The 72089-nt window shown below is 34.2% G+C and overlaps 1 protein-coding gene and 1 pseudogene across 3 annotated transcripts; both read left to right on the top strand.

The window, feature by feature from the left end:
• The first annotated feature begins 2689 nt into the window (after nucleotides 1–2689).
• LOC114396017 (protein POOR HOMOLOGOUS SYNAPSIS 1) lies at nucleotides 2690–7488 on the top strand. 3 transcript variants are annotated; one of them, XR_003663188.1, is made up of 9 exons: nucleotides 2690–3092; nucleotides 3211–3327; nucleotides 4036–4101; nucleotides 4224–4330; nucleotides 4546–4745; nucleotides 4829–4923; nucleotides 5093–5120; nucleotides 5425–5585; nucleotides 7128–7488. XR_003663188.1 is itself a non-coding variant. In XM_028357916.1 (8 exons), the coding sequence occupies exons 1-8, from the start codon at nucleotides 2841–2843 to the stop codon at nucleotides 5481–5483; spliced, it is 924 nt and encodes a 307-aa protein (XP_028213717.1). In that variant the 5' UTR covers nucleotides 2690–2840; the 3' UTR covers nucleotides 5484–5674. The 3 variants fall into 3 exon arrangements, 2 of the variants coding, with proteins under 2 accessions (XP_028213717.1, XP_028213718.1); XM_028357916.1 differs by lacking the exon at nucleotides 7128–7488 and having other exon boundaries at nucleotides 5425–5674; XM_028357917.1 differs by lacking the exon at nucleotides 7128–7488 and having other exon boundaries at nucleotides 2691–3092; nucleotides 4877–4923; nucleotides 5425–5674.
• An 8201-nt stretch (nucleotides 7489–15689) lies between these two features.
• On the top strand, nucleotides 15690–39681 carry LOC114397103 (annotated as a pseudogene).
• Nucleotides 39682–72089: the final 32408 nt, after the last annotated feature.

Below are 72089 nucleotides of genomic sequence, written 5' to 3'. Positions count from 1 at the left end.
TAAAAAAAATGTGAAGAAGAAAGATGAATAGTATTTTGTGAAATATGAAAGATTATAATGTTAAATGACAAGATATACGAGTGACCTTGAGTGCCAACCATCATCCCTTTTATAATGAAGATGAATGAAGATGAAAGTCGTACGTTTTCCATGAATAGTGAATAGTATTTTAGCCTCCACAACTTTCATTTGATGTATAGTATTTTTGCATTTAATTAATTATAATTTATAACATTTTTGTATAAATAATAATAATAAGTAAAACCTTAACAAAATATTTGCTTATAACATATAAATTTTTTAATTAAGTAAAACCCTAACAAAATATTAACTTATAACATATAACATTTTTAAATAACTAAAACCCTAAAATAATATTAATTTATTACACTTAACATTTTTAATTAACTATAACCCTAACAAGATATTTACTTATAACATATAAAAGTTTTAATTAAGTAAAAACCTAACAAAATATTAACTTATAACATATAACATTTTTAAATAACTAAAACCCTAAAATAATATTAATTTATAACATTTAACATTTTTAATTAACTAAAACCCTAACAAAATATTTACTTATAACATATAAATTTTTTAATTAAGTAAAACCCTAAAATAATATTAATTTATAACATTTAACATTTTTAATTAACTAAAACCCTAACAAAATATTTACTTACAACATATATATTTTTTAATTAAGTAAAACCTAACAAAATATTTACTTATAACATAAAAATTTTAATTAACTAAAACCCTAAAATAATAATTACATATGACCTATTTTATTTTTTTTAAAAAAACTAAACACCACTTTAAAGTCATGCCCTACCCACCGACTTTTGAACCACAAAACCACCCCCCTCCATAAAACGTTGAAGTTGTGACCATTGTTAGGACTTTGAAGTCGAGCCATGTGCTACGACTTCTAAGTCATCCTATGCCTCCCTGCATGAAGAAAATATGCAAACAAGCTCGTGAATGAATAATGGAAATAAGGAAATGTAACAGACTAGTGCACATGGAAAATAAGGGAATGTAGGTTAGGATGGTGTAGAACAACAGGAAAAGGGAGATGCAACTCATATCAGAGGCTAGCTCTCAACTAAGGTGGATACATCATTTCAACTATGGCTCATGAAAGGAACATGTTAGGCTGGTGATTATTACAGAAGAAAGTGAATATTGCAAAATCCTAGCTTGCATGAAATGGAGTATAGAAATGACCATACAAAATTTCAATTATGGTGCTCGTGAATGATGAAGAATCTTAGGTCGTCAATGATAGTGTAGACTATTGTTTTAAAGCTGATGAATGATAACTTGAAGAATCTTACATCAGGAGCAATAGTTCATTTTATGTATCTCCTTTTATCATCAAACATGACTGAGGCAAGTCATTATAGTTGGGGTGCAACAGTATTAGCATCCCTTTTTCGAGCTCTAGATCAGACTGTAAAGCCTTTACAAATTGAAATCGGTGAATGTTTATTGCTGCTACAATCATGGGCGTCGGACCTCATTAAATGCATTGCCCCACATATACATGACCTATCTGACGAAAAAGTACAAGAAGGACTTGGATTTCCCCTTGCACGAAGGTGGTCTCAACCGATGACCCAAACAAACATTCCCATCAATTCAGTCAGACTGATACACATCATATTGGATAGATTACATATGAATGAAGTTCATTTCTTAATTTTCATGTTAAGTATTTCTTTGTGTTTCCTAGAACAAGATGAAGAAGAGATTGTAGAATAAGAGGTCAACAACCACCAACAAATCTAGTGTAACAAGATGAGAGACCTCAACACATCTAGAAAAACTCGTTGTGGGACATCATCCCATTATTAATATTTTTGTTAAACAAACATGTAATACATTTTAATATTTTCATTTAAATTTAAGTCTTTTGCATTTTTTTAATTTACAAACAAATAGTAATCCTTAAACATTAGTAAAAAATATAGAAAATATTAAATAAAATCATATAAAATTATATATACAAAATATTAAATAAAACTAAACAAGTAAAAAACATTTATTTATTAAATAATTAAATTAAAAAATTATTTATAATTTTTTTAAAAAAATATATGAAAAACAAAAAAATAGAAATCATACATGAATTTATGACTTCTATAAATTTTTTTAAAAAGCACAAACCATTTTAAAGTCATAAAAACAAAAATAAAATGGCCTACGACTTAAAAGTCGTAATTTAAAAAAAAATTGAAGTAGTAAAATATTTTAAAAATAAAAATATATTATGATTTATCCCATTTTTAATAATAATTTAAAATTAATCCCAAACGATAATTAACAAAAAAAAAAAAAAATACTCCCATTTGATCGGTTTGCCGTGAATGTTCTCCCTTTTCATTGAGAGCATTGGGGTATTCTAGAAGAATCTCCATATATCCTAATAAAATATTGCAGTGCAGTAAAATTTCGTGTTTAATGATATATCAAGTTTTTAACTTAAAAAAAGGAAGACAATGTGTGAATATAAGTTTGATCTTTTCTAAGTGAGATTTTGAATTTAAATTTTATGAATAGAAAAAATATGACTGGGAAGAAATTTCAGTGATGTTGATCAGATTCTGTTAGGAAATTAATCATGGGTAAAATATGAGTGTCAATAACACGATTAAAGAACAGGAGAGTAGAAACTAGAGTCACCACGGCAGAGACTGTGCGTGCGGCATCCCCAAAAGAAAGAAACCGTAGCGCGCCCCGTCCCCGCGCGTAGGCATTTTGGTACCGCATATATAAATAAAAGTAACCTCAAGTTAAAAAAAGAGAGCATTTGAATTGAAAGAAGGGAAAAAATGGCGGGCAATCTGGCAGTAATAGAACACTCCAACAAGAACTCGGCGAGGCTGAGAGAGCAGTGGGAGATCTGCTTCGCTCGCTTCATCCCCTATCCCACTCTCCCTCCCTCTTCTGATCTCCTTCCCCTCCCTCCTCGCCTCCGCAACCTCTCTCCCCGCGGCAACTGGATCTCCTCCTCCTCCGTCGCCTTCCTCCGCCTCTCCCTCTCCCACCTCCTCCTCACCGTCTCCTTCAACGCCGCTCTCCTCGTCAGTTCCTCGATTCCTTTCAATACTAATAACCGTAACCTTGCTTGTTTCGTTCCGACGATTACGCGTCGAATTTGATTTTGAATTGTGAACTCGCTGTGTTTGCAAATTGTGGCAGGAGGAGCACTATGTGACGAAGCTGCATTTCACGTGGCCTCAGGTGTCGTGCGTCTCTGGATACCCTGCCAGGGGCATCAGGACTGTGATCGTTAGCTACAGAGATTCCCTAGGCGAGGCAAGATTCTTGTTCTTCAATCACGGACTTGATATTCAAAGTGATCTTTAGATTGTGCGTGTGTGTTTGGATCTGAAATTTGCGTTGATTTTAAATGACATTTAATGTAAACATTAGAGTCGAGTTGAAATTGGCTTTGAATTGAAGCGGTTTATGTTTTTATTCTAAAATTAAGTTATGAAACGTAGTACAGATTTTTCATTTTTGATTCAATGCAAAAGTTAAAGTTACCTAAAGAATTGGCAATCAATTTTGGACTCAAAATCAACCTTCAATTTGAGACCAAACATGTGAAAACATTTGCCTATAATCACGTTAGTTGGTATTTCAATATGATTTTGGATACCTAAAATTAGAAACCATGCATTTAGTTAAATTATGCTTGTGTGGTAGAAATAGAATTCATTTTCATTGGATTGCGCAGCAGGATTTGTTAGTTTCGCTCTATAAATTGTGTAAACTTTAGAGATAACATAACTCTATGATTACTCCTTTAATTTTGTTCACTTGTGATTTGTATAACATCAGTAACAAACTGGAAATACAGTGTTGATTCTTGCTTTTCTAATTGTAAAATCTTGTGGTGGTGGTGGTGGTGGTAGTGGTTGGGTTGGTAGAGTGTGTGACACTATTCAATGGTGTTTTTCCTGGTTAAATTGATCAATAGATAGTTGATTTAAGTTTTACACAGCTAATTTTCTCTGGCAGATTCAAAAGTTTGCTATGCGATTTCCAACAATCTATGAAGCAGAGTCATTTATCAATGTTTTGAAGGTAATGATTGCTTATCATAATATAGCAATCACCATTGAAAAAAAAAGCGTGAAACCTGGGGTCTGCAATTCTATAACCATATTCTTCACTTGTCAATTCTTGTTGATTGTGTTGCTTTGCAGGAGATTCTGAAAGGTGACAAAGACCCAGAACCTTTGAATACCGACTTTGGTTCTGAAATTTCGTCGCAGTCAGAGTTCATGTCAACAAACAAGCTCTCCCACAGCAGGTACAAAAGAGTTTTGTGTGATTGGAGGAATGAGAGGATGTAACTGAGTTCTTAGGCCTTGATAGATTGTTAAATAGCCTTTTACTGATCTGTTTTCTGTTTTCCCATATTTGTCTAGAGTAGATACATGATTCTCATTACCTATACTGAAGTATTACTTGACTTAATTGTGTTGGAGACTGGATAATATTTACGGAGACTTGCTGTATTTGTAGAGCTTGTGAGGATCTGAGCTTTATGACTCCAGTTGACAATTACATTCCACAATTGCCATTATATGCAAATAATGAGGTGGGGCGACCTTTAGGATCTCAAGAAAAGGGAACAACATCTGGTCACAACTTTGAAGGCATGCTCCCAGCCTTGCCACCCAGTTTTTCCACACTACTTATGGATTGCTCTCAGAACAACCATGGTTCGTGAGCTTTTTTGCTTTAAGCTAATATTTTCTGATTTCTATTACAACCTATTTCATTTGAATAAAATCATATGTTGCAGCTCAACCAACCTTTTCTGATAAAATTGAGCTCAAATCATTTGTTGCAGCTCAATCAATTGTTTCGGAGGAAATTGAGCTCAAATCCCAAATTGTGGTACATATTTTTAAATTTTTGCTTAGATACTGGTTGATGCTTTGGTCAACATATTTGCATTGTCATGATGCTCATCATAATATAAGTTTTCTAAGTTGTAAATATTTGGAGAGTGCAACTTCTCTACTAATCGTTTGTTGTTCCTGATATTTCTTTCCCTTTGATGCAGAGGTACATGGAAGATTCATCCTTCCAAGGTAGCAATCCCTCTTTCTTATTGATTCAGTCTCTTACATTGGTTGATGTGCCATTTTATTTATTTAGTTCCTTTTTCCCCCTTCTCCCGTCCTAGGGTAGAACATGAATGGAAAATTCTGAAAGTTCCTCATTTTTCTTTGGTTTGAATATGAATCATTTTATGTACCCCGTCTGTAGCTCTATGTACCTCATATCACTGGTAGTTTTTACTATAGGTCTTGTGCTACATCCATTCTTTTGTTAATATTATATGGTCTGCCATATTGTGTCCAAGAAACTCATGATCCATTTTCTTGTTATTAGACATGTTGGTTAAGGTGGAGAAAGTTATCAGCGAATTGGGGGGTGATATGTCGCTCTAGATGTCCAGGGCATTGAAAATTGCATAACGAGCAGCTTAGCATCTCTTCCTGCTTACTGAATACTGAACCATGATGACCTTTACCACATATGGCCCAAAAAATGTACAGCGGATTTCTTTCTCTCCTTCCATTCTTTCTTTACTATGCACTATGTAACTGAGTTACTGATTCAAGGCTAAATTTTGTCTTAGCATCTTTTATTGTTCAGTAAATTGCTATGTCCGAAGAAAGGCAATGTATGGTGATCTGTGTTTAGCTAGTGAAAACATATCAAGTGGTTTCTGTTCTAAGAAATCCTAGTTAAAACAGTGATCTCAGATTAATTGTAATCTAATTCTAATATAGTACAAAAATATTAACATTGAACTTTTCTCCACTTTGGTACCTGATGGCATAGTGTCTTGCAAAATCAAGGCATTACACCCCTGGTTTCAATTAGGGCTAGATTCCTTTAGAAACTCATCAGTACAAAACTTTCAAATTATTATCATCTTTGGTGTTTGGTTGCATTTTCCATGTGCACTTTGCATCTGGACTTGTCTTAACAATCTCCACCAGGCCTTTGGCCACAATTTGTTCTGCAATAGATCAACTCTAGCTTTATCACATTCCTTGAGATTGGTAATGATTTTGTTAACCTCTGATTGTTCAACTGCCTATTCATATCCCCACGATTTTTGTATGCTATTGTGGTCCAAAAACGTTTGGGAGTCAAGCAGCTTTTCAAATCATTTTCTTTTCTTGTTAACATGTTCACCTAGATATGATTCTTAGAAGTAACTAGTTGCATATCATCTATGGGCACTTAGGTACTAATTGACACTTAGAAAGAGAAAGAGAGAGAAGTAATATAAATGGTTTAATATATAAGAATGTTTAATAATTATTATATAGAGAAATAATAATTATTAATAAAGTGTTCAATATATAAGAATATTCATATATCATTATTTGCTCAAATATAAAGGGCCATGAAAGGAAAAAGTTCATGAACATGAAGGTGCTAATTGACACTTAGGGGAGAGAGTAGATAGAAGAGCAAAAATGTAAGTATGATATTATGTGATAGGAAGATAAAGATAGTGGTATAATGTGATAGGAAGACAAAAAAAAGTATAGGTGGTCAAGGAGTTTTAGAAAAATAATGACATTCATGTATCACCACCACTCGCCATGAAAAGGAGGGGGAATATTCTTTTCTTGAAATGCTTTTCAAAGTTTAGCTCTCAAATATCCTTCATCATTATAAACATTTTTTAAATAAGTGGTTTTAAATCTCAATGATCACAATTTCACAAATAAATATATTTTGTTTGCTTTAGTAGAAAATTGAAATGATGAAAAATAAACTGGACAACGAAAGAAAACAATGAGGCATGAAAATTTTAAGAACTAAAAAAGATTAAACAATAAACGAGGTACACATCTCGATATTCATAACTTATTCTGTTACAATGCAATGTAGAAATGGATTGTAGGAAAATTAGAGGAAACATAGAAATTAAAGAGCAAATGAAGAAGATAAGTAATTTCATTCATACTCATTCCCATTGTTTACACTTATTTATATTGAAACTAAGCACCTAGTGTCACGGTTCTTGTGCATGATAACAAAATTCTAACAATTTTGTATAACTGATTTAGTTGCAGGAATGATAGTGGAGTAGTGGAAGAGTAGTGGGATGCCTTGGTGCTGATTGTTTGGTACGTGGCTAAATAGTCATTGAGGTATGTGGGTCTTTTGGTGCACCTTTGTGGTTTGCTAGTGTATGGTTGGCTGTAATTGCTAACATATAAGATTTGCACAAGGCATCATAGCTTTCCCATGTAGTATCCTTTGGAGCCAAGCCAGACCATTGGACTAAAACCAATTTGGTTGGAGGGGAAACAGAATTATCCCACTTCCAATCCAACACATAAAGTGGTTGCACAACTGGGTGATGATTGTTAGTCGCTTTATACAACTAACTTTTGTATAGAAATCATTTTTCTAAGCTTGTATAGTTCCCCAATTTATGGTTATTTTGGAATAAATTTTGTAAATAAATCTTGTTTTATGGCTAATGTTGTCTCTAGAACATTTCCATTGGATTTAATGATGAAATCTATGCATTTTTAGGTGAAAAAGAGACTAAGTTTGAATTGCAAAAAGTAGTAGTTGGGCTAAGCTCAACAGTTGGGCTAAGCTCAACAGTTGGGCTAAGCGCATAACCACTGCTAAGCGCAGCTTCAGTGCGCTTAGCGCAAAGGAGAATCTGGTAGAGCATCAGCATCAAAGTCGCGTGTTAAGCGCGAGATAAGTGCGCTAAGTGCAGCAGGTGCCTTCAGCCAGGCTAAGCTCGAGACTGGCGCTAAGCCCGAACCCACTTACTCACGCTAAGCGCGAGGGTGGTACTAAGCGCAACGTCACGATTTCAGAGCCTATTTAAAGCCTATTTTATGCATAATTAGGGCACAACAACTTGAATAAGGTCTAGGGCACAAAATTCGACAATAGCCACAGTGCCTATTTCGGGAAAAGAGCCCATGGAAGCAGCAAAGAGGAGCAACTTATGTATTGAAGCCTAGGTTTTGTCATTTGAGAAAGATTATTGAGTAGAGAGTGGGTGTGAGATGCTGAAAAGAGGAGGAAGAATCCCCCTTCTTGTGTAAGGAACTATCATTCTCTATTTTTAATCTCATTTATTATTAGGGTTTCTTTGTAATGATTGGCTAAACACCTTAGTTGGGGATTTCTAATGAACAACTGATGTAAATACCTAATATTTAATAGGTTATGTTTTTTGTGTTCAATGCTTTCTTCAATGTTTAATGTTTGTATGCTTTTGGTCTGATCACCCACTTGTGTGCATAGTTAGATGACTTTAGCATTGGGAAATATATTGTTGCCTTAGAACTTGATTGAAGTAGGATTGACACTTAACCTTACATGAGGGATCTGCGGATTAAGTTTTGGTTTTAATTATGTTGTTACAATAATGTTGTTTAGTTTAAGCCTAGTCTTACATGAGGGATCTGCAGACGAAGCTTAGGCTAAATTAGGCTAAACTTTAGTAAGCTACTTGAGTTGAGTCTAGTCTTACATGAGAGATCTGCGGACAAAACTCAGTTTAAGTCAGTGGCGGACCTACATTGGTCTTAGGGTGTGTACTTGCACCCCCTTATTTTTTAAAATTGACTAAATTTGTAAATAAAATTTTATATTTTTATATTTTATTTTATTTATATTTATATAATTGAACCCACTGATTTTATTTTTTTATAATTTGCACCCACTGACTTAGGGTCTTGGATCCGCCACTGGTTTAAGTTAGTCTAAACCTAAGAGGGCTGTCTATATCGGGTGTAGTCTTAAATGAGGGATCTGCGAACGAAGCTTGGATATTCAGCCTAACGAAGGATCAAGGGTTTAGTAATTTAGGTTACAACATAGAACACAAGAGCATGATCAATTAGAGAAATATATTTCTATGCATCAGCTTGTTTGTTAGAAAGACCCAACATATCTACCTACTGCTGTCATTTTATTTACCTTGCATTTTATAGTTTTTAGCATACAAGTTTAGTTTAAATTCTGTTTGAAATTATCCCTTATACATGTTCTTTCAACAATACTTCTATTCTGAACTTAACTTAGGCTGGCATTAGTTCCATGTGTTCGATACTTGGATTCATCTATTTTAATTTTAAATACTTGACGATCCGGTGCGCTTTCCGGTAAACCCCCATTGAAATTTCCTCGAGACATAAATGCACAAAAAGTAACTGCAATGGGGGGTGAACAATGATCCTCACTTATAGGTGGTAAATGGGCCGGATTATGAGGAAGTGGGCCCTGATGAAGTTTCAACAAGGAAATGTGGAACACGAGGTAAATTCATGAGGATTCCAATAATGCAAGTCGGTAAGAAATCAGGCCAATTTGTTCGTCTATGCGAAATGAACCATAATAGCGTTTGGAGAGCTTGGATTAAGTTGGGGCCAGTGATGTTCGGCGGTAAGGGCAGAGTTGAAGATATACCCAGTCATTGATGTTGAACTAAATGTCACGACAATGAACATCTGCTGCAACTTTCATGGTCGTTTGTGTCTTAAGGAGGAGACGTTGCAGGGTCGCATGCATATCAGCTTTGGTCGAGAGTAGAGCATTTGTAGCCTCCATAGTAGAAGAACCTACCAAGTAGTGTGGAATTGATGGCGACGGCCTGCCATAGATGACCTCAAAGGAGGAAAAACGAGTACTGGAGTTAACAGATGTGTTGTAGCAACATTTAGCTAGCGAAAGGAATTTGACCCACTGAGAAGGCTTGTCATGGATGTAAGAACGCAGGTATTGCTCAAGGACTCGATTCAAGACCTCTGTTTGCCCGTTCGTTTGAGGGTGGTACGCTGTGCTCACGCGAAGCTTAGTACCACTTAATCGGAACAATTCCTGCTAGAACGTGCTAATGAATATGGGGTCCCTATCAGAAACCAAACTCCTAGGAAACCCATGAAGCTTACACACCATATCCCGGAAAAGAAATGTTGTCCTGTAAGCGGTGTAATGTGGTAGAAGGGTGCCAAAATGAATGCCTTTAGAAAATCTATCAACAACGACTAGAATAGTCAAGACTCCACTGGATAATGGCAAACCCATGATGAAATTGAGGGATAGATTCTCCCATACAACCGATGGTGTTGGTAAGGACTGAAGCAATCTGGTGGGTTTCTGGGTTTCATATTTCATTTGTTGGCATACCAGGCATTAAGAAACATATTGACGAATGTCAGCACGCATGTTTGGCCACACGAAGTTCTGTTGGAGGCGGTTAAGTGTCTTTGCCACTCCCATGTGGCCTCTTAAGGGAGTAGTATGGAACTCTGTCAGCAACAATGAGGTCAATTTAGAGTTCGTGGGAATCTAGATTTTACCCTTAAGAAAAATAAGGCCGCACTAAATTGAAAAATCAGGATGTGAAGTTGGGTTAGATTGAATATGTTGCATCGGTTCCATATATTGGGTGTTACCACGAAGGGGGTTGCGAAGATCCTCGAGAAAAGTGAAATTGGGAAGGGATAACAATAACAACTGGGGTTGGGGAGATGTCGGAATTTTGGAGAGGGTGTCAGCAACAATATTGCTAGAACTGGACTTATTTGATTGTGTAATCATACCCCAATAATTTGTACAAATATGTCTGCTGCTCCGAGGTCTGGATGACTTGTGACATTAAATCTTTCAAACTGTGATGGTCAGTGAGGATCACAAATGGGTGGCCCAGTAGGTAGTGGCGCCATTTGTGTATGGTGGCAGTGATGGTGTGGAGTTTGCGAACATAAGTGGAAGCCCGTTGGAGACTAGGGCAAAAGGCTTTATTGTAATAAGCAATGGGATGCGAATTCTGGAGAAGAACAACACCCATGGCTGTGCCAGAAGTGTCTATCTCGATGGTGAAGGAAAGGGAGAAATCAAGGGTGGCTAACACAAGCGCCTGTGTCATGAGGTGCTTCAACTGATCAAAAGCTTGTTGCGATACGTCCTGCCAATTAAATCAATCCTTCCTAAGGAGGGTAGTTAGTGAAGCTGCAATGATGGTGTACGCGTGGATGAATTTCCAGTAGAACCCAGTCAAACCCAGAAATCCACATAACTTAGAGGGAGAAGAGGGAACAGGCTAGTCAAGCATAGCTTGGATTTCAGACAGGTTCGTAGCAACGCCGTTTGCAGACACGATGTGGCCGAGGTAGTGTAGTTGATTTTTCACAAAAACACATTTGGAACAATGAAGCAAAAATTGCTCCTCTATATAGATCAGAATATCATCGAAAAACATTGCAATAAATTTCTAGAAAAAAGGATGTAGAAGGTCATTCATGGTGGTCTGAAACGTTGATGGTGTGCTGCAGAGCCCGAACAACATGACTTTGAACTTGTAGTGGCCGTGGTGGGTTCATAATGCCGTCTTGTGAATGTCTTCTTTCGCCATTTTGATTTGATGAAATCCTTGTCGCATGTCCAACTTTGAGAACCAGGAGACATGACCCAATTCATCAAGGAGCTCGTCAATTGTTGGCATTGGGAAGCGGTCCTTGAGTGTGATGGCATTTAAAGCTCTGTAATCCACACAACATCTCCAGCTGTCGTCCTTCTTTTTGACAAGGAGAACAAGAGATGAAAACGAGTCGTGAGTTGGTTGAATCATGCTGGAATCGAGCATGGTGGCAACTTGCTTTTCCAATTCTTCCTTCCAAAAATATGGGTACTGATATGGTTTAACATTCCCGGGGTTGGAGTTTGGCAGGAGGTGGATGTGGTGGGTGATGACTCGGGTTGGTGGGATAGTGTGAGGTTAATGTAGCTCCATGTAGAGCTTGTAGGCCTTGAATCTTCTTCATCAATGAAGTCCTTTGCTTCTTGAAGATCAATGGCAGTAGAATGGAGAAGGATGAAAGGTGATTGGAGATGCCACTTCAAGGAGAAGATGAGTCAAGAACAAACTCACCACCATAGGAAGCCATGGATAAGAGCTTGAAGGCAGGAGATGAGTGGAGGGAGATGAATAAAAAGGGGAACAAAATTTATGCCTCAAATGAGGTCTAAAATTTGAAGTCTAATTTCTCAAATGATCAAAGTTGAAAAAAATACACACACAAGACCTCTATTTATAACCTAAGTGTCACAGAAAATTGGAGGAAAATTTGAATTTATATTCAAATTTCACTTGAATTTGAATTTGAATTTGTGGAGCCAAATTTGGAGCCAAAATTTTACTAATTATGATTAGTGAATTTCAACTATGGTTTAGCCCACTAATCCAAAATCAAGTCTAAGATTCTCCATAAAGTGTGCTTAGGTGTCATGAGACATGTAAAGCATGAAGGACATGCACAAAATGTGACTATATGATGTGACAATGAAGTGTAGCAAGCAAATACTTACCTCCCTTTAGGCTAGTTCGAAATTTAATTGGATTGGGCTTCTCCCAATTCAATTAAATTTCTCTCCCAACACACACATCAAATAATACACTTAATGCATGTGAAATCACAAAACTACCTTTAATACAAAAACTAGTCTAGGTGTCCTAAAATACATGGGCTGAAAAATCCTACATTACTAGGGTATCTTAAACTTGTGGGGTATCCTCCCTGCAATATAAAACCCTAAATACAAGGCCAAAAAAATAATGAAATCCTAATCTAATATATACAAAGATGTGGACTCATACTTAGCCCATGGGCCCAAAATCTACCCTAAGGCTCATGAGAACCCTTGGGTCTTTTCCTGCATCTTTGGTCCAATCTTCCTGGAGTCTCCTAGCCATGGCTCTGGTGATGGGGTCCCTCCTTGGGAGGATTGCATCTGAGTGGCTCAGGTAGAGCACCCTGATCAAGGACATCGAAGTCATCGTCCGTGATAAGCGAGTAGAGGCGCAGTCGACAATGATGACCTGGGGTCCATTTGTCATCACATTGGTAGCAGAGGCCTTTGTCTCGGCGAGTTGCCATTTCCTCTGGTGTCAATCGCTTGAAGGGGATGCGAGGGTTTAAGGGCCCCATGGGAGAAATTGACGGTGAATGAGGTTGTGTCGGGGAAGGGATTGGGGAAAATCGAGGGCCGTGACGTCGATCATTAATTTTGTCCTCCTGAAGCTTGGCCAATGCGACCGCCTGAGGAAGGGATGAGGGTTAGAGGGCCTAGACCTCCCGATGTAGCTCTGGGGTGAGTTTGGAAACGAATCAACTCATGAGGGCAAAAGAAGAGAGACCCACAATCTTATTGGCTAGTCGCTCGAACTTTGTTAGATACTTGTTGACGCTACCATGTTGCTGGACATGGTCAGCCAGGTGGTGAGGAAACTGTTTCTGGACATTCACTGGTACTAGCACAATGGGTGTCCTTCCATATAGAACGATGCCATCGTGAGCCTTGCGTGATCTGGGAGATCTTGGTAATCGAAGAATTGGGTAACCTTAAAGATCCAACCCATGGGGTCTGTGTCGTCAAATCGTAGGACCTCCAATTTAACGGGAGGTCGATAAGGAGGCGGGGGCAGAGGTGTTGAAGGCGATTTGGGAGACACGGAAGTGGTAAGGGCTGCCAAGCATTTGAGGATGGAATCAAATTTAAGATTCATGGCTATTTGTGTTTGGGACAAGGTGGTATGAGCTTGGGATAGGGTGGCATGGTTTTGGGTCAGGGTGGCTTGGCTTTGAGTTAGGCGATTGGCGACGTCCTCAATTGATTTGTGGTCATTTGTCTAGTATTATGTTCCAACATGGTGGGTGGGTCAGACCGACTGTTAAAATACAAAAATGGATTGCAAGAAAATTAGAGAAAATGCATAAATTAAAGAGGAAAGGAAGAAGACAAGTAATTTCATTCATACTCATTCCCACTGTTTACACTTATTTATATTAAAACTAAGCACCTAGTGTTGTGGTTCTTATGCAGGATAACAAAATTCTAACAATTTTGTATAACTGATTTAATTGCAAGAATGATAATGGAGTAGTGGAAGAGTAGTGGGATGCCAATTCTATTATAACTAATTTAGTTGTAGGAATGATAGTGGAGTAGTGGAAGAGTAGTGGGATGCCTTGTTGTTGATTGTTTGGCACGTGGCTAAATATAGTCATTGAGGTATGTGGGTCTTTTGGTGCACCTTTGTGGTCTGCTAGTGTATGGTTGGTTGTTGTTGCTAACATTTTCTCATTTTCAATGTTTCAATCAAATTTACTTTAGCTCTTTCATAAGGCGATTTGTTCAATGTAACAACTAACTCTTAGAAGGGTAATCTTAAACTTTCATCAACAATAGGATAAATGACCCAAAACAAACGAGAAGAGCTAAAGGATGGATGATTGTGGTCTTTGTTGGTCTTTTTAGAAATGACGTGTTGCTACATGCTATATAAAAGTCATTATACTCAGTTCCATCCTTAGTCCTCTCATTTTGTATTTTTTTCTTCTGTTTTTACCCCGTTTAGCATTAAAAAAACATGTTTAATATGTTTTTAATACTAGTAATATAGTCTATTTCAATTTTAATATCAAAACTTCATTTTTATATGAAAAATATATTTAAATCTAAAAATTATGTGAACCAGCCAACAACCTAGTAACAAATTGGCATTGCAAACTTTGAGATAACACAAAAATGTGAAGCCTTGTTTGAATTAGCTTGAACTTGCTTAAAGGAAAAGAGTGAACAAAAGTTTCTTATGATTTTACTAAAATTCATTGTTACATAACTAGTTACAATACGCGTTGTGACTTGAACTAGAAGCAGACGAGGAAAACAAAGACTTGGGCACCTGGCAACCTGGTCCCAGCTTATGCAATTGAAATATTCCTGAAGAAATGACAGTTCATGATTTTTTTAGTAGAAAAAGCAAAATTCTTGAGAACAATGTAGTATGAATTTGAAACACCTCAACTTAATATTTTTAATATTTGGTTAAAGTTCAATTTGACCTCCCACAATAGGATCAATGTTATCATTACGCTACGCGTGTTAACAAAATATCAAGGTTTAAGTGGCACTAAACAAGTTGAATGGTACCAATAAGTAGTTGATCTAAGTGGTACGGGACTCTCGATCCCCTTAAGTAAGATTTTGGATTCGAGTCTTGTGGATAGAAAAAATGTGGTTGAGAGGGGAGAACCCTACTAAAGGTGGTCAGCTAGGTTTTTCGATAGAAATTAATCATCTACAAAGCTGGTGAATACTTCGTACCAATAACATAATAGTCAAAAACAAGTTGAATGGTAAGAGAATAGTTGGTATGACAAGTGATGGCATCATATTGACATATATGAAGGAATAATAGAACCTATAGCTGTTAGTTTCAACTGTATTTTATTTGGTTTGTATTGCAATTGGTGGTTCCACAAAAGAATCTCCTCTAATGATCCTCGTAATTCACAGACCAATATTATAGCCAACAAAAACTTGTAAACATAATTTTTAGCTCCAACGGTAACATCTTAATACAGTTCAGGATAGGGAGAACCAATGGTTGACTCTACCATATGATAATGTTTGACACCTATTTCTATACCTACAAAAAAAGGGTCTCAGATTATATAAATCTAGAGGACTAAAAGTTTTTGTTTCTTGAAATAATCAACAACCAAGTGATGATGAGAAAGTCAAGGGATGCACTTTAAAACTAGTTCTATGTATTCCTCCTTCACCAGGGGAGTTTCTACTTCACAACTATGATTTTATTCACTCATCTTCTTTATCTTCTTTTCCCTTTGTTGGCAACTTCTTTTGCAATAGTTTTTGCCTTTGAGGTCCCAATCAAAACAACTAACTTGGCTCCTTTGAATTGCTTTTCCAAGATCAGAACATGTAATGCCTCACTTTACCACATATCCCAAAATCTCACAATTAAACAAATAGCCTCTTTTTACTCGGTCATTCCTTCCTAAATCACACCTATAATGCATGGCCCAAACAAGACTACCCCATCAAGGTACCTTGTTCGTGCAAAAACACCAGAGGCCACATGACACTTTTGCGAATGTTTCAAACCTAATTTTCAGTGGCCAAGCTTGGCCAATTAAGCGTACATTGCATCCAAATGAGACTTTAGCAATACAGATTCCATGTGGGTGCTCAGAAAGTGAGTCTCAAGTAGTTGTCACCTATACGGTCCAACTGAACGATACACCAATGATGATTGCTAATCTCCTAAATTCTACATTGCTGACATGCAGAACATGAACAAGGTTCTGGCTCCAAACATTAAATTCATAGATTTTGATTAGGTGCTATTTGTTCCTAAGGAATCCAATGGGCTACTACTACTACCTAGTGCTACTAACAAAGAAGGTGGTTTCTTTGCCCTAAGCCCTCAACGAAAAATGATTCCCTTATGTATGGTATCTACTTATTTACTTATGTAAATTTTGTGTCAAAAATTATCATTCAGCTATATGCTGCTATCTGTAACAATATTAGGAATTACCACATCATGATTCATAACTTCAAAGCTTAAACTTACATTGACACTTTGATAATGTTGGGGACAAATATGTATGCTCAAGATCCAATCTATCATGTTATAATTTTTAGTAAAGAATTGTTCTTTATTTTATTATCATATTTATTGTTTTATTAAATTGTTAATATGACAAGTCCTTGATTGAAATTAGAGGCTTATTATAATGATAGAGATTATGATAATGAGAAATAAGTCTTTTATAATTTTAATCTAAATTGTTCTTGATCGTAGGATTATTGTGAATAAGACATCAATAATCCAAATAGATCAATATACATGTAATGGTCTTTATTGGATAAAGATAAATAAATCTTCTTTATTAAATTGCATATATAGATGATGTATATGTGGATGTCATCATTGAACTGACTTAATTGAAAATTCCTAATAGTTAATATTACCTTGATAAGTCAATAGGAAGTTCTCAAGAAGAAATATAATAGTTTCGTTCGACTTGAGATTATCATAGTAATTAACAAATTATTTGTTATATTTTAATTTCGGACACCTATTGCCTTGGGACACCAGTTGAATGAATATTGGATATGATTAGATACTTGTAGAATTAATGATTAATCAAGAAGGAATCCATCAATCATAGGTAATGAGTTTGAGCTCTATGATACAATTAAGACCTTGCCCAAGGCAATTGGATGAAAAAAGAAAAAAAAATTCTTAAGTCATTCATTGATTAAATATGTTAACTTATTAGAGTTTGACAATAATATTATACTCTAGAGTTAACCTTGAGCTGTAAATGATGAAAGAAAATATTACATTATTCTCCTACTATTTCTCGAAGGTAAAAAATGTTAGGTCTTGCTATTCAGATGTTAAGGAGTGTTGTTAGACGCCTACCTTAATTAGTAAATTAATTATGATTAATTTACTATCGGTTTAGTATTGAATGTATGGGGTCTCACACAAACTGAGTGTTCTAATCTTTGCAAAAGAAAATAATTTATTTGATAATTAAATTAAAGAATTTAATTTAATCAAACAAATATTTTAGTGAAATATTCTTATATTCTTTTGTAGCACCAAGACTATAATTAATATAGAAAATAAGTATTATTTTATAAATATGGAAGTTGTCCATAAAATAAGAATAATAGTCTATTGTTACATATGAAGATTAGATCATGTGATTAATTATTGTAATTAGTCATGTGATTAATTATGAATTATCTTTGTCTTGTACCATAAAATTTCTTAAATTAAAAGATATGAGATAATTTTTATTTTTATAAAGGTAAAAATATATGAAATTATTTTGAATAAAATCTTTTCTTTTTTTTTTCTTTGAAAAAAGACATAAATCCATGTCTCTCTAGCATTATAGATAAAAGCATCTACTTGAGACAAAGTGTACCAAAAACAAACTAGAAAATTTCGCCTAGTTTTAGACCTAAAAAGTAGAAAGAGAGTTTGTTTTTTAGAGTTCCACTCATCAAAGATATCAGAAATTGGTCTAGATGTGGATACACACAGATTTTTTACATTATAGAAGAAAAATTTTGTTGCTTCAAGAGCTCATCAACATGTACAAATTTAATATGTTGTCTTATTCAATATAATTTAAATGCAACATAGAACTTAATTTTCCATTGTGCGTGTTTTGAACACCCATTTTTCCTTCAATTGGTATCAAAGCAAGGTTCTTTTGTGTTTAAATTATATTTACGAATTTGTGACAAAATTTCAAATTTTATTTGCTTGCACATAATGCTTATTATGATTGCATGTGAGACTTTATGGTTTTATAGTCTGGTCGGATTAAAAATTGTTTTTTCTTACTTGTATAATTTTGTAGTTCGTTGTTACGTGCATATCTATTGAACCAGTGTGCATATTCGTTCTATGACTTTGTTATATTAATCTTATAGTATACACAGTTGATAATTGGCATGAACAGTGCTGCTTATATTTATTTTGGTTGCCGTTAGAAAGTTGAAGTATTCAAGTGTGCATTGAAGTTGTTCACAAAGTATACATTTATATATTGTGATATATTTGTTTAGATGTTTAAAATTTCTAAAATAAATATCTCACGTTTTTGTACATCAATATATATCATGTATTTGGAGAGATATTTAATTTGATATATAATTCATTATTAATATTGATATGTGTCAATTTTGATTGATGATTTCTTTTCATGATTGTTATTATATATATATATATATATATATATATATATATATATATATTCACACACACATAATATATCAGATATATTATATGATTGCAATATATAGAGATATATTGTAGTATATAATTTATAGGATTGTACCAAATTTTTTTATTATTATGATAAAATTCAATACTATATGATATTATGTTGACCATATGATATATCCTTCTGCATAGAGATATTTGACTTATTAATTAGATTGTTATATTATATTGATAATATATGCAAAATTTTATTATATTATTATATACATACAATATATATAAGATATATTATGTGATTGCAATATATAGAGATATATCGTACTATATAATTTATAGTATTGTACCAAGATTTTGATTATTGCGATAAAAGTTAATAATATGTGATATCATATATCCTTTTGATTATATTTTTCTGCATGAGAATATTTGATTTATTGATTAGAGACAAAAAAGATTGTTTTTAATATGCTAATAGTTGGCATATAGAAATAAAAAAGGATTTTCTTTTAGGTTTAAATATGTTAGTAGTTGACAAATAGAAACATAAATGGATTTTGTTTTTAAATTTAAATATGCTAATAGTTGGAAGATAGAAAAAAGGATTTTATTTTAAATTTAAATATGTTAATAGCCAGCAATAGAAACAAACAATTGGATTTTGTTTTTAAATTTAAACATTAGATAGAAACAAGAGAGAAAATGTACGGTGAGTTTTTCCAGATTGTTAGAAAAAGAAATTTCCTTTCGTGTGCTATAAGAGCCTTAGATTGCACATAAAAAAATACAATTACTTCTTCTCTTATTATTATTCTCTTAGAATAAAAGCACCGAATTCATTTTAAGTTTTTTTTTCTTTGTTCTACTTGTCAAAGAAGTTGACAACAAAAGTTAATTCATTCCAAACAACTAACATAGAAATAAGATTTCGAATTGAAATGATTTAATTCAAGTTGTATCTGGTCAATGACTATAAAAATCTTATTTTAGGAGCAAAATTTTGTTTCTCCACATGTTGTTTATAGTCTTTATGACAATACATATGATGATATGTGTTTTATATATGGTGATATATTATCAAGTATGTTTTATATATTAAATTGTTTAATTACAAGGAACGACTAGAATATCATGAAACTTGTGGTTTTGAAAATAAATTGGAACATATGATGCAAAATATTTTGATTTGTTTTATTACAAGGAACGATTTGACTAACAAGAGACTTGTAATTTGTAAATTAATTGGAGCATGTGACGAAAATTATTTTTATTACAAGGAACAATCTGACAACCAGGAGACTTGTAGCTTAAAATAAAAGCATGTGATGCAAGTTATTTATTTAATTAATAATAAGAAACGACCTGACAACCAAGTGACTTATAATTAATCAATATAATCAAAATTTTTTTATACTAAACATATGGACTACCTGGGGAGTATTAAATTTAATTTGTAGATACTCATAGGATTGACCTGACAACCAGATACTTATTTGGTATGATTATTATTCAAAGTGTATGTGATACATCATGTCTTAGAAAAATATATGTGATATATTCTGCCTTAGAATATGTTTGAGAAACGACTTGACAACCAAGTGACTCATTCATAGTTTTAAGGAATTTCCCACATAAAGAAATATTGAAACAAAATTGGTTGGATCCAATTATGACGATTAATATTGTTACCTAAGAATTGTTCTCATGCGTAAGATGCTTAATATGCTAATTGCCTATGAGAATCAAGTTACCTATGATCTTCTAGTAAGTTTATGTACATATATGCTTTAGAAGCAGTAACTTATTTGCCAAATAAAGTTTTTACAAAATTAGTATCTACTGTAACGACCCGCCTCGTCACTATGATATCACCACTCTAAACCATGATAATTTCAATTTTTAAATGAAAACTCCGTTAATTTGCTTATGAAAAATTAAAGTAAATTTTTTCATGATATACATTCCCAAACAACGCACCATTACTTAAATGAATATATATATATATATATATATATATATATATATATATATATATATATATATATATATATATATATATATATATATATATATATATATATATATAGGCATAGTAACTCAGTACACATCATTCACATAATGAAAAGTAAATTTGTTCATACATATACTTAAATATGTGATTTACATCCTTAATTCAAAAAGAATTATGTAACCAGCTACGGAGAAGTTGATTAACAAAACACAACTCTCTCCCAAAATAATCCCAACGTCATCACGTCGGCTTGGCGGCTCCACAAAAGAATCTCACTTCTCGTACTCTACTGCTGTCATTTTGCTCTCACGAACAAAGGTTCGCGATCATCACAGATACCAACCACACGATACAAAAATTACGAGGGGTGAGTCTATTATAAAAAAAATTAATACAAAGATCAAATAACCAAAAATAGTAAGAAAACATTAACAAATATCATAAGCTTACACAAACATTCACTAGTCCAACACACACTCAACAAATAGTCATCATTAGTCCATAGTTCCAATTAATCATGCTCAGTATGATACATGCACTTGACCTTAACTCTCAAATGCAATGTGGTACCATCCCCAAGGAAATATCCTAAGCGTGTCCACACGACACTCTCACTTAGGAAAACTACGCAGTAAGTGTCGAGGTCACCTTATCGAGCACATGCAACTCCCCCCCCTACGGTGATCAACCTGAGTCTCAAGGGAGTTCCAAACCTAGTGACATGCCCCCAAATACAAGTATTCCTTGTTGGATCGAGTGGCCTCAGAATAATTAAGAAGGGGGGGGGGGTTGAATTAATTATTCCTAAACCTTTACTAATTAAAAATTTACTCTTCTAAGGCTTTTACTATGTTGTTAAGTAAATGAAGAACAGAAAAGAAACTTAACCAAAAGTAAAAGCGGAAATTAAAGTGCACAACGGAAATTAAAAGAGTAGGAAAGAAAGAGACAAACACACAAGAGTTTTTATACTGGTTCGGCAACAACCCGTGCCTACATCCAGTCCCCAAGCGACCTGCGGTCCTTGAGATTTCTTTCAACCTTGTAAAAATCCTTTTACAAGCAAAGATCCACAAGGGATGTACCCTCCCTTGTTCTCTTTGAAAAACCTAGTGGATGTACCCTCCACTAGAACTGATCCACAAGAGATGTACCCTCTCTTGTTCTCAGTCAAACCCAAGTAGATGTACCCTCTACTTGTACCACAAAGGATGTAACCTCTAATGTGTTAAGACAAAGATCTGAGGCGGTTAAACCTTTGAAACTTTATGAATGGGGATACAAAAGAATTCTTTGGCGATTAGTCCTTTGAAATCTTTTGTATATGGGAAAGGGAAGAATCAAAAGAATTCTCAGACTGTGTCGTTTTGAATTCTTTGACAAGGGAGAAGGGAGACACAAAAGAATTCAGGCGGTTAGTCCTTTGTTCTTTTGGAAAAGGGAGAAGAGAGACACAAAAAGAATTCAAGCGGTTAGTCCTTGGAGAATTCTTTTTGGCAAAGGGAGAAGAGAATGAAAAAGATGAATAACACAAGTTTTCAAGGTTTGGAAAACCAAAAAACTTTTGAAAGCTTTTGGCACAAGGAAGAAGAAGAAGAAGTTCAAAGAGACTTAGAAATCAATGTGGAAAAATTGCTTGGGTAAAGATTGAATTGGAAAAGATAGATTGCAAAGATTGATTGATAGATTTTTTTGAAATGTAAAACAAAGCCTTGCTTTTATAGACTCTTCATGTCTGGTCAAGAGAACCATTAGAAGAGTTATGACTTTTAGAAAAACTTAAAACCAATTTGAAAAAGTCAAAAACTATTTGAAGAGTTACATCTTTTGATTTGTTTAGATACTATCACTGGTAATCGATTACCAAATCAGTGTAATCGATTACACAAAGCTTTTTTGTGAAAGGATGTGACTCTTCACATTTGAATTTGAATTTCAACGTTCAAGCACACTGGTAATCGATTACCAAAACATTGTAATTGATTACAACTTTTTGAAATCAATTGGAACGTTGTAAATTCAGTTGAAAACTTTTTCAAAAACATTTTGCTACTGGTGATCGATTACAACAATCTGGTAATTGATTACCAGAGAGTAAAAACTCTTTGGTAAACAAGTTTTGAGAAAAATCCATGTGCTACTCAGTTTTTGAAAAAAAACTTTTTCATACTTATCTTGATTAAGTCTTTTCTTGATTCTTGAATCTTGAGTCTTGAATCTTGATCTTGATTCTTGGAACTTGAATCTTGAAACTTGATTCTTGATTCTTGAAATCAAATTTTCTCTTTGAACCTTGAAGTGTTCTTGATTCAATCTTGAACTCATTCTATGATTCTTGAGATCATCATCTTTGTTATCATGAATTGTTCTTGATCTTTGAGCTTTTTGTCATCACCTTTGTTATCATCAAAACTTCTTTGAATCAATCTTGATTCATCATGAAGCTTGCTTCTACATTCCTCCTCATGAGAAACTACAAGTACTTACTGACAAAGTTTATACTATTTCCATGTCATATGAATCATGAAACATGGGCACCATCAATGCACTGACCGTGAATAATTAAAGATTCTAAGCCATCCCCCTTCAGAGATGCTTAAAACTCTTTAACCACTCTATTTCCCCCACCAGGGATATCCAACAAGGTCATTGCACCCCCCATGTACATACACAACATACAACGTATGAAACATGTGCACCACCAATGCACTGACTGTGGATAATTAAAGATTCTAAGTCATCCCCCTCTAGAGATGCTTAAAACTCTTTAACCACTCTATTTCCCCCATGAGGGATATCCAACAAGGTCACTGCACCCCCCATGTACATACACAACATAACATCATCACAGTGCATTTTCAACACCATCAACATTTCATCTCAATATCACTCTCAATATCAACATCATCTCATCTCAATGATATTATCAACAACAACAACATCATCTCATATTAACATAATCATCAATAACAACATCAATGCATATTGACATAATCATCAATAACAACATCATCTCATATCAATATCATCATAAACATCAACATCACCTCATATCAATTAATGTCAACAATAGAAATATCATTAGTAAGTCACACTCCGCATATACATATACAGTTCATGTTTGAGATTCACACTCCCTAGGTCTTTAGACTACACAAGTCTAATAGAAACAATAATGTTATTCATCAATAATAGATATATCACATCCCATTAGTCAAAAACATTGTTTTCTTGAAAACCAACATGCAACAGGGATAGGCATACATCCCCCTAGTTAGGTTCCTTGACCCCAACTATGATATCAAAAGCTGTAAACAAACAATAAACTCCCCTTACCTATCTATATCTCTCTCTTGGTGTTGGACAAGTGGCCTCAGAAATTTTAAGATGGGGAGGGGGGGGGGTTGAATTAAGATTTCGTTGACTATTCCTAATTGAAAATTTCCCTTTCTTGGATATTCCCTAGATTCAATTATTTCTTTAATTATAAGTTACTCGAATAATAAATAAGGAGAAGTAACTTTAAAGAAATATGAACACAACAAAAAGTAAAAGAGATTAAGGGAAGAGAGAATGCAAAACTGGATTTATACTGGTTTGACCACAACCCGTGCCTACGTCCAGTCCCCAAGCAATACGCTTGAGATTTCCACCATCCTTGTAAAATCCTTTATAAGCAATGAACCATAAAGGAATTTCCTCCTTTGTATTCAGTGATTACAACCAAGAAGTTATTCTCACTTCTTGCAATGAACCCCAAGGAACGTTTGTCCCTTGTGTCTAGTGATAACAACCAAGAAGTTATACCAACTTCTTGCAATGAAGCCCAAGGAACGTTGGTCCCTTGTGTCCAGTGATAACAACCAAGAAGTTATATCCACTTCTTGCAATGAACCCAAAAGATGTTGTTCTTTTGTGTCCAGTGATCAACCAAGAAGCAAATCCTGCTTCTTGCAATGAACCCAAGGAATGTTGGTCGCTTGTGTTTAGTGTTTGCAACCAAGAAGACCTTCTCTTGAAAATAGTCACCAAGAGTAGGTCTCTTGAAAAGTTTTTTGTAAGAATGGAGGAGAGGAAGAAAATAGAATAGCACAAGTTTTTGTCCAATGAACTTTTCTTGACAAAGCAAGTGTTGGACAAAAACTCTTAGAAAGATGTTGAGAATTAGTGTTTATCACTATTCTGAAATTCATGTCATGGTCACATATTTATAGTCATTTGATGACTCTTAAAGAAACCATGTTAAAAGTTGTGACTTTTGACAATTTCTTCAAAAACCAGTCACTTTAAAAGTCATGACCCTTGACAATTTTTCAAAACCAGTCACTTTAAAAGTTGTGACTCTTGGCAATTTTTCAAAACCAGTCACTGGTAATTGATTACCATAATGGTGTAATTGATTACACAATTTATTTTATCAAAAGTTGTGACTCTTTATGTTGAGCTTTGAAATCCAATGTTCAAAAACCACTGGTAATCGATTACAAATATTGTGTAATCAATTACACTATTTTGAAAATATTTTGTCACAAGTTGTGACTCTTGAGATTTGAAATTCAACGTTCAAAAACATTGGTAATTGATTACATGCCCATGGTAATCGATTACTACTTTGTAAAATAGTTATAAAACTGTTTTGGGCTTCTGGTAATCGATTACTACCTTATGGTAATCGATTACCAGAGAGTAAAAACTCTGGTAAAAGATTTTTATTTGAAAAATTCTTTTGGACAAATTATGCTATTCAATTTTTTCTTTGAAAAATTCTTTTCATACTTATCTTGATGCTTTTCTTGAGGTTCTTGCATATCTTGAGTCTTCTCTTGAATCTTCACTTGAATCTTCTGGATTTCTTTAATCTTGTTTGAATGTATCTTTTTATAATCTTTGGCATCATCAAAATAATCTTGGAAGCTTTGCTTCTACACTTAGTTCCTTGCGGCGTTGTTCTAAGATCTCTTAGGTTCACGTCTATTCGTTCAAATGCAGAGCTCTATATACCTGTCACAACCTACCCTTTTGCGGGTGAGCGAGGCGAGGCTCACGGGTGCGTCTTCCATAGGAGGAAAATGCGCGGAGTCGCCACCAACGTTTATTGAAAGGAAAGCGTTAGAAAAACCAAAGGAAACCGGTCATGAAGAATATTCCAGATTTGGGAGTTATCTTTATGTTTGAGGAAGGTATTAGCACCTCTCACGTTTGTCCCAAAGGACAACAGCCTTAGATTAGGATTGTGTGAAATTATGTATCTAAACTTTTATTTCTTTCTTCTTTTTGATGTCAACAAAAACGGGACTCTTGCTCCTACGCACCCTCCATCGAAGAGGAAATCAGACCTACGTAGTTCTTTCAAAAGGCAGTTATATGTTGATTTTACACTTTCGAACGGTCCATGTTAACCGATAAAAAAGCAAAGAGGACCGTTTAAGGCGTTGGACCTTAAAACATTTTTTTTAGTGATTTTTGCGGACAAAGCTTGATTTTAGCCTTAGTTTCACTTTAGTTATTAGTCAATTTAATTAAGAAAGAAAAATCCCAAAGAGAAACGTCTGATTGATTTTTTTGTTTTATTTTGCTAAAAGATATTTTTTTATTATTATATTATTATTTTACTTCTTTTTGGTTTCCAACGTGGTTACGGCATGACCGAACTGTCGGATTTCATTTTAACAGAAATTAACAGATGTTACAATTCAAATGATCGGTGGAAATTTATTTTATTTTTTGATTAGGCGAGAAAATGACTTAAATAAATGACTAAAGCACGTCAAAAGGGGGTACGAAAAGTAAATGAAATGAAAATAAATGTACGCGAAACAAGTCGAGACCACCAAGGGTACATAGAATGAATTGACAAGTTCGATTTCGGGAACTTACCGGTTGAAGATCGAAGAACGACGAAGAACGACCGAAAGACGACGGAAAATCTTCACGAAATCACCCACGGAAACGTTTCGGACACGTTAAGGAAGCGCCTCGGCTTGGATTTTCATCACGGAAATGATTTTTTTCACTAATTTCAAGTGATCCTCAGCTACTAGGAGGGTTGAACGTTTTTGTTCTTCCCTCCTCCCCCTATTTATAGGGAAAAGAGGGAGAAGCTTGCCACCCAGCTCGCCCAGGCGAGCTAGGTTGCTTCCTCCAGAAGGTACCGCCTTCTAGAGGAACTTCTTGGAAGGCCCAAGTGGGTATGGTTGCTATTTGCACCCCCTATTTACTAAATACACCACTTTGCCTTTTTTGTTGATTCTTTTTTCGTAACGTTACGGAACTTTACGAATTCCGTAACGATACTTGTTTTCCTTCCATAATGTTATGGAACCTTACGGATTACGTACAAACGAGTGTTCAAATCTTTGTAAAAGAAAATAATTTATTTGATAATTAAATTAGAGAATTTAATTTAATCAAATAAATATTTTAGTGGAATATTATTATATTCTTTGCTAGCACCAATAATATAAGTAATATAAAAAAGAAGTATTATTTTACAAATGTGAAAGTTGTCCATAAAATAAGAATAATAGTCTATTGTTACATATTAGGATCACATCATGTGATTAATTATCATAATTAGTCATGTGATTAATTTTGAATTATCTTTGTCTTACATTAGGAAGCTTCTTAAAATAAAATAAAAGATATGAGATATTTTTTATTTTTATAAAGGTAAAGAGATATGAAATTTCTAAATCCACATCTCTTTAACATTATAAATAGAAGCATCAACCTGAGGCAAAGTGTACCGAAAAACAAACTAGAAAAGTTGAAGCTTAGTTTTAGACCTGAAAAGTAGAAAGAGTTTGCTCTTTCAATTCGATTTCTACTCATCAAAGAGTTAATAACACAATAGAAATTGGTCTCGGCGGGGGATACACGTGGAGTCTTCACATTGTTGAAGAGAAATTTTGTTGCTTCAAGAGCTCATCAGCAGACACATTTAAATACACATTTAGTGTATTGTTTGTTTGATTAAATATAATTTAAATACAATATAGATCCTAATTTTCCATTGATCCCCTTTTTCCTTTGGATACCCGCAATGATATACTTCAATTTGAAAATTAAGGTGAGGAGAAGAACTCTATGTTAACAACCAAACCATTTTTTAGACGTAAAAAGTTTTATTTTTTTAGTCATTACATTAGTGAAATAGGATTATAGATAAATTCTTATTTGAATGTTTCCAACTATTTGTTTTACACTTTTGGCGCTGATCGAGGCTGTATCCGAATCAAATAAACATTAAAAATGTAGTATCTAAAGAGGAAAAACTGATCATTAAGCATGAATGTAAATTAAGCGCAGAGACAATTAATCAAGCACTAAGCATGTATGGATTAATAGCAACAAATACAAAGTAATTGGTGAAGAGGAAAAACTGATCAGAATTCAATAGTAATAACAAAACCTCAAAGAGAGTTGTGCTTGATCCTCAAAGAAAACAACGCTGGAGACTTAGCCTTCCATTAATCAGTAGAAAATGAAATTGTAGATTGAAGCAGAAACGAAATTACAGAAAACGAATTTTATTCTACGTGAATAGTGCACATGAATAGTAAAAATTAGAATTCTAAAATCCTAGAATTATTCTCCTCTCCTAAAAAAAACTCCTAAAACTAAAACCCTAGTGCTATTATATAGGTCCTCAGCCCCAAAGCTTACAAATCTATTTTAAGTCCAAACCCATAAACGAAATAAAATAAAATCTGGACAAGATAAGATAAGATTGGCTGAAATAAAATCTGGACGAAATAAAATCTAGATGAAATAAAATTTGGATAAGATAAGATTTGATAAAATAAAATTGTCTGCTATCTTCAAGTCCAAGCCCGATTCCAGATTCAAGCCCAATTGCTTATAATTCTCCTGAAATTAAATTAAAAACACAAAATTAGTCAAGTAGTCCCAAATGATAAAACTGCATAATTAATTTGACAATTAAGGCTAATCAGTAATTAAAATGGTGAAAAAAAGGGTTAAGAAATAGGAGAAAATAATGACACATCAAATCCCCCCACACTTAGCCTTTTGCACTTCTGGGCAAAATAAAAAAGCAAAGCATGGAACAAATCCAGAGACATTAAAGAGAAACAAACAAACACAAAAACAATTACATATTTCTCAATGAATCTCAAGGAATGAAAGGAATAGGCAACATCCAACACGTAGAGAGTTAAAGAATCAAGACAGTCATGAAAATCATCCAAGCATCTCAAACATGGCAAGATAGTCAATTAGCTCAAGAATGAAAAGTGATAAAGCCTCATAAGATATGCACTCTATCTCTCAAGTGTCTAGGCTACTGTTTACTCTCAGAACACCCATGAAAACAAACACCACATAGACTTGGCAAGACTCTAAAATTGACAACCACACCACAAACACATGCACATGAGGATCGAAAGGTCTTTTAAGGTTGTAATGGGGCCAAGGATAAGGTAGAGGAAAGTATGGGATAAGTAGCTAAAACCCAAAGGAATAGAGAAGCAATGGGGAATAAGTGGGAACTAAGAAAGAGTAGTAAACCCCAAAACCAAAATTAAAAATTAAGCATAAAAAGTAAACCCAAAACAAAGTCAACCAAGTCCTCAAACCAATCCAATTCTTCAAACCAAGACCTCATGTATTCAACTTCATTCTTTTTCTATTTTTTTTTTGAACGTGAACAGTAGCAATTGAAAGCAATTGAAAAATAAAGTAACAATTAGGCAATATATGTATATACATCAAGCATGGCCAAAATACATCATCAAGCATGGCCAACAAAAACATATCATCCAATGAAACATACCCCTCCACACTTATTCCCAAAACAATTTCAAAGCTCCAAAATTCCTTAAGGGTATGGTGAGATCATGGTTTTTCACTTAAGGCTTGTAATGAACTTCAAAACAAAGAAATGGGAACATAGGCTGAAAGGGGCTATCAAAGGAATTAATTCAAGGTAGGCTCATTTGGCTAGAGGCTTATAAGAACAAAATGCCTAAATCATCTCCCAACATGCATGTGAAACAAGAAGTATCAACAAGAGTCAAGCCAAGGCTATTGTGCAAGCAATCAATGGGGAAAAACACACCGAATAAAATAGATGATGATGGCTCTAATTCACAAGTAAGTCTCTCATCCTAGGTTACGAGAATTTATCCTTAATCAGTTCAACCACTTAATCCAACCCTAAATTAAATTACTAAGCAAAAATTAACATAAGACTGTCATTATGTGATTAAGCAACACATACACCAATTAATCATGAACGAAACTGATCATTAAGCATGAACGTAAATTAAGCTCAGAGACAATTAACAAGCACTAAGCATGCATGGATTAATAGCAACAAATACAGAGTAATTGGTGAAGAGGAAAAACTGATCAAAATTCAATAGTAATAACAAAACCTCAAAGAGAGCTGTGTTTGATTCTCAAGAGAAAACAATGCTGGAGACTTAACCTTCCATTAATCAACGTTATGGTATAATTGACAATAACTATAACTTTAAAAATAGAAAAGAGAATAGAAAGGAGAGCAAAGTAGAATAGAAAGGAGAGCGAAAGCGACCAAGACATTGACTGGCATGCACAACATCACTTACAAGTGAATTTGAGGAAAAAAAAACAAACCACAAAGCAAAATCAATCTGCATGCATGTATCATGATGAGGATCTTTTGAATAATGTGAACTACTTAAAAATAATTGTAGTGTTTTAAAATAATATCATTTAGTAATTAATTAATTATAAATATCATTGTTTTAAACAAATTTAAAGAGAAAAACTGCTAATTAAGAGCATGGAAATATATATAAAGACTGAATGAATTGAAGGCCATGAGAAAAAACAATATCAAGAAGATCGAGATAAGCCTGGACCTGGTAAGCTTATTCATTGATCGAGAAAAACTCTGGTCTTATACAATTTTAAAAGTTGAGTTGTTGGAGTCACAATCATAGCGTTCAAACAAATAATATAAACCTGCAAAATTAAACCAGAATTTGTATTATACTACTGTCCTAGGGGAAAAGTACATACATAGAGGGGCCAAAACTATATGTTTTTGTTTAAGCTAAGTTAAAGAGTTAAGACACAGAAGTTACTAAGTAGTTTAGTGGTTAACAAAAACTAGCTTTAGTTTTCTAATTAAGACTGTACTGACACTTCATTAATTAATATCTTTGGTTCGGCTTTAACTACCGAAGTTTAGCTATAATTTCATGTCAAATGTATTCCAACAAGACCTAGAAGCTACTTCAAGAAACTTGAAAGTGACACCCCACTGGTTGCCCTTTATACTACTTGGAGAAGCTACAATTCTTATCTTCTATGTTATTTCAATTTATTGGCATGATTTTGATACTTAACGTGCCTATTAATTGGATCCCAAAACAAACATAGGATACTTAAGTTTAATTATTTAATTCAGTTGGAAATATTATTTTATTATTATAAAATATCTATCAATTTATTGTGCAATGCATACCAAGAACTCTATCTCTTGGAGCATATTCATTGCATGTTATACTAAAAAATGAAATTCCTATGAAATCACTGGAACTGTATAACCAAATGATGCTCGAGACATGTGATTCAGTTCCAAATTCTCCAAATAATGGAAATTCCACAAATAACTTCCATGAGTTGCATATCAAATGTGACACCCTCTACCCCATACATATATGTACTAATAATAAAAAAATAAGAAATCAAACTTAATTAAAAGTTTTTAAAATACATTTAAATACAAACCTTTTAAAAGGGTAAAAGGCTCACATTCACCTTTCTAACATCATAATAAAACTTGTCCAAATAAATAATAAATTCACTTCGCCTCAAAACAAGACCGTCTAAAACTTCATACAATTAATATAGAACCTATACCATAATGTCGCATCCTATCAGAGCATATTGTTCCCGTGTCCTCAAGTATTAGGTTCTTCATAGTCATCCACCTATTCATCTGCTCCCACGAACACAAGGTTCGAGATCATCACAGGATCCAAACACAAATAGCACACTGAGAGTGAGTTATCACATTCCTAACTAATAAAGAGTAACGAGACAACATGTAGGTGTAAATATCATAAAAAAAATAAAACTTACTTAAATATAGCTCACATCATTTCACCACTTTGTCACCCAACATCATATCATAACACCACACGTCTCATTCATCTTCACAACATTCACGTACTCAAGGATCAACACACAATATCACCAAGTCAATCAATATCGATCAATACACAAACATATACACTAAGACTCAATCCTATATGCAATGTGGTACCATGTCAATGAAAAACCTCGTCGGGAGCCTAGGAGTACATGACAAGACAAACCACACACTAGCAAGTCAAGTCACTCTCAGGGAGACTAGTCAGGGTCACAGTATTTTGCGAGAATGCTCCAACCATATGAGATCAACATAGACTTAAAGGAGCACTCAAACCGAGTGACCCCCAAGGCCTACACTCCAAAGAGTCTGTTAGGGCCTCTCCCTCCTGATTCAGGTCCAACCCATAAAATATTTTAGCATACAGACTCTATCTATGAACTGTACAAAACACACGACTCCTGAATTGTTCTCAAATAGTTTATCTCGTCACCCTTAAAGGGTCTTACCATTAACTCGTCGCCTTTAAAGGGACTTAGCATTAACTCGTCGTCCTTAAAGGGTCTTAGCATTAACTCGTCGTCCTTAAAGGGTCTTAGCATTAACTCGTCGCCCTTAAAGGGACTTAGCATTAACTCGTCGCTCTTAAAGGGACTTATAGTCGTGTGATTGTATAGTTCATAGTTCACAACTCAATGCACACAACATCTCAATCACATACATACACAATTTATGACATAAACTCGATCTTAATCACAATGGTATAATCTCAATTAACACGTTATCACACCTCATGAATCATATACACTTTACCTATGAACTATGCAATACACACAACTACTCAATTGTTTTCAAAATCATTTTAATTGGTTGGGTTCCCATAGTGATCCCATCACAATACTCGTCACCTTTAAAGGGTCTTACAATTGTGTGATTGCACAGTTTATAGCTCATAGCTCAATACACACATCTCAATACACATTTATTTCACCATTAATCATAGGTTCGAATTATCACATACTCACAATTTGAATCACCATTTCATAATCTCAATATAACAATTTATACAAAAAGTTTATCACAACATGGGAAGTAGAACCCCTCAAATAATTTCACACAATTATACCAAAATCAATTAATCAAAATCATAGATATAAAAAAAATAAAAAGACTAAGATCACTCTATTTTATCAACCAATTTACATCAGGACATCAATAATGTAATTATAATAATAAAGGAAAAATTATAATTTAATAAACATCCCAAAATAAACCCAATTTAATTTTCTAAGAATCCTTATACATGTCCATTCTAACCCCAATTGGGATAAACTCATCCCTTATCTCTAAGCGGGCTCATGTGTCTTCCGACAGCGATAGCGGCATCTCTAGCAAGTTCCTGAGATTCCTCAATTTTTTTTTCTGATTGCTCTGATAGGATTCCCAAACGTCAGAGAGAAAAAAGGATTGAAGCCTCCATTTTATACTGTCTTCATGCGATTCTGTTTTCTCTCTCCATGGATATTTCTTCACAAATCCCAACGGTGAAGGTGTGCAAAACTTAATCACAACAATGCAATGGTTAACATATCCGGGATCGTAGTTTTACCAAGACAGTTTTGGGTTTCTGCGGGAAAAGAAAAGGCTATGATGCGAAGTGTATTTCTCTCAGCTTTGACATGATTCGAAATTCCCAACGGTGAAAAGGCTCAGAATTGGGTTGCGAACCTGGTTCTTAAATTTCACAACGATCCAACGATGAATGAGTTCGAGATCATTGTTTTTCTAAGACAGGTTTGGTGGTCTGCGAGAAAAAGAGAGGGTTTTAGAAGAAGAAGAGGGAAAAACGAAAATGAGAGGAAGATGATGCATCTTGGTGAAAACTAACCTAACATATCGCTATATATACCTAGGGTACTCACAACTTATTATTTACTCTATTTATTTATTTTTATTATTTTATATAAAGGAACTCTATTTTATTTTCTATCAAATGAATAAATCAAATATATATATATATATATTTTTTTTTTCTTTCAAAGCATTATTTTATTACAACTATTTTTTCTTTATTTATTTAATTATAAAAACCTCACCATTCTCTAAAACTTCATTTATTTATTTATTTTTACTAAAAATCCTTTTTAATTTATTTACGAAAAATGGGATGTTACATCAAATGCAAGCATTTACCCACAAATGTGCAAAAGATAAAAAGTAAGAGCCAACTTTCAAGTAGCAATAAGTCAGGATAAGTGGCAACCAAAATTTGTGATTTATTAGTAATTCTCATTCTTGATTGGTTTCACCCTTTCACTAAACTAACAATGCAAACAATTGATTCTAAGCCCTGAACTTATCCTCCATGATTGAGTAAAGGAAAAAGAAATTGGGGGCTGAAACAAAAATTTATAAAATGTGAGGCTGGCCAGAGTTTTCTTTTACATGAATCGTGGAAAGCAAGGTACCAAACCATAACCTTGGAATAATAATCACAAATAGATGTAAGATATACTCAAAAGGTCTGGCAGAAAACTAGTCTATACAACCAGATATTATAGCTTTGCTAGTTTATTTGTAATCACAGAAAGGGAAAATTTTGTGGTTACAATGAATACCTTACAAGATATTTAGCACAACTTATTCTAGTATATTTTGAAATGAGGTAATGAAGAAGCACTTGGTGATAATAATGCATCTGTAGATCAGTAAGTAAAGAACAAGATAGTAAGCTTTTTTTTTATTGTTTTACAAATTAAACTAATTGATAAAGTGGATAGCAATGGGGTGTCTATCTTCATGAGCTAAGGTAGTGTATAATACTAGCCTCTGAAAGAAACAAATGAAAAAGGTGCACAAAATTAAAAATGTCTGACAGCTCAAAAGGAAAATCTTTCATTACATCATCATACGCAACATCCTTACTTTCAGACCTACATCATCCAAACCTCAGGGGATGCTTCCATTGAGAGGCTAATAAAAATAACAAACAATGGAATACAATTCCTTACTTTTCCTGGAGAGAAGATGATATGCTAAACAATAGCAAAAGCACTTCAAACAATAGATCATCCTGCCATTCAAGTGATAAATAACACCAGTGAAACTACAAGATATTGTCATTAAAAGATTCAAATGTGTTATGCTAAAGGAAAATAATTAAGACTTGAGACTCTAATTAATTCCTCAGTTTTGCAAACATATTTCCAACCTAAGAAGCATGAATACAGACATACTCAAAATGTCCTATTAGAATTTGAAGTGATCTTATATGAACACAACTGCTTTTTTAAGTTTTTGAGCTTCAATTTCCAATACATGATCAGCTACCCAAACTTGTCAAAATATATCAAATCCCCATTTGTAGCTAACTTAATCTTCAAAGCATTCCATATGGACCCAAGAGTTATAAAAACCCAAAATTTAAAGAACTGAAAATGTTTTGAAGACAATGCCGATGCCAAACAAGCTTCATACTCATAAACTATAATACACAAACAATAATATACATTCAAAGGAACAATTGCAAAACGACCTCAGTGAGTGACGGCGCGAAGGAGAACTTGACGGAGGAGAACTTCGACAGACCTCGAGGGAGAGACTTACGATATTAGTGACGTGCGTCGGAGCAGAGTGAGTGAGTGCGCGAGGGAGGGCAGAGTGGTTGATGGAGGCTGGGGAACTTGGAGAGAGGTCGAGGGAGAAATTGCATTCAGTAGTGCTCTTCGACGGAGTCACAGCTGCAGAGAGGTAGGGCTTTAATTTTGGGAATAAGACGGTTTTTAAGTAAAACCCGTCGTAGTTTTCATTCCACATGATTACAAGATTGCCACCAAGACACGTTATAAAATGGTTTTTAATAACCGCCTTAGAATGTGCGTTGTAAAAAGCATTTTTCATTTCACAAATTACAAAATTTCTACCGCGACATTTTCTAAGGCAGTTCCACAGAGAACCGCCTTAGAAACAATGTCGTAAAACAATACATTTCTAGTAGTGTATTTCTAGTTCATCTAATAATGTTTCTCTTAATTTAAATTTAAGCCTAGGAAGTGATTTAAGTGGGGCAAAATGCGCTTATAACTTTCACCAAATTAATGATGTTCATTGACCAAGGGAAGTTTGGCAAGACAGTTTTGATCCTAATTAATTAAACAGATGCATTTTTGTGTCAATAGACACTCCTGATGTCAGTTTCTCTTCCTTTGATTTTTAAATTGTTGGCAGAAAAGAAACATAAGTGGACAACAATAATCATAGGCATCCTAGCGGGCATGACATTTCTTTCAATTGTTACTACGATCATTCTTATTCTAAGGAGAAATAAAGTCAACAAAATCAGCATAGAAGATTCACGCCTTATCTCTAGAAGATCAATTGCCAATAGAACTATTTCCTCAAAGTATAGCCTTCATAAGGAATTTGTGGACGGTAGTTTAAAATGCACTTTTCACAAAAAATGCAACTTATGATTCAAATATAAATTTTTTAATCGGTGGCCAACAAGAGAAAGACTAGAACTTATTACATGGTAAATATTGGTGCAGATGTAATTTCATTTGAATCAGAAAGACCAGTGATATATAACCTTGAGGAGCTACAAATAACTTTGATGAAAGTCGTAAAATTGGAAGTGATGGATATGGAAGTGTTTATTTTGGAGTCTTAGGGAACAAGGTATGCAAATACTAGTTACATAGTTTAATGATCCCCAACATTGCAAGCACATCCTTTAATTGTGTTGACTAAAAAACTTGGAAGATTGTTTAACTACAGGAGTTTGCTGTGAAGAAGATGAGGTCTAATAAATATAAAGAGTTCTATGCTGAACTCAAGGTCTTGTGTAAAATCCAACACATCAACATTGTAAGTGATACCTCTGATGATGTTTTCTTTGACATAGTGTTAAGAGTTCTGATGTTTGAATACAAGTATTTAACACTGACATATGATCTGTCAGAGCCAAAATTGGACCCGTGATTCAGGTTAAGCTTAATGAAATTTGAAATACCGCTTACCCTAATATGCCTAATCAACACAAAAAACATTGTTAGTAAAATATTTTTTTTTTAAAAAAAACAAATTATACTTCAAATCTATAGAAATTTGGGCAAAATCTACTTTGTAAATTCAACATCCTTAGAATAAAATTAACTAGTTAGAATCAATGAACATAATATCCACATCATTTTAACGACAAATATTTAGTACATAGCCAAGATAACAATACTAACTTCCAAAAGTTACAGTGTCCAAAGTACAATATAAAACAACTAAAAAAAGGGCCATCAAACAATAGAGGTCTATTAATGGAATGCTCTACTTGTTGGGAAGGACCGCAACTCTCAGTAGCCTATTTCTTCTAATGAGAAATTTTTACGTAATGGGAGACAACCACAGGCTTATGGTCTAGAGTCTCTAGACCCATCTCTATGTGACACTTGTTCAAAATTTTTAATTTATAAAAAATAGTTAATAACACTTAATCATGTGACATATAGGATTAATAAAAATAATGATAATTTTATACTCCCTCCTGCCTTAACTATAAGAAGAAAAAAACATTCTTTTTATAGTCTCAAATATAATTTTTTTAATTAACTTTATCTTATTTAATGTTGTTATTTATTTAGTTGAAGTTTTAGTTTCATTGACTCTTTTTTGTTCTAATACCAAGTTCTAATAAAGGATAAGTTGAAAAAAAATAATTTTCAATTGAAATTGATACAATTAAATGTGGTTAACTAATTTTCTTAATTAATGTGAAATAATTATTTTTTTTTATTTGAGACCAGAGGGAGTACCTCCTAATAAAAAAAGTAAATAACTAAGGCTCATAGACTTAGTGAGAATAAAATAACATAATGACTAGGAATGAGAAACAAAATAATGCTCAAGAAATTCATAACTATAGAGTTCAATTATAACAAATAATATTATAAATGGAATTAATTTATCTAATAAAAATTTCAGAGAATAAAAATATAAATTTAAAGTCAAGTGCCAATAAGTAATGATTTTGTTTAATAAGAATACTCATATGCATCTTCTTTTTTCTTATGTCACTTCTATCTTATTTTTTTCTTATCTCTTTTTTCCTTTTTTAATCGTATCACTTATCACTTCTATTTATTTTTTTTATATTTTTTCCTTTTCTCCTCATCTGTCTTATTTTCACTCCAATCAGCCCCTAAAATGAAATGAATGAATATCATTGTTCTCTACTCTTTTATTTAAGTCTATAATTTTTAAAATAGAATAATATAGACAAAAATGCAACTATAGCTTTCCAACATTAAAAATGTTTTTTTATCAGGATGTAAAGACTTCAATATTGTAGGAGTCACACATGAGAGAAAAGTACTGACTAACTAAATTGAATCAATTGCTTTCAAAACTAAATTGAAAGTATGAAGCGGGTCCATATAAGTAATGAATAACTAAATTGAATCAATTGCTTTCAAAACTACTTTGGAGTTACAAGGGAGGTAGTAGCTATCGAATTTGAACAGTAATAAACTAACAATTACTCAATAGCTTTAGAGCTCTAAAATGCAACTTTCTTAAAAATAAAAATATATCTAAAGATAGCTATTTTTTCTCAAATTTTTAGTCGTGAGCATGCCTCAAAAGCCTCAATAATAATTTTCAAGTAGTAGGTGGCATTATTTACTTCTTATAGCTGAACGAAAGTAAATAGGAGATTGGAGCAGTAACCATCTTTTATAACAATTTATGTTAGTTTATATGTTTTGAGAAAATAATTTTTTTTTTCTTCATAATCACTATTGCAGGTGGAGCTGTTGGGATATGCCAACGGAGAAGATGACCTCTGTTTGGTGTATGAGTATGTTCCAAGTGAATCTCTTAGTGATCATCTTCATGATCCATTACATAAAGGTATTTTGGATAATTGAGGCTTTTTTATTTTTCCTGCAAAAACTAAATGCAAGAATTGTTTAAAAAAGCCATATAGAAACAAAAGAATTTGTATAATTATAAGTATCACCACAAAACTACAAAAGGCTACAAGCCAGACCAAAAAGCACGTCGAGTCATGAATCAATTCACGTGAGACAGTTTAAAATCAATTATTAGTTTTGTATTTGAGTTTAGGATATACAATTATATTAAATTTTTGAATTGAGAATTTTAATGATTCTACTAATTCAAATAGGATTGCTTTTTATGGGGGATAAATGCCGACTCTTCCACAAAGCACACAGCACCGGCCCTAAAACGTAGATAATAGGGATTATTTTGTGATCTTCTATTATATATGGTAATTTCAAGTTCAGAGCAAAGGTACTTATCACTTGTGAATCTTTTACTTCTTTTACTCAGTTCTGGCTGAAAATGCCTCTCATTAAGTACATGTAATGAACCAAAGCTTATAAACTTAAGTTTGAGTTAAACATAAATTTGCAAAAGTCTTATTTCTACAAAACTCAATTTCAGGAATAGGTAATCATACTTTTAAAGGTAATCAAACATGTCACGAAACTGAGTTTATTCTTCAAAAGTACACTCAGAAGTACTTTTTGAAGGATAACCAAAGATATCCTAATTCTTCTTTTAAGGAAAAACTATAAAATAAACGTTTAACAGAAAATGCTCTCGAATCATCATGCTCATATTTCTAAATTCTAAATATACTACTCCTATTATCTCTTATCATAAGAAATAAAGCTAATCATAGATTTCAGAAATAACTTGCTAAAGTTCATTTATTTGTCAGATTACATTGCATCAATTAATTATTTGCACTACATAGTCCTTATCATTAACTTGCCATTTGATTCAAAGGTGGGAGATTTTGGACTTGCAAAGCTGGTAGATCGAACTGATGATGAAAATTTTATAGCAACTAGGTTAGTAGGAACACCAGGCTACCTTCCACCAGAGTAAGGTTTTATGCATTTCAATCATGGCTAGAATTTTAGTTCATTCAATGGATATTAGAAATGCTAGATGTGACACTCTCTACCCCAACATGCATATAAATGGGAAAAACATATAAAATGCGGAGTCTAATTAAATCAATTTTATTCAATAAAATCGTAAGTAAATCCACGTGGATAAAAGGTCCACATTTGTTTCACTGTTACCAAATGAAACTTCTCAAAAACATTTCTGGTTCAAAACAAAGTCGTTCAAGTTTACAAAAGAATTCAAGTTAAGCAACAAAATAAAATAAAGTAAAATAACATGTTCGAAACGTCATGCAATTAAAACAGAAACACATGTCCCAATGTTACATCTTATAAGAGTATTGTGTCCTGGGATCCTCTAGCATGAGGTTCCTTAAAGCAATTCACCTAACTATTTGTTCCCACGAACACAAGATTTGAGATCATTACATGATCCAAACACAAATAACACACGGGGAGTGAGTCATCACATTCCTCAACAAATAGAGATAAACAAAATCATACAGGTATGATATAAATATAGTAATAATATAATTATAACAACAATATAGGTATAACAAGGCTCAACTTTGGCACAATTCACATCATTTCAACACTCAACACGTAATATCACTTGTCATAGATTAATCACATATTCCAGACAACACATCTCAAATTCAATACCACATCTCACACTTACACAATTTATTACACACCATCACATAACAAGTCACAATGATCATTACATAGGCATTATGCAATAGATACACTAAGACTCAATCTTATATGCAATGTTGTACCATGTCAGTAAAAAACAACACCAGGGAGCCTAAGAGTGCATAACAAGACACGCCACACAATGAGTATGTCAAGTCACTTTCACTAAGTGAAATCATAAGGTGACCAGTCAGGGTCACTCTGTTTTGCGAGAATGCTCCAACTATATGGGATTAACATAGGCTTAAAGGAGCACTAAAATCAAGTATATTTACCCCCAAGGCCTAGACTCTGAAGAATCCGTTAGTCTCACCTTCCTGATTCAGGTCCAACCCCTAAAACAACTTTTGCACATAGATACTACTCATGAATTTTATAATACCCACGACCTCACACTTGTTAAACACGTTTAACACATTGCGCTACAATTTAACATCTCAGGTTCCTAACTTGGAACCCTACACCGATGTGGCCCTTACCTCAACAGTTAAAGCAAGTCACCTCTCTATCTATGCACTCACGAGCAATATGGCCAAGTTGAACACACTTCCCACACTGGAGTGGTGTAGAAATAGTAGCAGGAGCACCATCACCACCACCTCTACTAGCAGGTTGAGACACCCTGTTAGTTGTATGAGAACTCCCTCTAGATGGCTGAAATTGTGGCACCCTCTACCCTACACATATATGTACTAATAATAAAAGGAATAAGAATGCAGAATTAATTAATAATTTTAAAACACATTTAAATAAAAGCATTTCAAAAGGTAAAAGACTCACATTCACTTTTCTAACATCATAATAGAACTTGTCCAATAAATAATAAAATCATCTCGGCTCAAAACAAGATTGTCCAAGATTTCATGCAATTAATATAGAAACCTATGCCCCAATGTCACATCCTATCAGAGCATTGTGTTCCAGCGTCCTCTAGCATGAGGATCTCCATAGACATCCACCTAACCATCTACTCCCATGAACACAAGGTTCGAGATCATCACAGGATCCAAACACAAATAGCACACGGAGAGTGAGTTATCACATTCCTAACTAATAGAGAGAAACCAGACACATAGATATACATATCATATAAATGAAATACAGCTTACTTAAACACAACTCATGTCATTCCACCATTTGTCGCATAACATCACATCTCGACACAACACGTCTCATTCATTTTCACATCATTCACGTACTCAAAGATGAAACACAATATCACTCAACCAATCAATAGACAATCATTATGCAACAAATATACTAAGACTCAATCCTATATGCAATGTGGTACCATGTTAGTGAAAAACCTTATCGGGTGCCTAGGAGTATATGATAAGACAGACCACACACTTGTAAGTTAGGTTACTCTCACTAGGTAAAATCATAAGGAGACCAGTCAGGGTCATTCTGTTTTGCGAGAATACTCCAATCATATGGGATCAACATAGGCTTCAAGGAACATTTAAACCGAGTGTATTTACTCCCAAGGCCTACACTCCGAAGAGTACGTCAGGGCTTCTCCTTCTTGATTCAGGTCCAACCCAAAAAACATTTTAGTACGCAGACTCTATCTATAAACTGCACAAAACATACGACTCCTCAATTGTTCTCAAAATAATTTTATCTCGTCGCGCTTGTGATTAAACTTGTCGGGTCGCCACATTGGTTCCCATCATAATACTCGTCGCGCATTAACTCGTCGCTCTTAAAGGGTCTTACAATCGTGTGATTATATAGTTCATAGCTAATAACTCAATGCACACAACATCTCAATACACATGTATATTACAATTCAACACATACTCAATTTATCACATACACTCAATCTCAATCACAATAGTATAATTCCAAAGAAACATGTTATCACATGTCATGAATCATATATGCATCACACAATATTAATATATACATGACACACACATAGACTTTACCTATGAACTATGCAATACACATAACTACTCAATTGTTTTCAAAATCATTTTAACTCATCGTGCCTCAAAGTGATTCAACTCGTCGGGTTCCCACAGTGGATCCCATCATAATACTCGTCGCGCAAAAACTCGTCACCCTTAAAGGGTCTTACAATTGTGTGTTGCACAGTTCATGGTTCACAACTCAATACATACAATATCTCAATACACAGGTATCTCACAATTTATCACTTACTCACATTTTCAATCACAATTTCATGATCCCAATATAATAATTTATCATGCTAATCCAGTAAAATCTTGTCCAAAATACAAACAAATTATACAAAAATGTTTTGCACAACATGGGGACTAAAACCCCTCAAACAATTTCACACAATTATATCAAAATCAATGAATCAAAATCATAGGTCAAAAACACGAAAACACCAAGAGCATTCAATTTTATCAACCAATTTGCATCAAGACATCAATTGGTCTGTCAAACACAACAATATCATATTTATAATTGTAAAGGAAAAATTATAATTTAATAAACATCACAAAATAAATTCAGATTTAATCTTCTAAGGATCCCTACACATGTTCATTCTAACCCCAATTGCGATAAACTCATCCCTTACCTTTAAGCGGCCTTACGTGTGTAGTCCAACAGTGGTAATGGCTTTTCTAGTAGTTCCCTAAGATTCTTCAAGCTTTTCCCCAGTTTGCTCTGTTAGGATTTCCAAGCGTTAGAGACAAGGAGAAGAGATTGTAGCCTCCATTTTACTGTCAAGGTGAGAGACTAATTTCTCTCTGAAAAAATATTATTGTAGAAATCCAAACAGTGAAAGTGTGAAAGAATGGGTTCATAACATAGTGTCCAAAGTTCACGATGATCCAACGGTGGACCAACCTGCGATCATAGTTTTACTGGAACAGGTTTTGGGTATCTCCGGGAAAAGAGAAAGCTCAGTGAGAGGAAGATTTCTTACGCCACAGATATATCTCAAGAATCCCAATGGTGGGTGTGTGTGAAATTAATTTCCAAAATACAAGTTCAAATTTCATGACAATCCAACGGTTAACGAGTCCAGAATCATCATTTTACTGAGACAGATTTGAGTGTATACGGGAAAAAGATAGGGTTTTGGGAAAGGAAGAAGGGAAAACAAATTTGAGAAGAAAATAGAGGGTACAGACATGTCGTACATGTAATGAGTGACTTATTACGTCTCTATTTATGGCTAGGGTACTATGGGCCTTTTATTTACTCTATTTTATTTATTTATTTATTTTATAAAAAAGAACTCTATTTTATTTTCTATCAAATGAATAAATAAAATATCATTTTTATTTTCCTTCAAACCATTATTTTAATTAATAAAGTTATTTCTCCTTATTTATTTAATTATAAAAACCTCATAATTTTTCTAAAATTCTATTTGTTTTTAAATAAAAATCCTTTTTAATTTATTTTACGAAAAATGGGCTGTTACAAAAATCCTCTATTGGTGGGCTGGAATTCACCGATCCTCTGTCTCCCAAAATGGTTGTCGTATTGCCCAGGAGGGGCATAATATGGCTTATCACGGTTGTGAGTCTCAAGTTTCTTCTCTTTCCCATGATTGACATTGGCATTCCCATAGAATAAGGTATTCTCTCGCTAATCCTCATCAAAGACCCTACACATGTTGGTCAGCTGTGCAAAGTTGTGGATGTCATGGCAGTTCACCATCATCTTCACTTCTGGTCGGAGGGCATTGATAAACTTCACACATTTGGACCTTTTCCAAGCTTCTCCTTGATAATGAGGGAAATACTTGATTAGGTTCTCAAACCTAGTTGCATACTCTGCCACCATTATGCTCCCCTGTTTCAGCTAGAGGAACTCCATCTCCTTTTTGTTCTTCACATCTTCTGGAAAATACTTCTCCATAAAAGTCTATCTGAAAGTCCCCCATCGGATAGCAACACCACCTACTCCCTCCAAATGTGGACGAGTATTCTCCCACCAGTACTCCGCCTCATCTGCCAGCATGTGAGTAACAAACAACACCTTTTGTTGGTCCTGACACTCTGTCACCCGGAAGATCTTCTCAATCTCCCTTAGCCAAGCCTTAGCACCCTCAGGATCATAAATGATGCAATCCTACTCCGCAAGGGCATTGGATAGAAAAACTCCAAGTAGATTGGGCCAGAGATGCAAGAGAAGGCCCTAGGGTTCTTATGAGCCTTAGGGTAGATTTCGGGCCCATGGGCTAAGTACGAGCCCACTTATCTTTGTAAATATTAGATTAAGGTTTCATTATTTTTGGGCCTTGTATTTAGGGCTCCATAATGTAGGTAGGGTACCCTAGAAATATAGGATTTTTCAGCCCTTGTATTTTAGGGCACCTAGACTAGTTTTTGTATTAGGGGTAGTTTTGTAATTTCACATGCACTAAGTGGATATTTGATGTGTGTGGTTGGAAATAAATTTAATTGAATTGGTAGAAGCCCAATCCAATTAAATTTTAGAGGGGGAGGTGAGCATTTGCTTACTACACCCCATTGCCACATCATATAGTCACACTTTGTGCATGTCCTTCATGCTTTTCATGCCTCATGACACCTAAGCACACTTAGTGGAGAATCTTGGAATTGATCTTGGATTAGTGGGCTGAACCATAACTAAAATTCACTAATCATAATTAGTGAAATTTTGGCTCCAAAGTTTGGCTCCACAAATTCAATTTCAAATTCAAGTGAAATTTGAATTTCCCTCCAATTTTGTGTGACACTTAGGCTATAAATAGAGGTCATGTGTGTGCATTTTTTTGAACTTTGATGATTTGAATATTAAACTTCAGATTTCAAAGCTCATTTAGAGCACAAAATTTCGTGCTCTTCTCTCCCTCTCCCTTCATTCATCTCATTCTTCCTCCAAGCTCTTATGCATGGCCTCCTATGGTGGTGAGCTTCTTCTAGACTCATCTTCTCCTTGAAGTGGCGTCTCCTCTCTCTCTCCCTTTCTCCATTCCGCTGCCATTCATCTTCCAAGAAGCAAAGGAATCCATTGATGAAGAAGATCCTAGGCCTACAAGCTCCAATGGAGCTTGCATCATGTGGTATCAAGAGCATCTTCATCTAGGTGATGTTCTTTTGCTTCCTCTATCTTTTTGTTCGGTGAATTCTCTTTAATTCCTTGTTCTTCATCTTATTCTCCATGTATATCCTCCATTGTCTTGTGGTTTGGTGCTGTTTAGAGTAGATTAAAAAAAAATAAACCGATTAAATCTTAGATCTACACTTGTTCTTGCATTTCTATGGTTCAAATTTTGTAGATCTACTCTTGAATCTTGTTTTTGTGTTGATTTTAGGTTCTATCAATTTTCATTCATAATATTCTTGTTCTGAACCTTTAGATCTAAATTTTGTTCCAAAATATTGATTAGAAAAAAAAAAACACAAAAATCTAAGTGTAAATCACTTAATCCATGTTGTCTTAGAGTCATGTTTAGTCATAGTAATTGTCACATTATGTTCTAAGTTTGTGTTGAATTTTATTTTGTTGATTGAATTATAGATACATTTGTTCATGTATTCTTGTCATTCTTAGCCTATCTTTTGAATTTTGAGTCTAATTCATGCATGTTATTTAGTTCATAACATGTTCTAAATCAATTCCTAGAAGTAGTCTTGTTCTTGAACTTTTTTTTTGCTTTCTAAGTTTCCTACATGATGCCTATGATGAAGTTGAGTTGTGGTGCTGAGTTGTGGCTGGATTTGTGAATCAAAATAAGTCTTAAGCTCTCTTTAATTGTGTTATTCAAGATAATTGAGCATAAGCAAACACAAATTGTAACTATCCAAGCCTTAAGCAACATAAACACTACTCTTGATTTCTAGGCTGAAATCGCTGGTGCTGGCAGCTTGAACATACGAACTTGTATAAATTACTGGGAATTGGTAACTACGTTTTTTGAGCTGAAACTTTTACTGAATTTTCTAGACATCTGGACCAAAATTATAAAAAAAGAATCAAGCGATTTGGATTAAAGAAAAAAATAATAAAAATCTCACAAGTTGGCAGAAAAATCAGTGTCCAGGAAAAAAAAAGGAAAGTGAAAGGAAAGTGTGCTTGTTGTTTTGGCTCAAAATTTGTTCTATAATTGGTGCATATTTTATACCAATCCTAGTTCTGAAATTTCAATTGAACATTATTGTGAAAACAAGTGCCAAAACTAGAGGTTTCTTGAGTCTTTTTTTTTAGAGTTTTTCTACTCTACTCTAGAGCCATTCTAGGTTTCTCTTTGAGTCCTAGCTTGCTTTTTGTGCTTTTCATTGCTTTAATTGTTGAATAATCCTTGGAAATTTGTCTTGTTAAAACTCTATTGGTTTAGCTTTCATTTCATTTTTTTTTTGTCTTTGGTTATTGCTTGTCTCTTTGTTTCCTTGCTTGTGAGTTGCCATATAGGGAATTGGAAAGGAGGATTGGTGCCATATCTTGAAGAATTTGAGTCAAGAAGCAAGGGGCCAACCACCTTAAGAGCTATTGGACTAAGAAGCACTCCAAATTGAGTGAAACACTAAAGAGAGAATAGCCACCACAATTGAGGACTTTTTTCTTTGTAATTTTGTAATTGGCAATTTGCTTTGCTTTCAAATTTTGTAACAAAAAGGCCTTTCATTGGAAGTAAGTTGGGAGCCTCCGCTAGGTCACCCTACTTCCATTTGTGTGTAATAATTTTAGGCAATTTCCCCTTAGGATAGTGAGTGTTTTGTTGGGAACCTTAAATGAGGTCATCCAAACACTCTTAGGATCCGCCTAGTTTGCATTTCTTGCACTTTAATTTCTTGCTTATTTTCATAGCTTATTTCCTTTACCCTCCATTGTCAAACTGCCTAGATAGCTTGCCTTTTACTAATTAGTTTTTACCTTATCTTTCACACCTCTTTTAGTGTTTATTTTGGCTAGTTTCAACCATAGTTTATTTTACCTTTTGTTTTCAAACCCCCAACAAGAAAGAACCATAACTTAGGAACCAACATGAGTCTTCATTCTTCATCTAGTGTTAATGGTGAGGGTTCTACTCCTAAGGACCCCTTGTATAAGATATTAGATGAGTTGAGATCCCTTAAGTTGTGGAAAGAAAAACAAGAGAGAAAAGAAAAAGGTAAAAAAAGAGTGGAAGAAATAAGTCAAGATGAAAGAAAGAAAATAAGAGAGGAAGAAAGAAGAAAAATAATGAAAGAAATGAAAAGAGAAAAACATGTCTCCTATAGTAGTCATAACTCTTGCAAGAGCCTAAGTGAAGAACTTCGTGACTATTATGAAGGAAGGCATAGGTCACATCTTAGACCTCACTCCCATAGGAGAGAAAATGAAAGAAAGCCTCAAGAGGTTAACATTAAACTCCCATACTTCCATGGGAAGGACAATGTAGAGGCCAATTTAGATTGGGAAATAAGGGTAGAGCAACAACTTAAAAGGAAGTCTACTTCAAAATCTTATGGCTCTCACTCTTATCCAAAGAAAGACCAAGGTCAAGGAATCTTAGGGGTGAGACCTTCTAAGCCCAAAGATGATAAGGGGAAGACAATAGAAAAGCAACCCCTTAAGGCTAGTATGCAAGAGAAGACTAGCTCCATGAAGTGCTTTAAATGTCTTGGAAGAGGACACATTACTTCTCAATGCCCCACCAAGAAAACCATGATTATGAGGGGCCAAGACATTTATAGTAGCCAAGATGAGGCTACTACTTCACCTTCCTCTAGTAAAAGTGAAGAAGCAAAAGGGGAAGAATCTAGTGAAGAGATCTACCCCCAAGAAGAAGGACAACCTTTAATGGTTAAGGAGGAGTGTAAGGAGGTAAGTGTCTCCTCCAAGAGGTTAGCTAAGAAGGAAAGACATTTTGAAATAAAGACAAATATTAAAGAAATTTCCCTTCTTAGACAACCTCCACATTTTCTCCTTTGTAAAAAGACACTTGTTAGCATTGCCACATCTCTTAGGCTTGAGTTTATTCCTCAAGTAAAGGAGTTGTTGGATGAGGGTTTGGTTCGCAAGAGATTAAATCCTTGTGCTTTGTTGGTGCCCAAAATAGGTATTATTAGGCACCAAATCCCTAAAATAGGTGGTGTGATGAATGCTTTGGGTGGTGCAACACTCTTTTGTAAAATTACTCATGCACCCAACATCTTCATGATTTGTGTACATAGGGACTCATTAGGTAGGTTTGTTCTTATTTTTAGTTTCAATACAAACTTAGGCACACATATGGGACACCTTAGGTTTGTCATACTTTTTGGTAGGAATAATCAACATGAAAATACAGAAAAAGGTATGTTCTATTGCTTTACTTTTCTTAATTTTTTAAATTGTGATCAAAGGGTTCCCATGAACCCTAAGAGAATAAAGGTCATTCCTGAGTGGCCCGCTCCACCAAGTGTAAGAAAAATTTGGGGCTTCCAAGACTTAACAAACTTTTACAAAAGGTTTGCCCCATATTTTTCTATACTTGTAGCACCACTCATTGAGTTGGTGAGGAACCATGTTCCTTCATGGGAAGATGCCCCGGAAATGAGTTTTCAGACCTTACCTTACTTCAACATACTAAACACCACTAATACATATGTTTTTGTTCTTTTTACAGGTGTTAAGGGAAGGAGCCCAGAGTATCAAGAACCTCAGGATTTGAGGTCAAATCCTTTTCAAGGGGGAGGGAATGATGCAATCCTACTCCGCAAGGGCATTGGATAGAAAAACTCCAAGTAGATTGGGCCAGAGATGCAAGAGAAGGCCCTAGGGTTCTTATGAGCCTTAGGGTAGATTTCAGGCCCATGGGCTAAGTACGAGCCCACTTATCTTTGTAAATATTAGATTAAGGTTTCATTATTTTTGGGCCTTGTATTTAGGGCTCCATAATGTAGGTAGGGTACCCTAGAAATATAGGATTTTTCAGCCCTTGTATTTTAGGGCACCTAGACTAGTTTTTGTATTAGGGGTAGTTTTGTAATTTCACATGCACTAAGTGGATATTTGATGTGTGTGGTTGGAAATAAATTTAATTGAATTGGTAGAAGCCCAATCCAATTAAATTTTAGAGGGGGAGGTGAGCATTTGCTTACTACACCCCATTGCCACATCATATAGTCACACTTTGTGCATGTCCTTCATGCTTTTCATGCCTCATGACACCTAAGCACACTTAGTGGAGAATCTTGGAATTGATCTTGGATTAGTGGGCTGAACCATAACTAAAATTCACTAATCATAATTAGTGAAATTTTGGCTCCAAAGTTTGGCTCCACAAATTCAATTTCAAATTCAAGTGAAATTTGAATTTCCCTCCAATTTTGTGTGACACTTAGGCTATAAATAGAGGTCATGTGTGTGCATTTTTTTGAACTTTGATGATTTGAATATTAAACTTCAGATTTCAAAGCTCATTTAGAGCACAAAATTTCGTGCTCTTCTCTCCCTCTCCCTTCATTCATCTCATTCTTCCTCCAAGCTCTTATGCATGGCCTCCTATGGTGGTGAGCTTCTTCTAGACTCATCTTCTCCTTGAAGTGGCGTCTCCTCTCTCTCTCCCTTTCTCCATTCCGCTGCCATTCATCTTCCAAGAAGCAAAGGAATCCATTGATGAAGAAGATCCTAGGCCTACAAGCTCCAATGGAGCTTGCATCAATAAACCCCCCTCAAAGGTAGGTGGATCATTCCTCTGAAAGCGGTCCAAACCCTGGTAAGCAACTGCTCTTCCACTGCCTCCCTAATTGGCCATAACTTGTGCCAAGTTGTTTAGGGCCTCGATCAGAAGTCGCTCCTGCTCATTTTTCATAGTCATTACTTCCTGTGTCAGGCAAGAAGCAATAACTTTGAGAAATGTATCAACACAATAGAGTAAATCTCTGAACATAACAAAACAAAGCACAACATAACATCAAAGTAATTGGGAAAGATTAATATAGAAATTGAAATAATTGGTATATAGTAATTGGGAAGACCACGAGGGAGGACAAAACATGGGAAAACAATGAAAACTTGTGCATTAATTTAATACGAGGCCTTTCTTTTGTCATTATTATAATTATAATTATAATGTATAGTACTAATGTATATACTTGGCTCTCATATCAATCTTGCAGATGGCAGAAATAGTTGAGTGGTGCTTGCAAGAAGATCCAATGGAAAGGCCTAAAATGAGGGATATCATTGGCGCATTGTCATAGATCATGATCTTCTCGACAGAGTGGGAAGCTGTAACAGTGGTACTACAGGCAGCAAGAAAAGGCAATGGAAAACAGAACTTGCATTGATTAAAATCCCCTTTCAGCAGTACAATTACAAAAATTTTAGAAAGGAAGAACAGAGAGAAAGATAACTGACAAGGAAGGAGGAAATGATATCACTTCATAACTGCCCCCTCTCTCTCACGTTTTACTTCTTAAACTACTTTTGGGACCACACAAAATCAGTCAGCCTGGAGTTAGTTATTCTGGCCCTCATGCTTCGTCTTTCTCCCTTCCTCATTTGCCATATGTCTTCTTGCTTTGGTCCCACCTTTTCCTTCTTCATTTTCCACTACTGCTGCACTTGTTACATTACCTTCCCCTTTAAAAGAAACCTTGTCCTCAAGGTTGAAGTTAGGAAAAGCAATTTTAATTGCTGAAGTATCTTCCCATGTAGCTTCATCATCTTCCAAACCTTCCCACTTAATTAGTTGTTGTTGCACTTGTTGGTGGTTCCTAAGGATAACCCTTGATTGTAAGACCATCTCTGGTTGCAAAACAGGTTGCATTTCGGAGTTTGTGATAGGTAATGGCACATAAGCTTGAGCATGATCTCCTTTACATAATTTCAACTGAGAGCAATGAAAAATCGGATGGATTCTAGCAGATAGAAGTAAGAGAAGTTTGTAGGCTACTCTACCAATTTTCTCAATCACAGGAAATGGTCCAAAGTACCTCAATGTGAGTTTCTGATTTTTTCTCAAGGACACTGAATGCTGCCTATAGGGTTGAAGTTTCACCAATACCATGTCACCAATTGCCAATTGAAAGGGCTTACTTCTTGCATCAGCATAATTCTTCATGTGTTGCTGTGCTTTTTGTAAATTCACCTTCAATCTACTGATTACAGCATCTCTTTGCATCGGCTGTTCTTAAACACTAGGAGGGTCTTGAATGTTGAATGTGTACTTGATTAAAGGAGGTGGCTCGCGACCATAAAATGCTTTGAAAGGAGTTATGCCAGTGCTGTGATGAAAGGAAGAATTGTACCAAAATTTTGCCCACGACAACAATTTATACCACTCCTTAGGATTCTCAAAGGTAAAGCACCTTAAATACATCTCAATGCATTTGTTCAAAGCCTCAGACTGTCCATCTGTTTGTGGATGGTATGCGGTGCTTAATTTCAAAGTAGTTCCACTTAACTTAAACAAGTGTTGCCAAAAATGACTAGTAAACAGTTTATCTCGATCGGAGACAATTGTCCTTGGAAATCCATGAAGTTTTACTATAGTTTTCATGAACAACTCAACAAATTGTTTGCTATTAAAGTCAGACTTCAAACTAGCCAAATGAGCATACTTGGAAAGTCTATCAATGACTACCATAATGACTATATGTCCATTAGAAGAAGGAAGGCCAGTGATGAAATCCATAGCTACATCTTCCCAAATTTGCTCTGGAATTAGTAGTGGTTCAAGCAAGCCTGATGGTAATGCTGTATCATGTTTTGCCTGTTGACAAATGAGACAACTCTGAACAAACTCCTTGATGTCTTGCTGCATACCATGCCAATAAAATTGAGAAGCAATTCTCTGTAATGTTCTGGTAAATCCAGAGTGCCCTCCCAACAATGTATTGCGAAACTCATACAAAATTTTCTTTACCACTTCATGGCCTCGTGGTAACACTAGACGACCTTTCCAATACAGGAACTTATCAGAAACTGAATAACTCGGATTTGGTGGCTTGTTCTATAAACAAAGCTGCATAATTAGACTCAATTGTTTGTCCTGTGCAAGGGCTTCCCTCAATTCTAGAATCAGCTGTAACTTAGGTTGAGATATAGCCATCATAAAAGCTCTAGAAAGAGAATCAGCAGCTACATTCTCTTTTCTTGACTTATACTCAATGGTGAAATCATAACCAATCAACTTATACAACCAATTTTGCTGCTCTGGTGTGTGAGCAACTTGATCAGTGAGTGACTTAAGGCTCTTCTGATCCGTCTTAATGACAAATTTGTGACCTAGAAGATAATGCCTGAATTTTGCTATTGCTTCAGTAATAGCAAAGAACTCCCTTGCATAAGATGATTGTTTTTGCATTCTAACATTCAACTTTTTTGAAAAGTAAGCAATGGGGTGCTGCATTTGACTCAGTACAACACCTACACCTATTCTCGATGCATTTGTTTCCAAGGTAAAAGGCTTCGAAAAGTCTGGTAGGGCTAAAACTGGAGCTTGTGTAATAACATTTTTGAGCTTGTTGAAAGCTTCATCTGCATCTACTCCCCACATGAATTTATCTTTCTTAAGCAAATCAGTCAAAGGTGCTGAAATTACTACATAAGATTTGATAAATTTTCTGTAATATCTAGTGAGCCCGAGAAAGCCTCTTAATTGTTTAATGTTAACAGGTGCTGGCCAATCCAAAACTGCCTGTACTTTGTCTTTATCCATTGACACACCTTGGCCTGAAACAATATGTCCAAGGTAATCCACTTTTGGCAACCCAAATGAACATTTGGATAGTTTGGCATATAACTGGTGCTTTGCAACAATTGAAGGACCAGTTCCAAATGTAAAAGATGCTCTTTCCAAGTAGAACTGTATACTAATATATCATCAAAGAAAACCAGGACAAATTTTCTAAGTAAGTCTTTGAAAACATCATTCATGAGGCTTTGGAAGGTAGCAGGGGCGTTGGTAAGTCCAAATGGCATGACTAACCATTCATAGTGCCCTTGATGAGTTCTAAAAGCAGTTTTGTGTCTATCTTCAGCAGCCACAAGAATTTGGTGATAACCTGATCTCAGGTCAAGCTTGGAAAAATAATTACAGCCATATAACTCATTAATGAGTTCATCAACAGTTGGGATTGGGAAGCTGTCCTTAATTGTTATTGCATTCAACGCTCTATAATCGGTACAAAACCACCACGTTCCATCCTTTTTCTTTACCAAAATGATGGGTGAAGAAAATGGACTAGTGTTGGGTGTGATGGTGCCTGCAACAAGCATTTCTTGTACCATAGTTTCAATCTGTTGTTTTTGACTATGGGGATATCTATAAGGTCTCACCTTCACTGGTTTGGCATCCTTTACCAATGGAATGGTATGGTTCTGAGTTCTTGAAGGAGGTAGTTCATTAGGCACAACAAAGATACTTCTATAATTATGCAACAACATCACCAAATCTGGTTCCATATCTTTAGGTAATTCAAGCCATTTATCCTCAGGCACATCCTGGTGCTTATACTACAAAGTAAAAACTTCAGCTATAGCATGTGTATGATTCATTCTCCTCAGTTGGTTAAATTCAGAAGGGCCGGTAATTTAGGTTGGTCACCACGCAATGTGACAAACTGATTGTCCTTGTAGAACTTCAAGGTAAGCTGGCTATAATAAAAAACATGGGGACCCAATGTAGCAAGCCAAGTGGCTCCAAGTACCAAATCAACACCAGCAATTGGTAGGAGGTACACAGGTAATTTGAGAGAATGACCTTGAACCATGACTTCTAGTTGCTTCACCAAACCTTCAGCAACTAATGAGTTTCCATTTCCCACAAGGACTTGGAAATTGGAAGCAGGTTCAATTGGAAGCTTCAGACAATTAGCAATCCTTAGTTGCAAAAAATTATCTGAACTACCACTATCAAGTAATATTTGAACCACCATGCCATTAATTGTACCACTAAACTTCATAGTTCCTAGGCCAGAGGAACCTTTAGGGCATTATAAGATAGATGATGGTCTAAATTCAAATTTCCCATGGCTTCCTCAATTCTAGGAGGTGGTTCTGGTTGCACTTCAACATTTTCATCCTCATCCATTTGCAATAGTAGGTATTATCGATTAGGACACCTATGAGAAGAAGTGAACTTCTCATCACATGTATAACATAGCCCTTTCTCCCTTCGAATCTGCATTTCAGCTTGTGACATTCTTCTAACATTTCCTGGTTTTGGAAAATTGGAGTTGTAATTCATTTTGGGGCTTGGAAGTAAGGGTGGTAGGCTTGTGGATTTGATTGACTGAGAAAAAGGTAGGCTTGTATTTATGTTTGTGTTTTGGTTACGGTTTTGGTAGGGACTTTGAAATGGCTTGTGCTTGGGTAAGTATTTCTCCTCAAATAGCTTGGCCAGAGATACACAACGTAGTAGTGTAGTTGGTGATTGGGCTATTACATGACGTTGAATATTAGGTTTAAGTCCTCCCACAAAGCAATCAATCAAAGCTTCACTAGTAACACCTTGTACGCGGTTTGCAAGAGCAATGAACTGAGTGTAATAATCATGAACAGATCCTATTTGTGACAATTTGAATAACTGAGATCTAGTACATTCATATGGAGATGGACCAAATTCCAGTTCTAAAGCACGAGTAAAATCAATCCATGACTGAAATGGAGTAGATTGATTAGTCATTTGAAACCAGGGAACTACCTCTTTTTCCATGTGAATTGCAGCAATGGTAAGACGTTGAGTATCCGGAGTGTTGTAGTAGTCAAAAAATTGCTCAGCCTTGAAAATCCACTGAACAACTTCAGATCCGTCGAAACGAGGGAAGTCAAGTTTCACATTGCGTACCTGAAACGGTGGAGGAGACGACGAACCTCCAATGGAGTTGTTTCCCGCTACGTTCATGTGCAGATTCACACCAACGTTGTTCGATTTCAGCAATGTGTCCATCGCAGTCTCTAGAGTTTCGAATCGTGCTTTGTTCTCTTGCCTATCGGCTTCTAACATCTCGAGCTTCTTGGACATGTTCACAGAAAGCTCCTTAAGACGTGTATTATCTGCCATGTTCGAAGAATGAAAGCACCAAATGTGACAGTGGTACTACAAGCAGCAAGAAAAGGCAATGGAAAACAGAACTTGCATTAATTAAAATCCCCTTTCAGCAGTACAATTACAAAAATTTTAGAAAGGAAGAACAGAGAGAAAGATAACTGACAAGGAAGGAGGAAATGATATCACTTCATAACTGCCCCCTCTCTCTCACGTTTTACTTCTTAAACTACTTTTGGGACCACACAAAATCAGTCAGCCTGGAGTTAGGTATTCTGGCCCTCATGCTTCGTCTCTCTCCCTTCCTCATTTGCCATGTGTCTTCTTGCTTTGGTCCCACCTTTTCCTTCTTCATTTTCCACTATTGCTGCACTTGTTACATTGTAACAGTGGTACTACAAGCAGCAAGAAAAGGCAATGGAAAACAGAACTTGCATTGATTAAAATCCCCTTTTAGCAGTCCAATTACAGAAATTTTAGAAAGGAAGAACAGAGAGAAAGATAACTGATAAGGAAGGAAGAAATGATATCACTTCATAACTGCCCCCCTCTCTCATGTTTTACTTCTTAAACTACTTTTGGGACCACACAAAATCAGTTAGGCTGGAGTTAGTTATTCTGGCCCTTATGCTTCGTCTCTCTCCCTTCGTCATTTGCCATGTGTCTTCTTGCTTTGGTCCCACCTTTTCCTTCTTCGTTTTCCACTACTGCTGCACTTGTTACAGAAGCATCCCTATATGGAAACAGCCAGGTCTTCAATGGGTTATTTAGTTTGTATTTATTGCCTAAAGTCATTAGTATAGTAAACCATTTCATGTACGTTGCTAGCTAACTGATTACATGACAATTTGAGTCTTATGTTTTTTGGTATATAGTAACATAAACAATACCAAAGAAATAACTTTACCCAAAAATAATCGTTGGGCTTTCAAATTTTAATAACAAATACAACTCAATATATATATATATATATATGAAGAAAGGAGACAAGAATGTGAAGAATCATCAAAACTAAGCTATCTTAACTTTCCTCCATGAAGAATCATGTGTAAGCATTCTTATATGTATATTTTTTTAACCTTAGTCACTATGATATTAATGAGAACTTCATCTACAAAATGCACAAAATTTGAAGAATATAGAGAGCAAAAAGTGTCATTGAGCCTTTTTAAACATATATTCCCTCCTCACATTAGTAGCTAACATTGTTCCATCAAAGTCAACTAACAATATGGTTAATTACTATTTACTATTGATCCAAAATTCACGAAATTATATAAGTTATGATCTTGATGCATAAAAAAAATGCAAAACTCACAATTTTTTAAGTTAGGAAAAAAATACAATTAAGCTTCTTTTTTTTAGGATCAATTTATCTGACCATTACAATGTCTATGACTAAAATAATTGATGATTTACAATTTTAAGGACCAATTTACCAATTCAGTTATTTTAAGTACCAATTTGACCGTTTAGTACAATTTTAGGGACTAATAAATTGATCAATAATGTACAATTTTAGGTATTATTTTGTTATAGTACTAAGGGTTTATTATCTTTTTAGTCCTTAATTTTTTTTTAAAAATTAATTCCTAATTTTTTTTTCTCTAACTTTAATCTTTTAACTATTTTCTAGCTTAACTTTTAGTCCTTTAAACTTTTTTTTGCCCTTACTTTTAGTCCTTTAAAAAGATTAAAAATAAGGATGAAAAAAGTTAAAGGAATAAAGTAAAGATGAAAAAAAAAGTTAAGAGACTAAAAATAGAAATAAAAAGTTTTGGAACTAAAAACATAAATTTGAAAAAGTTTAGAGACTAAAAGATAGTTTACCCTTGTATTAATTTTACGGATCATTTTAACCAATCACTATAATTTGTAGGACTAAATATGGGATTCACTTTAATAAAAGCTTTTAAATTAAGGAGACTTAATTAATAACTTGATCAAATTATAAAGACACAGATTAATTTAACATTTTTAATTTAATCCATTTTTTAGCAATATGACACCCTCTATCCCGCAGACATATATGTAATAAACAAAATATAAATGCGAAAATAATTAAAAGTTCATCAAACACATAGTATATAAAAACATTTTCAAGGATAATAGGTTCACATTCATTTCTCAAGTATCAAAATAGAACTAGTCCAAATAAGGAAATTGAATTGTCTTAGCTCAAAACACGACCGTCCAAGTTTATGAAAATGAATTCAACTAACAGCGAAAATTATAAAACAACTACAATGTTCATGGAATTATAACACGTGAATTAAAATTCCATGCCTCGATATCACATCTATTAGAGCATTTTCCTGAGAAAGGCTAAGCCTCTCTATCTCCAACATAATCATCATCATAGGCTGACTCATCTAAAACAAAATGACATTTAGCCCAAACACAAACACACACCATAAGTGAGTTATCACAATTTTAAATAAAATACGGATAAACAAAGATATAAGCAAAATACATTATGGAAACATTTATCACATAGCTCAACTTAACACAATCCACGTCACTTCACCACTTTATCATTTAAAATTTATTTTTCAATCACCAATCACATTACACATGAATCACACACTCGACTCAAGACGTAATAACACTCACCAATTTCATAATAAACAATTCATAGACGTTACACAACAATTATACTAAGACTCAAGCCTATATGCAATGTGGTACCATGTCAGTGAAAAATAACACCAGGGCACCTGGGAGTACATAACAAGACATGTCAAACGATGGGTATGTCAAGTGACTCTCACTAAGTGAAATCATAAGGTGACCAGTCAGGGTCACTCTATTTTGCGAGAATGTTCCAATCATATGGGATCAACATAGGCTTAAAGGGGCACTCAAATTGAGTGTATTTACTCTCAAGACCTAGACTCCGAAGAATCCTTTAGGGTTTCACCTTCCTGATTCAGGTCCAACCCCTTAAACAACTTTTGCACATAGATACTGCTCATGAATTATACAATACTCACGGTCTCACACTTGTTTTTAGGCACGTTTAACATATTGTACTACAATTTAACATCTCAGGTTCCTAACTTGGAAGCCTACACTTTCCTTTTAACATCTCGCGTATAAACACTTTTCTGAAGGTAAACACCAGTCGGGTTATTGTATAATTCATAATTCACAACACAAATAATATCACATCAATTATTAACCAAACACTTATTCACAACCATATCCCATGTCCACAATTTAACATCTCACAACATCACAATCCACCATCACATATTCACGTGTATCTCACAAATTAAGACATGCTTAACTTGCCATTTACACTCAATCTCAATCACAATTTCATGATCCGAATATAATAATTTATCACACCTCATGAATCATATACACATCACACAATAGTAATATTTACATGGCGCAAAACACGTATATATTAAATTGAACTATATTATTTTAAATTAAAAAGAGTCTCTACAACAATTAAATTAAAGTGTAGCAAAAGTAAATATTATATATATATATATATATATATATATATATATATATATATATATATATATATATATATATATATATAATCGAAAGGCAAGAACCAGGACCACGTAATATATCCCAACCAAGCTAACAATTGGAATGTCACTTTTTCTTTGCAATTCATAAACATGCACGTACAAATCAGCAAATCAAATTATGTGAGCGTTCCTATCAACAAATCAAAATAGGGACAATTCAAATGAAGGCTAACAATAACAAGACATGCAATTCTTAATTGAATAAAACCACAAAGTACATGAGTTACGAATTCACTGAGAATAATCGCGAAGTCGATAATGGTTGTTGCACTCGACATGATATATTATGCAAACAAATTCAGTCAATTATAAATTATACAATTTCCTTAATCGAATTTTTAATTAACCCAAAAGAGGAAAACAAATAATTATTTATCACAAGAATTAATAAAGTAACACGGTAAACCCCTCCTTAAGTAATTTCATCAATTCATGCTAGTTAGAAAAAAAAAACCTTAATTTTTAGGGTTCACACTCAACACAAGTAAACATCAATTTCACAACAATTTCGCATTAGGACCTCAATTGATCCGTTAAACACAATCAATTCATGATTAAAAGCATAAGAACAAAATTGAATTTCATAAAACAACCCAAAATAACCCAAAAATTGATCCTCTAGGGATCCCACACATGTAGGTTCTAATCCCCAATCATGAGTAATTCATCTCTTACCTCGATGTAGTTGCTCAAGCGTTGTCGGTTAGCAATGGTGGCGTTTCTGATGCTCTCTAGAGCTCCTCCTCTTGTTGCTCTATTAGGGTTCTTGAGCATCACAGAGAACATAAAAAATGCTTTGTAAAACGTCTTTAGGGTTAAAAGTTCCTTTATATAGTGAGAAATTTGATGACTTAATTCTTATTCCTATTTTTCTAGTTTATTTTATTAATTATAAAAGCACTATTTTCTCTCTATTAAATAAACAAAAAATGGGTAAATAAACCTCTCTCTCTTATTTTCTAAACTTTTTTTTAGTTTCTAAAAACTTGTATTTATTATTTATTCCAAACCTCTATTTGTATGTAAATAAAAACTCATTTATTTAATTAAAAACTCTTTTAATTAATTGTTTACAAATAAAATAAGGTGTTACAAGAAAAACTTTAAATTAGTTTTCAAAACTATATAAATATTACCACCAACTGCATGGATCAACTAGTGTGTGATTGTTCTATCTTTAACACTAGCCTCATATTCAAATCCTGGGTATGCAGTTGCAGTAAATACTTATAAGGAGAGCTTTGTCACTGTTAATGGTCCTATCTAGCTAGAACATGATTATCTCTGATGGAAGACAGTCTAGAACAAAAAGTTGTTAAGAAATAATTCACAATAGTTTTTTTTATAAAAGTTTTCTATCATTTTCTAATTTTATAAATCTTGGTTTTAATTCTTATGATTTTATAAAAAGTTCTTTTTTCTCTAAGAAAATTTTATCTCTTAATTATGCTTCTTTAACTCAATAGGATTGGCCTATAAGTCAAGGTTATCTCTTTTATCTTTATCTTTATACCAGATCTTTTTAATTTTCTATACATTTTCAATCTACACTCATTTACTTCTATTTTCAAATTGAATTTTAATATGATTTTCTTAAAATCTCTCAATAGTTAAAGATAATCTTATATCACAATTTAAATTATTTATCATAAATTTAAAATATAATCTATTTATTTATTTATTTATGATAAACTTTTTAAGAAGAGTACAGGTAACATATTCTCTAGCACATCATTCTTATGTATGTAAGTGCATATGTAGTATGAAGATTTTGATGATGCCAAAAGATTGAAGCTATTCAACGTTGATTCAAGTCAAGATCAAGAAATCAAGATAAACGATTTACAATAGTCCTTATATGTTAAAAGAATATCTTAAAAAGGTTGCAAAGGTTTGGCCTTAAAAGACTTAAGTTTTCAAATATCTTATAAAGTTTTTAAGTAAAAATTACATCTTGAAAATTATGTATTTCTCTTTGGTAATCGATTACCAGAGGCTGTAATTGATTACCAGAAGCAAAAATGTTTTTAAACAGCTTTCAAGAGGTAAGGTTGATACTACCCTTTTTATTAAAAGAAAATTGAATGATATACTCTTAGTACAGATATATGATGATGATATCATTTTTGGGTCAACTAATGATTCTCTTTGCAAAGAATTCTCTCAAGATATGCAAAATGAATTTGAAATGTCAATGATAGGTGAGTTAAACTTTTTTCTTGGAATGCAAATCAAGCAAACAAAGAATGGAATATTTATTAATCAATCAAAATATTGCAAAGACCTAATTCACAGGTTTGGGATGGAAAATGCTAAACACATGGCTACTCCTATGAGTACTGCTTGCTATCTAGATAAAGATGAAACCGGTCAGTCAATAGACATAAAGAAATATAAAGGCATGATCGAATCTCTTCTTTATTTATCTACAAGTAGACCAGATATAATGTTTAGTGTTTGTATGTGTGCAAGATTTCAAACAAATCCCAAAGAATCTCACCTTAGTGCAGTTAAGAGAATCATGAGATACCTATTAGGCACTATCAATCTAGGATTATGGTATCCTAAAAATTCCACTTGTAATCTAATAGGATACTCTGATTCTAATTTTTAGGATTATGGTATCCTAAAAATTCCACTTGTAATCTATTAGGCACTATCAATCTAGGAACTTGTCATTTCATGGGCTCTGCTATAGTTTCATGGCATAGTAAAAAAATAGAATAATGTTGCTTTATCCATTACTGAGACGGAATATATTTATGTTGGCAGTTGTTGTGCACATATACTCTGGATGAAACAACAACTTTTTGACTATGGATTAATTCTTAATCATATTCCCATTCGATGTGATAACACGAGTGCAATAAACCTATCAAAAAAATCCTATTCTGCACTCGAGAACTAAGCATATTGAGATTAGGCATCATTTCTTGAGATATCATGTTCAAAAAGGGGATTGTGTACTAGAGTTCATTGACACAAAGAATCAGTTAGCTGATATCTTTAAAAAACCTCTCCCTAAAGAAACCTTCTTTGCTATTAGAAGAGAATTAGGACTCCTAGATATCAATAACTTATATAAATAAGCTATTTTGTTTATGTACTTTTTTTTATGATTGCTAAATGTCTTTGATGATTGTGTTTGATAGATTATGATAATTGTTGATTGTTTTTTATGATTGTGCTGGATAAAATATGATGTTTTATTGTTTTGATGATTGGTTTTTGATTGGGGTTTTTTGTCTTTGATAATTGTGTTTTGAGAGTTATGATGATTGCTTTTGATGTTTTTGCTTTTTAATTATTGGATATTTTGCTTACTTATACTGAATGTATATGTTTTGTTGAGTGAAAAATAGTTAGTTTTTCCATGTTTTTTTAGGGTCTGGTAATCGATTACCAATCCCTGTAATCAATTACCATAGAACAACCCTAGTAATCGATTACAATAGGCTATAATCGATTACTAGAGGGCTTAGTCAGATGCAGGTTACGCCTGTAATCGATTACCATGAGCTGTAATCGATTACAACTCATCTCTGTCTATAAATACTGTGTTTTTCTCTCTCCTTGCACAACCTTCTTCTCCTTCACTCTCCTTGATGGTGCCCCTTCCTCCTAAAACTTCAAATCACCATAACTTTCTCGTTTCTTGTCCAAATCACTTCACACTAAGCTCCCATTTCTTTTTTTTCAATTCTTTACAAACCCCACCGATCAGAATTTGTCGAAACTAGCTTCAATGGTAGAACCCTCCAAGAAGAGAAAGGGCTCATCCTCCACCACCACCGTTGTAGGCCAACGCTGCCATGGCACATCGGTGACCCACCAGCACAAATCCTCCTTCTTTTTCTTCTCCAAGGTCATTGACTATTTTCTTCTGATGAACAACATCTAAGGTACTATTCCCAATTCTCCAATCGTGTCATTCTCGATCCTAAGTATTTAGATGTAGAATTCTTTGATGGGGAAACCTTTGATTGCTATCAAGTGTTTCAAAATTCTGAATTAGTTGAGTTTATGTCTCTAAAGTTGCCGTATTCTCCTAAATTAGTTAGAGTCTTTTACAATAATCTAAAAATTCAGGATGATGTCATTTTTTCTGAGGTGCATCAAATACCAATTGTTGTTGATCAATCTCTATTTTATTCTCTGACTAAACTAAGCAATCAAGGTGTTCCTTTTGAGGGCACTCTAGTTGATGATTGGAAAAATGTCTATTCTTGTCATGATGCTCGTAAAATGGTCTGTAATGACCATGTTGATATGACCGACATATTGCTTGCTGGCTTATTCACCTTTGAGTGTCACATCATGCATTATATCCTTTGTCGAGTCTTGCTTCCTAGGTCCACCAATCTTGCTCAGGCCTTTAAGGAGGATTTAATCTTGCTATGGGATCTTCATACCGGTCGCCAAATTGACTGGGCCCATCTTGTTTGGTACTGAATGCATAAGGCATTACAGGCCAATGCACCTCTTCCGAATCCGTATCTTGTCACTCTGTTTCTTCAGCATTTTAATGTTCCTTTAGAGGATGAACCTTTTGTCAAATTTAAAAGATCATTTGCTATTGGTGCTGGTGCTGTTGCCTCCTTCGAATACCGGAAGGATGAGGATGGCCTATGGGTGCTAGGGGTGGGAATAGGCCAGGCCAGACTTTAAAAGGCCCGAGCCTAGCCTACGATGAATTTTTTAGGCCTGAGCCTGACCTATAGCCTATCAAAGGATTTTATTTTGGCTCGACCTGGCCTTTTTAAAAGCCTAGTCTAGCCTGATAGCCTTTTTAAAAGCCTTCTTCACATTAAACCTTTAATATTCCTTTGATAGTTGTTTTTACCAAAAAAAATAACTCACCTTTTATAATAGGCTAAACAAGGCTTTAATATATAATTTGGCTTAATTTTTAATCTAACGTTAAAACGTGACACAAAAAACCAACGTGAACATGCAAAAAACTACATTGCCTCTGTAATGAAAAAGCTATCTAAATATGATAGTTATAATGACATGCAAAAAAGTATTGATAGAAATCATATATCACCAAGTAACAAAAAACCAACGTGAACATGCCTAAATCAAGACTCATAATGAACCTTGTTAAAGGAATAAGAAGATGAAAGAAAAAATGGCAAGGTTTTGAAGTTTTACCTCTATCAAAGCTTGAAGTGAAAAGGATATGATTTTTGTTTGCTCTGTAATTGTTGTTAGTTGTGTTCTCTATTTTACTTCAACAGAGAGAAACGTAATAGGAAAAGGAAACGTTAAAAGGAATAGGAAAATAAGCCAATAAAAATAATGAGGAATATAAAGGGAATGAACTGAATCTCTTAAAACTAGTAAAAAGAATGAAACGGCAGTTAGCACATGACTCACACCACTTAAATTGTAATTAAAGTCTTACTTGATTATAGGAATGGAAGTTATGGAGCAGTAGTGTGTAATCAAAGTCTGCTAGTTTAAAAAAAAAATTATTAAATATACCGTGTGTTCTATTCAATGCAATGACAAATATATATTGGTACCCAAAAAAATAATATAAGTATATATACATATATATAGGTAAGCCTATCAGGCTTACAAGGCTTTTTAATAAGCCTAAGCCTAGTCTATTTAATTTAATAGGCTTTTAAGAAAGCCCGAGCCTAACCTTTTTATTAAATGGGCCAGTCCAGGCCAGGCTTTATGTAGGTCAGGTCATAGGCCTGTTGGATCAAGTGGCCTCAGAATAATTAAGAAGGGGGGTTGAATTAATTATTCCTAAACTATTACTAATTAAAAAATTACTCTTCTAAGGCTTTTACTATGTTGTTAAATGAATAAAGAGTAGAAGAGAAACTTAACCAAAAGTAAAAGCGGAAATTAAAAGAGTAGGGAAGAAGGAGACAAACACACAAGAGTTTTTATATTGGTTCGGCAATAACCCGTGCCTACATCCAGTCCCCAAGCGACTTGCGGTCTTTGAGATTTCTTTTCCAACCTTATAAAAATCCTTTTACGAGCGAAGATCCACAAGGGATGTACCCTCCCTTGTTCTCTTTGAACAACCTAGTGGATGTACCCTCCACTAGAACTGATCCACAAGAGATGTACCCTCTCTTGTTCTCAGTCAAACCCAAGTAGATGTACCCTCTACTTGTACCACAAAGGATGTACCCTCCAATGTGTTAAGACAAAGATCTCAGGCGGTTAAACATTTGAAACATTGTGAAAGGGGATACAAAAGAATTCTCAGGCGGTTAGTCCTTTGAAATCTTTTGTATATGGGAAAGGGAAGAATCAAAAGAATTCTTAGACTGTGTCATTTTGAATTCTTTGACAAGGGAGAAGGGAGACACAAAAGAATTCAGGTGGTTAGTCATTTGTTCTTTTGGAAAAGGGAGAAGAGAGACACAAAAAGAACTCAGGCGGTTAGTCCTTGGAGAATTCTTTTTGGCAAAGGGAGAAGAGATGAAAAGAATGAATAGCACAAGTTTTCAAGGTTTGGAAAGCTTTTGGCAAAAGGAAAAAGAAGAAGAAGTTCAAAGAGATTCAAAAGTTGTAAAGGATTGTATTGTAAAGGTTGTTCAAGATTATTGAAATGCAAAACAAAGCCTTGCTTTTATAGACTCTTCATGTCTGGTCAAGAGAACCATTAGAAGAGTTATGACCTTTAGAAAACTTAAAACCAATTTGAAAAAGTCAAAAACTATTTGATGAGTTACATCTTTTGATTTGTTCAGAAACTAACACTGGTAATCGATTACCAAATCAGTGTAATCGATTACACAAAGATTTTTAGTGAAAGAATGTGACTCTTCACATTTGAATTTGAATTTCAACATTCAACACACTGGTAATCGATTACCAACACATTGTAATCGATTACAACTTTTTGAAATCAATTGGAACGTTGTAAATTCAGTTGAAAACTTTTTCAAAAACATTTTGCTACTGGTAATTGATTACAACAATCTTGTAATCGATTACCAGAGAGTAAAGACTCTTTGGTAAACAAGTTTTGAGAAAAATCCATGTGCTACTCAGTTTTTGAAAAAACTTTTTCATACTTATCTTGATTAAGTCTTCTCTTGATTCTTGAATCTTGAGTCTTGAATCTTAATCTTAATTCTTGGAAGCTTGAATCTTGAAACTTGATTCTTGATTCTTGAAATCAAATTTCCTATTGAACCTTGAAGTGTTCTTGATTCAATCTTGAACTCATTCTTTGATTCTTGAGATCATCATCTTTGTTATCATGAAGTGTTCTTGACATCTGAGCTTTTTGTCATCACCTTTGTTATCATCAAAACTTCTTTGAATCAATCTTGATTCATCATGAAGCTTGCTTCTACAAGGCCCTTATAGGCCGGCCTGGCCTATTCCCACCCCTAATGGATGCGTAAACAAGACCTGTCACCTCCCAATCCTGATGAACACACACCTTCCCCACCACTGCAATGTGATACCTCCTCTTCCTTATTGAATGATGTCCTCACTGAGCTACAAGATCTTCAGGCTTTCATCAGTGATCACTTCGATGCAATGGACTCACGTATCACACGCCTTGAAGACGACCTGAGCTTCATTCGATGTTGCTTTGATACTCCTGCAGATTCTTAGACGTTTCTAGTGTAGAAGCAAGCTTCATGATGATGAATCAAGTTGATTCAAGTAGTTTTGATGATGACAAAAAGCCCAAGAGAATGATTACAAGATTGAGTCAACAATTTCAAGATCAAGATTAAATCAAGATTAATTTCAAGATTCAAGAAATGACATCAAGAAGAATCAAGATTGAAGAGAAGATGATTTCACAAGGGAAGTATTGAAAAGAATTTTTCAAAAACCAAACATAGCACAATTTTGTTTTACAAGAAAAGTTTTTCTCAAAATTTTCTAAGTTACCAGAGTTTTTACTCTCTAGTAATTGAATACCAGTTTTCTGTAATCGATTACCAGTGGCAAACTTTGATTTCAAAAGCTTTTAACTGAATTTGCAACGTTCCAATTGATTTTTAAATGGTGTAATCGATTACAATTCATTGGTAATCGATTACCAGTGTATCTGAACATTGAAATTCAAATTCAAGTGTTAAGAGTCACATCTTTTCATAAAATGTTTTGTGTAATCGATTACATGATTATGGTAATCGATTACCAGTGACAAGTTTTGAATAAAAAGTCAAGAGACGTAACTCTTTCAACGGTTTTCAGGTTTTTCTCAAGGTTATAACTCTTTCAATGGTTTTCTTGACCATACATGAAGAGTCTATAAAAGCAAGACCTTGACTTGCATTTTAATATAACTTTTTTACACAACTTTTTAGAACAACTTTTGAGAAATCTTGAAACCTTTGCAACTTATCTTTCTTCTTCTTCCTTTGTCAAAAGCTTTCTAAGTTTTCTGGTTTCTAAACCTTGTTCTTTCACAGAAAACAAAAGTGTGCTATATCTTTTTATTCTCTTCTCCCTTTGCCAAAAAGAATTTAACAAGGACTAATCGCCTGAATTCTTTTTGTGTCTCTCTTCTCCCTTTTCCAAAAGAACGAAGGACTAACCGCCTGAATTCTTTTGTGTCTCCCTTCTCCCTTTTCAAAGAATTCAAAAAGACACAGTCTGAGAATTCTTTTGATTCTTCCCTTTCCCTTAAACAAAAGATTTCAAAGGACTAACCGCCTGAGATATCTTTTGTTTCCCCTTCACAAAGTTTCAAAGGACTAACCGCCTGAGAACTTTGTCTTAACACATTGGAGGGTACATCCTTTGTGGTACAAGTAGAGGGTTCATCTATTTGGGTTGTTGTAACTGAGAACAAGAGATGGTACATCTTTTGTGGATCAGTTCAAGTGGAGGGTACATCCACTTGGTTGTTCAAAGAGAACAAGGGAGGGTACATCCCTTGTGGATCTTTGCTTGTAAAGGTTTTTACAAGGTTGAAAGAAATCTCAAGGGCCGCAGGTTGCTTGGGGACTGGATGTAGGCACGGGTTGTTGCCGAACCAGTATAAATTCTTGTGTTTGTCTTCTTCTTCCCTACACTCTTTAATTTTCGTTGTGCACTTTAATTATCGCTTTTACTTTTGGTTAAGTTTCTATTTCTGTTCTTTACTTTCTTAACATTATAGTAAAAGCCTAATTGAATCTAGTAACATTAAGAAGGAAAGTTTTTAAATAGTAAAGGTTCATTAATAATTAATTCAACCCCCCCCCCCTCTTAATTATTCCGAGGCCACTTGATCCAACATCTAGTATTATAAGTCCTTAATTTTCTAGACATTTTACTATTTCTGCCTTGTATTTAGCTTTGGCTATTTAGCATTTGGTTAGTTTTGTGCTTTGCTTTGGATATTCAGCATTTGGTTATTTTTGTGCTTTGCTTTGGATATTTAGCATTTGATTAGTTTTGTGTTTTGATTTGGATATTTAGCATCCGGTCATTTCGGCTTTTTGATGTTGCCAAAGGGGGAGAGAAACTAAGGGTAGATCTTTTCTAAAAATAGGCAATAAATTGCAAATTTAAGGACGAGTAAGGGTGAGTGCTCGCCTTGCAAATTGAATATCGTTTATCTTGTTTTCAGATTGTTATCATTATCAAAAAGGGGGAGATTGAAGCTTCATATGTTGTATGAAGATTTTGATGATGCCAAAAGATTGAAGCTATTCAATGTTGATTCAAGTCAAGATCAAGAAATCAAGAGAAACGATTTACAATAGTCCTTATATGTTAAAAGAATCACTTAAAAAGGTTGCAAAGGTTTGGCCTTAAAAGACTTAAGTTTTCAAATATCATTTAAAGTTTTTAAGTAAAAATTTCATCTTGAAAATTATGTATTTCTCTTTGGTAATCGATAACCAGAGGCTGTAATTGTTTACCAGAAGCAAAAATGTTTTTAAACAGCTTTTAGAAAAGTTTGAATTTAAATTTTAAAAAATTGTAATCGATTACCAGTCACGAAAGGTTTTGAAATTCAAACTGAAAAATCATGACTCCTCAAAATTAACTGTGTAATCAATTACCACAGATCTGTAATCTATTACCAGTGAAAAAATTTCAAAAATAACTCTGAAAAGTCACAACTCTTCACAAGTTTTTTGAAATGTCTCCAAAGGCCTATAAATATGTGACTTGTGTTCGAAATTCTTTAGAGTTTTTCAGAACATTCATTGTCCTATTCTCTCACAAGAAAACCTTTGGCCAAAAACTTGCAAAATCATTAAGTTATTGAGGTCACTTGGTTATTGAAACTTGCAAGAAAACCTTTGTCTGCATATTTCTTTTAAAAAGATAATTAAAACTTGTTAGGGGAAATTTTCTAAACTTAATTCACCCCCTCTCTTAAGTTATTGAGGTCACTTGGTTAACAATGTACTCTTTATCATTGGTTAATATTGATTGAAAATTACAATTATGTGAGAATTTAATTAAATAAGATGTAGAATCAGAAATTTTTTTAATTTGCAACAAATTTTAACTAATGAAAGAAAACTTATTAAAAAGAGTGTGTTTTTAGTATTTTCCCTTTTTAAAATGTGAGTAGTATTTGTATCTAAATTATATCTATATATATATTATATACAAACTAAGGTAACATTGTTGGCAAATTTTTACATGTATAAATCTTTCAGACAACTACACAAAACCACACTCACAGACAAATTTTATTTTATAGGGAAAAAAAATTCAAAATTCAAACACAAAAAAAAAGTCATTTTAGACCCAAAGGATGTGAGTTAATGTAAGACGCAAACTAATTTTGGACTATCAAATGAAAAATTTGAAAACCTATTTCAAACTCATTGTATCCCATTCACTAAAATCTTTTACTCTCTTCTTTTTGAAAATGTTTACAAAATCTCCCAATCCCCCTGATAACTGTTGTCGTAGTTATTTCTAACCTCTTTAAAGAAAATAAACCGATTAATTTGGTTCACACCTTCTCCTCTATGGGATCATCATTTTACTGAGACAGGTTTGGATGTATGCGGGAAAAAGAGAGGATTTTGGGAGAGGAAGAAGGCAAAACAAAATTGAGAGGAAGAGGAAGCGTAGAGACGTATCATCAATGTGAAAACTGACCTAACATATCTCTATTTATAACTAGGGTACTCAGGGCTTATTATTTACTCTATTTTTCTTCATTTTATCATTTTATAAAAAGAAACTCTATTTAAATCCCTATCAAATGAATAAATAAAACATTTTTTAAGGACATATTTATTTTATTTACCTTAAAACTATTATTTTATTTAATAAAATTATTTCTCCTTATTTGTTTAATTATAAAACTTCATTATTTTTCTAAAACTCTGTTTATTTTTAAATAAAATCCTTTTTAATTTATTTTACAAAAAATGGAGTGTTACACTCAAAGTAGTCGTCTATCTATCCCCTACGAAATAACTGCTCCATCAAGAAGGTATATGCTAGACGAAAGTGAGCCCACTAATGAGAACCGATGAAGAACTCTCTAAGGGATTCTTCTACACTCAAAGATGCTAAGCGAAGATCTGTCCTGGTGCTCATCATCCAAACCTGAAAATGTTGGTGTAAGGGATGAGTACTCCACCCCTTTCAGAACCATGAAAATCAAGTTACTTGGCTAAACTAAGTCAAGGGATTGATAGTCTCACCATGGAACTTAGACTCTTTCTATCTAAGGAATTAGGACTAGAGTAAAATTGTGGGTTGATGATAATATTAAGGCTATAACATGAGTAAATATCATTGTTTACACATGAGAGGATGGTTTGGTGAAGTCAAAACCCAATGTTTTCCATTATTTTGTCAAAAATGTTTTTTGCACTCTTAGTTTTTGTAAAAACTCCCAAAACAATTCTTAGTTGCTTTTATTATTAGTTTTAGCTCTTTATTTTTTTGTCACAACTTTAAATCCTTTTTCAATGCCTATTTATTGTTCATAACTTCTAAATTTGTTTTTCTAGTAAGTTGTCCTTGTGAAAATTGCCAAACATTGAACAAGGCCTATGTACACGATACTTGTAATTCCATTTTATACTTCCTGTACGACTTGGTACACTTGCCAAGGTCATAACACTCCTCTACCCTGTTATTGTATGGTTTTATTTCCATCTTCTATTTGTAAGGATCAAATCTAACTTTCTTTGTTAACCATTTTTTATTATTTTTTTCCTTTGTGTTGCAACAAGGAAAAGTATTTTTAAAAACTAATTAATGAGACAAATACGATGATTTTCCATTATATTCGGTATGATTTATTATAATTTTTATAATGGTAAGGGTTAATTAATCATAATTTTTTATAAATATAGTTGATATGTTGCAGGGTTGGTTATTTAGGGTTTATTTCATTTATTTTTTTGAGTGTTATGATGACATTGGGGCTTGGGAACAATGGTGCTAGGGCCTGGGAACAATGACATATGGCTTGGAGTGGCAAAGCTAGGCCTGGGAATGGCGACACTACGACCTTGGAACAATGACACTACAGCCTAGGAGCGACAACGTTGGACTTGGTACTGGTGACACAATGCAAAGTGAGTGTGAGAAGGAAATGCAAGTATGTGACTGTATATGGTTCTCACACTCTGTTTTCATTGATTTTGAAATTGGAGTTGGAACATGTTGATATGGACCTCAAAATTAAACTTATTCGGTCCAATAACCTAGGTTTAGACATAAAATATACCTCATTTGATTTAGTAAAGACTATGAAACCTTAATTTCAAGTTTTGTGCCTTTTTGGTAAATCCTGCACTATTTTGAATGAACTGTACATGATGCAATCCTACCCCGCAAGGGCATTGGATAGAAGACTCCAAGAAGATTGGGCCAGAGATGAAAGAGAAGGCCCTAAGATTCTCATGAGCCTTAGGGTAGATTTTGGGCCCATGGGCTAAGTATGAGCCCGCTTATCTTTGTACATATTAGATTAAGGTTTCATTATTTTTTGGCCTTGTATTTAGGGCTCCATAATATAGGTAAGGTACCCTAGAAATGTAGGATTTTTCAGCCCTTGTATTTTAGGGCACCTAGACTAGTTTTTGTATTAGGGGTAGTTTTGTAATTTCGCATGCATTAAGTGAATATTTAATGTGTGTGTTGGAAAATAAATTAAATTGAATTGGGAGAAGCCCAATCCAATTAAATTTTAGAGGGGGAGGTGAACATTTGCTTGCTACACCCCATTGCCACAACATATAGTCACACTTTGTGCATGTCCTTCATGCTTTACATGCCTCATGACACCTAAGC

The sequence above is a fragment of the Glycine soja genome, chromosome 18 (genome assembly GCF_004193775.1).
Source record: "Glycine soja cultivar W05 chromosome 18, ASM419377v2, whole genome shotgun sequence".
Classification (NCBI taxonomy): domain Eukaryota; kingdom Viridiplantae; phylum Streptophyta; class Magnoliopsida; order Fabales; family Fabaceae; genus Glycine; species Glycine soja.
The sequence above is the reverse complement of the archived record's forward strand: the minus strand, read 5'-3'. Positions and strand labels throughout refer to the sequence as shown.

Bases quoted from the DNA above. Each gene is read 5' to 3' on its own strand.
- LOC114396017 (XM_028357916.1), top strand. From the start codon at position 2,841: ATGGCGGGCAATCTGGCAGTAATAGAACACTCCAACAAGAACTCGGCG. The intron at 4,102-4,223 runs GTAATGATTGCT...GTTGCTTTGCAG, and splicing joins CATTTATCAATGTTTTGAAG to GAGATTCTGAAAGGTGACAA. The intron at 4,746-4,828 runs GTTCGTGAGCTT...CATATGTTGCAG, and splicing joins TTGCTCTCAGAACAACCATG to CTCAACCAACCTTTTCTGAT.